The 72089-nt window shown below is 44.3% G+C and overlaps 3 protein-coding genes across 3 annotated transcripts; 1 reads left to right on the forward strand and 2 right to left on the reverse strand.

Moving 5' to 3' along the window:
- Positions 1 to 1461: 1461 nt before the first annotated feature.
- Positions 1462 to 3412, reverse strand: LOC123494661 (uncharacterized). Its single transcript, XM_045230633.2, has 4 exons — positions 3246 to 3412; positions 2629 to 2734; positions 2071 to 2535; positions 1462 to 1725 (listed from the first exon to the last, which is right to left on the reverse strand). Exons 2-4 carry the CDS (start codon positions 2731 to 2733, stop codon positions 1462 to 1464), a joined length of 834 nt encoding a protein of 277 aa, XP_045086568.2. The 5' UTR covers position 2734; positions 3246 to 3412.
- Positions 3413 to 35197: 31785 nt separating this feature from the next.
- Positions 35198 to 36931, reverse strand: LOC109762657 (uncharacterized). Its single transcript, XM_073505894.1, has 2 exons — positions 36408 to 36931; positions 35198 to 36074 (listed from the first exon to the last, which is right to left on the reverse strand). The coding sequence occupies exons 1-2, from the start codon at positions 36929 to 36931 to the stop codon at positions 35198 to 35200; spliced, it is 1401 nt and encodes a 466-aa protein (XP_073361995.1).
- A 12577-nt stretch (positions 36932 to 49508) lies between these two features.
- LOC109762659 (G-type lectin S-receptor-like serine/threonine-protein kinase At2g19130) lies at positions 49509 to 50282 on the forward strand. The gene has a single exon (XM_020321529.4). It carries the CDS (start codon positions 49509 to 49511, stop codon positions 50187 to 50189), a length of 681 nt encoding a protein of 226 aa, XP_020177118.4. The 3' UTR covers positions 50190 to 50282.
- The last annotated feature ends 21807 nt before the right edge of the window (positions 50283 to 72089 follow it).

Here is a 72089-nt window from a genome sequence, read left to right on the forward strand (position 1 = left end):
TTGTAGTGGTGGACACTGAAATATTTTGGTACAGACCGGTAGGCACTGAAATATTTCGGTACTGCCCTAGGCAAAATTTGTAATGTTGTAGTGGTAGACACTGAAATATTTCGGTACACACCGGTAGGCAATGAAATATTTCGTTACTACAATTTCAGTACACACCGATGCACACTGAATAATTTCAGTACTGCAGTTTCAGTACACACCGGTACACACTGAAATATTTCAGTACTGCAAATTCTATACAAAGTTGGCATTTTGTTATTTATTTGTGAATTAATCCATGCATCATATGGCCTAACTTTGTACATGAGTTTGGGTCAATTTCATGTGTATTTATTGTTAAAATTATTGTCATGCCATGAAACACAAGACAAGTCACTGACCCAAGCTTGCAAAGATGCCATATCAATGTTGCTGATATGAATATGCATGTTTTCACCAAGTCTTGTGTCTGAATTAAAACTGAGCATTTTTTCTTGATGGTATCCATGGATCTAGAACTCCTATGAATTTGCTCATGTTGGATGTTTTGTTCTCCATCATTTGTACTAGCATTCCGTGCGATTAGATGCCATGACAAGACCCCTGGCAAATTTATTTTCTTGCCTCCAACATCCCATGTGTGTTTTGCAGGAAAAACCTGGAGTTCACCAGGCTGGCTGAAGTTGTGAGGCTGGGAGGCTGATGGTGCTGCTACTGGCTGATCCTTCTTCTTTCAGCTTTTGTTCGTCCTTTCTCAAGCCGTTGGACCAGGGCTACTTCCCTATGTGCTGTTAATGTATTAAGTAGTTCCTTCGAATTTGTAGTATTAGTTAGTTTGAATGTGGAAGTACCTTAATTTTTAGGAACGAAATGTTGCTTTGTATGACCAAGGGTTTGATACCTTAATCTTTGGATAATTAATTATGTGAACTGTTGGATGTGGCGCACAACGAAACGCCTCTACCATTGATACTAGTTCAACATGTCGGTCCAATTAGAGACCATCCACTACCATATAGAACAGTTAGCATTTCATACTACAACCTGGCACGTACAAAACATCACACAGTGGAATAGTCCCAGCGAGTAGACCATTAATTACCGAAAACATCACAACATGTCAGAAGTGTTTTAAGCATTTTATCGTTGCAAAAACCTTAGAAATCCATACAGAAAAAACCGCTTTATTTTTCTAAGCACATCCCTAAGCACCTTGCATTGTACAAGGTCTTAGAGACCAGCCTCTACCATATATAACGGTTACCATGTCACACTACAGCCTATAAAACATCACACAGTGGAATAATCATAGCTAGTAGAGCATTAGTTACCAGTTAATAATAGTTGCAATCCATCACAAGCAATAGTACCTAGATATGAGTAGATATAGGTACGGTAATACACGACAAGTACTCGCAAACAAGAGCTAACATAACAAGTTCATTTCACATTGATACATGGCCCACCCCAGTTCTAAATGAGGTGGATGGTGATCATCATCCTCAAGTCATGGCGACGGGTGTTCGCAACAGTGAGTAGGATGGCCTGTCCTACCCGAAGATTCTTGGCACGAAGGAACTTCTTCCACCCTGCCCTGCTCAAGACAGTGCGACCGTTCGTGTCCACTGCATAGGCATGGCTGGTGATGGAGCCCGTTCTGGTAAGGCGTAGTCCAGCAGCCATGCCTTCTTCGTCCGGGTCGATGCCACAGCTATCAAGTAACCTCTTAGGTAATTTCTGAAAACAGTTGACATGATATATGATCATGTCACATGCAATTATCAACAAAGCATACACTTCAAGACACATATATCATTGGATTCAACACTGAGCATATATATCATCACATCACTACACTATACGCCAAGCATCAAATTACTACAGTAATTAGGCATATCATTAGATTACTGCGTACACTAAGCATATCATCGCATATTACTACACTACATGCATGTCATAAAATTCTTCACTAAATGAATTCTAAACTAGGCCTCTCATCACAGTACTACAACATGCATATCATATGAACTACTACACTAACTAAGCATGCATATCATGTAATTACCACACTAAGTAACATACCATGATATGCCGTTTAACATTCGTCCTTGTGAGGCGGGTCACGAATGGCTTCCCTAGGTAGTCTTCACGTAGCGGAAGTATGTCCCAGAGGTTGCCGATTTCCTCGTCGCCCAGTCTGAGTCCTTGGGCATACAGGTATTCAACAAGTGGGTTCTCATCATCATCTGAATCGTCATCATCTGAATCAGCACCATCTTCCTCCTCATGAACTTCATCCTCATTATCCGGAATCAAATTTAGATAGATAACAGAAATCCTGGGCCTATCTCTTCTGAAGGAGAAGCTGATCAATTCACCCCCACTAAGACGCATGCGGGCGATGAAACGATCCCAATCATCTCCTCCTATCTGGGTTATCTTTCGCCCCTTCTCGACCTGCATAGTGTATGGGCCCCCAAGAGCGTCGAAGGTCACGGTGTCTCCGATGAGCTCATTGAATGCCAATCTCACATTGCATGGTACGATCTGTGTAAGATAAAAACAAATAACAGACACAATACATTAGTGGAAATAGCAAAAAAAAGAATGTACTGTCAGAAGGTTCATATAAATTGTTACCGCTGCAACAACAAAAGAAGGCTGGAAGTAGATGCCGAACAGCGTGGCAGTAGAAAGGCTGGTCCGGCACCGTGAGTTGCAGCGTCCACATGGTGCTTCCTCCATTCTACACAGAACATGTTGAACTCTAAGTTGAATTGTACATAGTACAATACAAAGATCATACATATAATAAATCATAGTGATAACCTATACTGGCAATGGCCAATCAATCTATTTACTATCATCTACGTAATAAAGCAATGCCAATGACAATGGCAATGCCCGTCTCATCTAAACCTGGGAATAGTTCGGCATCCAAACTAAAACCAGTCCAATCCACGGCACACATCAAAACCAAACCAATCCAGATATTTTCATTTAGAATCTAGACCAAACCGAACTATACATGCTCGTCATCCAACCCAGTCCAAACCGTTTTCAACTTTTGGATTGAATCCAAAGGTTCAAACCGTGGACAAAGCCATATGCGAGGGCACGTCATGAATCTAGATCTGACATGGCGTCAAAGCTCGAGAGAGCCGACGAGCTCCGGCCGGCAACAGCCAATCGGCTCAGATCCGCCTCTGTAGGGAGACGCGGTTGGGGAAGGGAAGAAGAGGGGAGATCTCACGTACTTGCCGGAGTTGGCGGCGGCCGCGCACCGGCAGCGAAGAGAGGGGTCGTCGGGAGATGGCGGCGGCGGCGGCGCTGGTCGAGAAGGGGAGAAAGAAAGATGTGGAGTGGTCGAGACGGGGAGAAAGAAAAATGTGGTACATGTGGTGGCGCGGTTGTGTGGATGACAAGGGGACCCACTTGTGAGACCGATAGCAATTGATGGCAAACCGCAAGAGGTGCACGACCGCGTGCACGACCGCCACGTCCCCACGTGGAATGGGGATGGCCGGGTGGGTGTGTCAAGTCAAATCGGCACCCGCGGCTTCTCGGTAACTCCAAGAGGCAGGAGCAGTGCATTTCTTCCCCAAATCGGGTAGAAAACCCTCGTCCTCTCCCGAACCTAACCACCCTCTCTTCCTTCCTCACCACCTCACCACCCTCTCCTCCTTCCTCACCACCCTCCTCCCTTCCTACGCCTCCCTCCTCCTATCTTCGACCGACGATGAAACGCGGGCGTGAAGATGCGGCGGACGAGCCGGAGGCAACCATCGGAGCAGAGCAGTCTGCTGCCGTGGGTGGAGCGGCTGAGTCCGCCGTAGCGGTGAAAGCTGGCGGTGCAGCGACCGTTGTGCCTGCTCCCGCTGCCATCGCAGCCGTCGAGGCACCTGTCGGCGAGCACAAGGTCGGGGAAGATCTGGAGGAGGAGGAGATGAGAAGGCTTAAGCGCAAGGTGCATGACGAAATCGAAGAGCTCTACGAGGAGAACGCCATAAAGGAGTTCGACGTAGATTACAGGAAGGGCACCGACTTCGACGAGGATGCCATCGACGAGCTATCTGAGGTAGTACTCTGTTTTTTGCTCTGTTTTTTTCATGACATTGGGGTTTTCCTTGTTAACTAGATGAGCATCAATTTCACTTGGGCGTGCTAGTTGTACATATGTAGGATTGTAGGGATTTAGCATAGATCTTCATGTTGGATCTGGATTTTTAAATCTGATTCCAGCAGATACTCTGGGTTTTTTCATGGCATTGAGGTTTTTCTTGTTAACTAGATGAGCATCAAATTCATTTGGGCGTGCTAGTTGTAAGTATGTAGGATTGTAGGGATGTAGCATAGATCTTCATGTTGGATGTGGAATTTTAAATCTGATTCACATTCTGATTCCAGCAGATACTCTGTTTTTCTCATGGCATTGGGGTTTGTCTTGTTAACTAGATGAGCATAAGTTTCACAAGGGATACATTAATGAAAGAAGTGGGGTAATGAACCCAAATACAAGAAAATGTTCATGGCAGGGATACATTAATGAAAAAAGTGGGTTAAACAATGGATATATGGCAGGATTCTCCATTGGCTTCCCCAGGACAGTGACAAAATGCTGCAGTTCCTGATTCATTTTAGTTTATGTAGATGAATTAATTTGCACACATGTTCATAGATGATCAGTTTGCACACATGTTCATAGATGATCCATTTGCAAATTCTGTACAGATTTCCATTTTGCAAAGGAAGTGATTGCTCCTTTAATAATTATGGGCTGACACTACATATCCACTGGATACCAAAAAATCAAAACATTTCATGTAGCCAATTTTCCCCAGTATATTATCTAGATGATCACAGCCACATCTCTCATCAATATGAGCAGTGAGACACCCCATAGCTCCTTTACCAATTTCCTTCTGAAACTTATCAGGGTCTAACAATGTTGGAGAAGCAGTATTGCCGCTGTCAGAAAGAATAATGGTTTCTTCATTCCAGTAGATAGAACAAACCCCCCTTGTGGGAAACATGGAGGAGTATAATGAAGCCATTTTTCTGATTCCAATCAGAATTACACCTGTAACAAGTATCAAATATCATTAAACCAAGCCAGTTCATGAAGTCTTTCATGTGTTAATTATGTACTACTTGTGCACTAATCTATAAATGCAACTATTCCACCGTCCATATTTATGCATGTCAATTTCTTTGGCTCAATTATGTATGTGCACATACGCCTTATTTCTAGCAAATAGATAGTTGCCATGTTACACATGTGTACTTTGAAAACATTGTAATTAAGGCAATGTACCATAATAGATTAGCTGAGTTCTTCTATGTGTACTAATTCACTAATTCACAGGAGGATGACGACGACGTGGACTACGGCATGGACAGCAGGCACAGCAAGAGCCGCTACACCCTGAGGCATCTGATTGCTGGCAAGATCAAGTAGCGTTTCTTTGGCAAGATTGGGTGCCCTTTCTGTTGCAAGGTGATCGGTGGTGGCATAGATGGCATGATCCAGCATGCCATCAGCACTGGCAATGGACATGTTATGAAGCATACAGCCAGTACTCTGGCTAAACATGCGGCCTACGCACGCTTCCTCGAGATTGTCAAAGTCAATGAGCCCTACAACCTCCATTGAAGAAGGGAGAGAAGTGATGTGCTGCTAGACTGCTGCTGCTGCCCCAGGACCGCCGTGTCCTCTTATGTTATCTATGTTTCTTTGTTGTTCGACTCTAAAACTGATGTCCTATGGTGTGTCTGAACCTATGCTGTGAGGTGGTCTTCATGTCGTTTATCTTAAGAGTTTGCTGCTACTCTGGTTTAGTGTTCCAAGTTGTTAATACTATTTTGGTGATGCATGTTAAGCCTTGTACAATGCTAGATGCTTAGGGTGGTGCTTAGAAAAATAAATAGGGTTTTTCTGAAGCACCGGTGCCTATTTCTACAGGAGAGACGCCTAGTTATGCGTCTACCCTGTACAAATAAGCACCTGTGCTTAAGAAAAGCCTGGTTTATTTCTATAAGGAACTCCCCTTTCTAATAAGTAGAGGATGCTCATGATTGCCAAAAGTACCTATTTCCACTTTCTGATAAGAACTAAACGTGTATGAAATGATGCTAAAAGTAGAGCATGAGCATGAGCATGTATCAATTGATGATCAATTGATGCTACCTATTTGTGTTTGAATGGGCTCAATAAAGCTGGTGCTGGTTTATGCTCTCTGCGTGACCGTGATGGTAACGAAGACACTTGGTTGGCTATGGTCTTGCTGTCAAATTTAAGTTTCAGTTCTTTAAGACTCTTTGTTTTTGCTGCTTCCTCGGGATCGACTAGCTTTCTCGGGCGTCCACGTGCTCTCTTCCTTTTTGGGGAGTTGGGTGCACCACTTTTGGGGGAGTTGGGTGCATCGGTATCCTTCTGGGAGTTGGATGTGTCGGGTTCGTTGGAACCATCAGGATTGTTGACTAATTGTACGTCGTCTTCTGAACCATCAGGTAGAACTGCTTGCTGGGCATCGTACACCTCCTTCTGTATACGAGAGAGTGCTGCGTTAGTTCTAATCATGAGACTTATGAAATAAATGATATATTCTTGATGTAGCACTAACCGTTATGGGGAACTTATATGATTCGAGACGAAGCGCGTTGCAATTTGAATGCAGTAAGGCTGTACATATTTTCCACCTGAAAATATCTATCCTTGCCTATATTTGATAACCGACACTTACGTCAGCATAACTTTCAAGCTAAACAAAGTACAAATGTAAATTAGGCATTCAATTACCTGGTTCAAAATATCGGTCATTTCATCCCTGTTCCATGACAACATGTACTGCAGTGTCCAAACCGCACAGGATGTCCTGCGATGTTTAGTTAAAGATCAGTAATCTTATTCGTGTAGGAAAATAATAATTTATGAGGCCATGCGTACCCATCGGTCTGTTGTGCTATGTTCTCATAGCGTTTTTTGGTCCATTCGGCAAAATTGATGTTCTTAGCTGGTGATATCAACCCATTCTTGACAGCTTCGTCGATGCAGAACTGAATCGAGTCCACCTAGGGTACGACGAGTTATACATAGGGTTACTGTACTTTGGGAGCTCATGTGCCATGCGGATCAAAAGAGGCAGCAAGAGAACACTTACAAGAGAATCTTCCTTGGTCTTCTCGCAATGATAATTCATGGAGTTCAGAGTCTGAATTTCTTTTTTGTCAAAATTAAACATCATTAGCATCCAATGGTTTTGGTGTACATTCAGTGGGACATGCACCTGCAGTAAAATTTGGGTTGGGTTGAGAACCGAAATTTGTCGTGTACAGTGTGTACATAAACTATGAAAGTGAGGAAAACATGTACCTTTCGGCGCCCTACAATTTTTTCTGCTACACGAGCTAACCATGAGGCTGCACGTCCAACAGGAACCACCCCCTTCATTTGTAACAGCTTTTCGGTTTCTTGAGGGGATATGATTGAGGCAGTATCATTCTCAATTTGGCTAATGCAAGCATATGCCATAATAACCTGCCAAATTTTCAATCATACAATAATAAGAAAGTTGTTGCAGTAATGATGTAGACTAGAGTATAATGGGCTTACATCACCATAAATGTATTTGTCGTCCAAATTTCGCTTCAGTTTTTCTGCTGTGAGGGTAATGTCTCCGATTCTAGCTATTTCAACAGGGTCGTATGTTCTGCGGATGTAAACCGCTGTCTCTATGTCCTCATCCGTGAACTTGTAATCATTACCAAAGACAGGCTTCATCGGAGTTAATTGTGGTTTCTCATTGTTTTCCGTCACATGTCTTGCACTTGGTGTAGTCGAAGTCCCTGCCGTGAATTGGCTAGCCCTAGGAGTTCCTGTCAGGGATGAATTGCACACATTGACTTGATCCTACAATGAACAAAGGTAGTTCATCATTAGTTTTTTTACTTTTAGATATTAACGTGTTGGGCCATAAAGATCACCTGCACGCCTCCTTTCTGTGACACTGATTGTCGGTTGCTTGTAAATTCGTATTTTAATTCCTGTAACAATGCAAACAATAATGAACATGAAGGAACATATTCATACAAAATACAAAATGCACAGTATGACATACATGTAGTTCCCTCCTTAAGTCTTTAATTTCGTCCTCGGCCTTCGACACCCTAGGATTAGTGCCAGTTTTAGTCTTCATGTCGATCAAGTCTTCACCTAGCGTCTGGTATTTGACATCAAATCTGTGCTCAATTTCCATTAACTTCCTGCCTACCTTCTTTTCATGATCAGCTAAGCGTGCATTCATGGCTTCAACTACCATGTCAATCTGTGTAAACAAAATAAAACCCCGTTGATAACAATAGCTAAATGAATGAGGTTCCATGACACCTATTTGTGATATTGCAAAAACAAATAGTCTTTGGAGTACATACTTGCTGGCTACTAAATTGCTGTCCTTGTGATGGTGCTCGATACGAATCATGTTGATGCACATGTTCATCATTTTTTCTTGGAAAATTATTAGAATTCTCAGACGGTCGTTGAGGAGCACAAATTTCCATGACAACCTTTTTTTATAAAATATAATGAACCATTAGTACCAAATAAAAAATCGGATATAGAAAGTTCAATTGTAGATAGGTACCAGCCCGTTATGAAGACCTCCTTTCTCGTAAGCATCGCTTCTTAAAGTAGCCATCATTTCGTCCCATCGTGCGATCAATGGAGGGGGTCTAGAAGCATACATCAATCGGCCACTACGCACGTGCTCCCAGTACCAATACTACACAATAAATTAGTTCATCACCATACAGATATGCAACAGAACAATAATTAAAGGACATTAAGTAGTGATCTAGCACTAACCTGGAGCAGAATTAGATTTCCTTGTAGATTTACGTGATCTCGATTTCTAAACTTGTGAACGGACTTGAAGAAGTGATTAAGTGTGAAACATCCCCAGTTAAATTTCCGAAGGTTTTGAAGATCTGTAACAAGGTTGAGAAATTTCGAGTCCACATAATGTTGTGCTGTTGGTGCTAGAACAGTAGCAATTGCGTACAGAATGAACCGTCTCAGGAAATCGCCGTCTGGGGCTTTGGAAGCTCGGATCACCGTTTCAAGGTCAGAAATCAAAATTTGCCCATTGTTTGCATAGGCGGTAAACAATTCTGTGTCGGTTTGCATTTCCAGATGTGGCTCTATATCCTCCCCTTCTATCGGAATGCCAAATATACACTGCACGTCCTCTTTTGTTATAGGAATTGGCGTTTTTCCGATGGTAATGGATTGGGTGTCCATATCTATGCTCTTGGCTAGTCTAACCAACATTATGCGCCGTAGAGTCACTTCATGCATCTGGGTTAGACCGCCAAGACTGGTTTCTGATATGATGTACTTTTTGTGGTCTGGTGACAACAGTTTCATGGTTTTTCCGAACCTTGTCTGTGAGCATACTAACTTCATATGACCATGCTTTTCGGCGAGTTCCTGTTACATGCCATTAAATTATACTGAGTACACATGAATTATGTGTACGCAACGATTGTACACAAACAGTCAATTACTTACCGCATCGGTAATTTCGGAGATGGGCTTTTCTCCATTATTAAGGTTTGTATTTGAAACTGACATTGCTGGCTCATATGCAATGATAAAATCTGGCTCAATTAATCTGAACAAAATTGGAAAATGTATAACAAAATTAGCAGCGAATTAATTTTAACAAAATTAACTAGGTCATTTAACATATGATCCACTTATGGGTTTAAGCACAGAACCTATTTGGGTGCAAAACCTATGAGGGTTCAACTACTAAAGGAGCGGCCGACAACGATTATAAAGAGTTACGATCAGGTAATACCTTCTCTCGGAGACGGTGCCGCCGAGTAGATGGCGGCGGTTAGTGCGTCGCAAACTATAAGTGCCGGTATAGCGTGGTCGACGGCGCAAAGGAAAAACGGCGCGTTCACGCGAGGAGGAGGCGGCGAGAAGAACACTGACGTCCGACCCCTCAGATCACGTTGGCGGTGGGCGGCGAGTGGTGGCCGCCGACTCCTGTATTCCGTGGGCGACCGGCGTCTCCGATCTGATCTTGCAGCGGTCGTGGGAGGTGCGGACGGCCCGGGTGGTTAGAATGCGGAGCTGTAATCGCGGGATTTAGGGAGGGGTGGGCCGCGTGAGTTATGTGAGATTTGGATAAATGATATAAAAAAATAAGAAAATCTTGTCAACTCGTTTAGGGGTTTAGGGTTATTAGGGTTTAGGGGTTTAGGGGTTCAGGGTTTGGGGTTTAGTGGGGGGGGGGCGGTTAGGGTTATCAGGGTTCAGGGTTTAGGGTTTAGTGGGGGGGGTAGGGTTATCAGGGTTTAGGGTTTAGTGTTGACATGCAAGCCTAGAAATGCGCGTGTCAGAGATCGTACTTGCGTGTACATGTACTAATGATCCCAGACTTTCTTAATGGCATCCCATGACCACATAGAGAATGCATGCATAATGGTTTCCATGTGGGGAAATTTTTTGAATGTTTTTACGGTTTAGTGGGGAGGGGTTAGGGTTATCAGGGTTTAGGGTTTAAGGGTTTTAGGGTCGACGGAACTATGTTTGTCTTACAGTGGACGTAGCACACACACCGGACATTGGTGGAGCGTTGGTCTACAATGGATTCCCTCCGGTAGCATCGATCCGGTCCGTTGACTGGCTCGGCCGACAAACTTCGTGCCACATAGAGCATGCATCCATCCACTGGAACGGATCGATGTTGGGTTGGTTTCATACAGGTGAGGAACCCAGCTAGTGCTTTCGGGGTGTTGACATGCTAGGCCGGAATTGCGCGTGTCAGAGATCGTACGTGCGTGTATAATCCCAAACTTTCTTCATGGCATCCCATGACCCCATCGAGAATGCATGCATAATGGTTTCCATGTGGGGCAAAATTTTGAATGTTTTTACGGTTTAGTGGGGGGGGGGGGGGGGGCGGTTAGGGTTATCAGTGTTTATGATTTTACGGTTGACAGAACTATGTTTGTCTTACAGTGGACCTATCACACACACCGGACATAGGTCGAGCGTTGGTCTACAATGGAATCCCTCCGGTAGCATCGTCTGGTCCGTCGACTGGCTCGACCGACATACTTCGTGCCACATAGAGCATGCATCCATCCACTGAACCGGATCAATGTTGGGTTGGTTTACATGTACATGTACAGGGACCGGAAATGCGCGTGTCAGAGATCGTACTTGCGTGTACATGTACTAATGATCCCAAACTTTCTTCATGGCATCCCATGACCCCATAGAGAATTCATGCATAATGGTTTCCATGTCGGGCAAAATAATGGTTTACAATGGATTCCATCCGGTACCATCGATCCGGTCCATCCACTGGCTCGGCCGACAACCTTCGTGCCACATTGTTCACATTGTCCAATTAACACTTTGTATAGATTTTTTGGGTAAAAAATGAACGAAATAATGCAACTAATCTGAACGTAACGTTTGGCATGTATCAAACCAAGTAGGCACTATTCCTCAAAAAAAACCAGTTAGCCACTAATTGCGCCAAACATATCACGTAATTAACAACGAAAATGGGTTGACAATTATTTCTGGAAATTCTTGGAAGGAATTTATTGCTCTTCCTTTTTTAGAGAACAATAAGTTACAATTTTTTTTTTGGAAACAAGAAATCCGTTTTCAATTTTATTTGTCCTTTCCAATAGATTTCAAATGAGCTTTTCCTTGGTCTGGTCATACAAGGCATTAAGCACACATGACATTGCTTATACAGAAGCTGACTGAAATAATTTGTTAACAACTACTAACGACTGATGATCAACAAGTAAACAAATCCCACAACAATTATTGAAAAATAAAATCCCGCGGCCATCAGATTTGCGTGCTTCTTCAGATCGATCAACTGCCTTAAGTTCTTGTTGATCTTCTTCAATTCCACCTTGAGTTCCGCATCCGCCACCATCGGAGGAACATTGGCATAGCCCTTATTATCCACCGCCGATGGCAGATCTACCTCTAGGGTTGCCCCGTGCCTCAAATCAATTAAGCCATCCGTTTGAAGCCTCTCAACGTATTCATCCAGCCACTCAAAATGCTTGCATGTTTTCAGCTTCTGAAAAAGGGAAGGGAAACCCTAAATACCAATTCCGAGGAAATATAAATAAATCTGGGTCAGAATTCATAGCAAAAAGACACAACAGAACATAGATTTAACCTTCCCCGCTTCTGGTTTGCTCTCGCATTTCACAAATTCCCGCCCATGGTTTCCATTCTTCTCCGATATGGTTGTCAAACGCTTCAGTGGCGCGATGCGTGGGCAGTCGGGGCATCTGGTCATCGGTAGTGAACCATACCGCGGCCATGATGACGGAGAAGCCGAACTGGACATGGACATCTCTCGTCTCTCACCGTCCGCCGGCAATGGCAGGCTTCGTCGCCGGAGAAGAATAACAATTTGGTGGGGCAAGGGAAAGGGAGGCAATGGTGGGCCGCGGGTTGGCACGGGCACGGCGATGGCTCGGGCTTCTGTGATATGTGGTTGGACCCGCGGTCAGTGCACATGTTTTGGAAGCCCCCAAAAGATCGTGCTCGTTAAAAAAAAAACTTGCATCGAAGCGCATTACTTCAAAATAACTAATTAACCCTACAATCACGGATATATACCTTCCCATTCTACCGCATATCAACCCTATCCTAACCACCCCCATCTACCTTGTTTCTCCTCACATAGCCATCGCCGGGATCGCGCCATCGCTTCTCAAGCGACTACGCCGACGCCGGATTAAAAAGGTCTCCTCCACGGCTCCTCCCATCTTCGATTGCAGTGCTGATTATTTTTTCCATTGATTCGACCAAGAAGTCATTTCCGAAGAGATTAGAAAATATAGCCTTTGCCATAGTTGAGTAGTTTTGGTGTAATTGGAGTACAGGATGTCATGCAAGAGCTTTTTGATTGATAGTTTGTAGTAGTTGTTCGTATGAACTGGTTATGAATATATTTTCTCGGTGGTATTGTTAGGAATTAGTTGGATGAGGTTGTGGATACAATTTTCATACTATGGGTATATGTGTTGTTGTAGGGACCATGGTCTCAGAGGCGCATAACAACCGTGCGGAGTACGACAAGTCTTTGCATGAAGCGCGCCGGGAGATCGACTTGAAGGTGCAAAAGGATCGCACTGAGGTAGATAAGAAACTCAAAAAAGAACGTTCATACGTGGACAGGATGATAAAGGAGGAGCGTGAGGAGTTTTCCCATAAGATGGCGAAGATGCGTCTTGAGATTGAAGAAAAGTATAAGCGGGACTGTGAGGACATGGAAAAAAAGTTTTTCCTTGGCTACAAGGAAATGCATCAAACGTTGCAGAAGGACCGGAAGCTTGTGGACAGTATTATACAGACAGAGCGAGTCAGGATGGATGCCTATGTGTTGCAGGCACGTTTGGATATGGACAGCAAGCTACTACAGGAGCGGTCGGACATGGATTATAAGGCCATGCTGGAGAAGATCCGTTTGGAAGGACATATGTTAGAAGCCCGTGCGATCTCACGGCCACCCCGACAACATGTCTTCAAATTTTCTCCCCCTGTAAGTATCTCGCACCGATTGTATATATTAAGGACCTACGTATTCTATGATACAAACATCTTCAATTTGTGGCAACCTTATGTCGGCGATTGTATGTAGGCTAAGCATCATGAGACGGCACAGTCGCCATCCACTCGAGACATTGCGATAGTGTCACCCGTTCAATGCCACATCACTCCACCCCAACAACATATCTTCAATTCTCCCCTTGTAAGTACCTCGCAACGATGCCATACCCAAGATATTGTTGGAAATATGCCCTAGAGGCAATAATAAATAGGTTATTATTATATTTCCTTGTTCATGATAATCGTTTATTATCCATGCTAGAATTGTATTGATAGGAAACTCAGATACATGTGTGGATACATAGACAACACCATGTCCCTAGTAAGCCTCTAGTTGACTAGCTCGTTGATCCATAGATGGTTACGGTTTCCTAACCATGGACATTGGATGTCGTTGATAACGGGATCACATCATTAGGAGAATGATGTGATGGACAAGACCCAATCCTAAGCCTAGCACAAGATCGTGTAGTTCGTTTGCTCAGAGCTTTTCTAATGTCAAGTATCATTTCCTTAGACCATGAGATTGTGCAACTCCCGGATACCGTAGGAATGCTTTGGGTGTACCAAACGTCACAACGTAACTGGGTGGCTATAAAGGTGCACTACAGGTATCTCCGAAAGTGTCTGTTGGGTTGGCACGAATCGAGACTGGGATTTGTCACTCCGTGTAAACGGAGAGGTATCTCTGGGCCCACTCGGTAGGACATCATCATAATGTGCACAATGTGACCAAGGAGTTGATCACAGGATGATGTGAGTTACGGAACGAGTAAAGAGACTTGCCGGTAACGAGATTGAACAAGGTATCGGGATACCGACGATCGAATCTCGGGCAAGTAACATACCGATAGACAAAGGGAATTGAATACGGGATTGATTGAATCCCCGACATCGTGGTTCATCCGATGAGATCATTGTGGAACATGTGGGAGCCAACATGGGTATCCAGATCCCGCTGTTGGTTATTGGCCGGAGAACGTCTCGGTCATGTCTGCATGGTTCCCGAACCCGTAGGGTCTACACACTTAAGGTTCGATGACGCTAGGGTTATAGGGAAAGTATGTACATGGTTACCGAATGTTGTTCGGAGTCTCGGATGAGATCCCGGACGTCACGAGGAGTTCCGGAATGGTCCGGAGGTAAAGATTTATATATGGGAAGTCCTGTTTTGGTCACCGAAAAAGTTTCGGGTGCTATCGGTAATGTGCCGGGACCACCGGGAGGGTCCCGGGGGTCCACCAGGTGGGGCCACCGGCCCCAGAGGGCTGCGTGGGCCAAGTGTGGGAGGGGACCAGCCCCAGGTGGGCTGGTGCGCCCCCCACAAGAGGCCCAGGGCGCAGGAAGGGGGGGAAGGGGGAAACCCTAGGCTTAGATGGGCCTAAGGCCCATCTAGTGGGGCGCCCCCCTCTCTTCCCCCCTTGGCCACCCCCCAAGCCCCATCTAGGGCTGGCCGCACCCCTTGGGGGGGAACCCTAGATGGGGTTGCAGCCCCTCCCGCTCCCCTATATATACTTGAGGTTTTGGGGCTGCCAAACACACGAGAAAGTCTCCTTCATAGCGCAGCCCTACCCCTCTTCTTCCTCCTCTCCCGCGGTGCTTGGCGAAGCCCTGCAGGATTGCCACGCTCCTCCATCACCACCACGCCGTCGTGCTGCTGCTGGACGGAGTCTTCCCCAACCTCTCCCTCTCTCCTTGCTGGATCAAGGCGTGGGAGACGTCACCGGGCTGCACGTGTGTTGAACGCGGAGGCACCGTTCTTCGGTGCTCAGATCGGAATCAACCGCGATCTGAATCGCTACGAGTACGACTCCCTCATCCGCGTTCTTGCAACGCTTCCGCATCGCGATCTACAATGGTATGTAGATGCACTCCCCTTCCCCTCGTTGCTAGATTACTCCATAGATTGATCTTGGTGATGCGTAGAAAATTTTGAATTTCTGCTACGTTCCCCAACAGTGGCATCATGAGCTAGGTCTATGCATAGTTTCTATGCACGAGTAGAACACAAAGCAGTTGTGGGCGTAGATGTTGGCAATTCTTCTTGTCGCTACTAGTCTTATCTTGTTTCGGCGGCATTGTGGGATGAAGCGGCCCGGACCGACCTTACACGTACGCTTACGTGAGGCAGGTTCCACCGACTGACATGCACTAGTTGCATAAGGTGGCTAGCGGGTGTCTGTCTCTCCCACTTTAGTCGGAACGGATTCGACGAAAAGGGTCCTTATGAAGGGTAAATAGAAATTGGCATATCACGTTGTGGTTTTACGTAGGTAAGAAACGTTCTTGCTAGAAACCGATACAAGCCACGTAAAAACTTGCAACAACAATTAGAGGACGTCTAACTTGTTTTTGCAGCATGTGCTATGTGATGTGATATGGCCAGAAGATGTGATGAATGATATATGTGATGTATGAGATTGATCATATTCTTGTAATAGGAATCACGACTTGCATGTCGATGAGTATGACAACTGGCAGGAGCCATAGGAGTTGTCTTTATTTTTTGTATGACCTGCGTGTCATTGAATAACGCCATGTAAATTACTTTACTTCATTGCTAAGCGCGTTAGCCATAGAAGTAGAAGTAATCGTTGGCGTGACAACTTCATGAAGACACAATGATGGAGATCATGATGATGGAGATCATGGTGTCATGCCGGTGACGAAGGTGATCATGCCGCGCCTCGAAGATGGAGATCAAAGGCGCAGGATGATATTGGCCATATCACGTCACTTTATGATTTGCATGTGATGTTTATCATGTTTACATCTTATTTACTTAGAACGACGGTAGTAAGTAAGATGATCCCTTATAATAATTTCAAGAGACGTGTTCCCCCTAACTGTGCACCGTTGCGAAGGTTCGTTGTTTCGAAGCACCACGTGATGATCGGGTGTGATAGATTCTAACGTTCGAATACAACGGGTGTTGACGAGCCTAGCATGTACAGACATGGCCTCGGAACACAAGCAAAACACTTAGGTTGACTTGACGAGCCTAGCATGTACAGACATGGCCTCGGAACACAAGAGACCGAAAGGTCGAACATGAGTCGTATAGCAGATACGTCAACATGGAGATGTTCACCGATGATGACTAATCCGTCTCACGTGATGATCGGACACGGCCTAGTTTGACTCGGATCATGTATCACTTAGATGACTAGAGGGAAGTCTATCTGAGTGGGAGTTCATTAATTAATCAGATGAACTTCACTATCATGAACATAGTCAAAAGGTCTTTGGAAATTATGTCATAGCTTGCGCTTTAGTTCTACTGGTTAAGATATGTTCCTAGAGAAAATTTAGTTGAAAGTTGGTAGTAGCAATTATGCGGACTGGGTCCGTAAACTGAGGATTGTCCTCATTGCTGCACAGAAGGCTTATGTCCTTAATGCACCGCTCGGTGTGCTGAACCTCAGCGTCGTCTGTAGATGTTGCGAAACATCTGACATACACGTTTTGATGACTACGTGATAGTTCAGTGCGTAATGCTAACGGTTTAGAATTGTGGCACCAGAGACGTTTTTGAAACGTCGCAGAACATATGAGATGTTCCGAAGACTGAAATTGGGATTTCGGACTAGTGCCCACGTCAAGAGGTATGAGACCTCTGACAAGTTTCTTAAGCCTGCAAACTAAGGGAGAAAAGCTCAATCGTTGAGCATGTGCTCAGATTGTGTGAGTACTACAATCACTTGAATCAAGTGGGAGTTAATCTTCCAGATGAGATAGTGATGGTTCTCCATAGTCACTGCCACCAAGCTATTAGAGCTTCGTGATGAACTATAACATATCAGGGATAGATATGATGATCCTTGAGCAACTCGCGATGTTTGACACCGTGAAAGTAGAAATCAAGAAAGAGCATCAATTGTTGATGGTTAGTAAAACCACTAGTTTCAAGAAGGGCAAGGGCAAAAGGGATACTTCATGAAACAGCAATTCATTTGCTGCTCTAGTGAAGAATCCCAAGGTTAAACCCAAACCCGAGACTAAGTGCTTCTGTAATGAGGGGAACGGTCACTGAGGCAGTACTACCCTAGATACTTGGTAGATGAGAAGGCAGGCAAGGTCAACAGAAGTATATTGGATATACATTGTATGAATGTGTACTTTACTAGTACTCCTAGCAGCACCAGGGTATTAGATACCGGTTCGGTTGCTAAGTGTTAGTAACTCGAAATAAAAGCTGCGGAATAAACGGAGACTAGCTAAAGGTGAGATGACGATATGTGTTGGAAGTGTTTCCAAGGTTGATGTGATCACGCATCGCATGCTCCCTCTACCATCGAGATTTGGCGTTTGCGTTGAGCATAAACATGATTCGATTATGTTATCGCAATACGGTTATTCATTTAAGGAGAATAATGGTTACTCTATTTATTTGAATAATACCTTCAATGGTCTTGCACCTAAAATGAATCTCGATCGTAGTGATACACATGTTCATGCCAAAAGATATAATATAGTAATGATAGTACCACATACTTGTGGCACTGCCACTTGAGTCATATTGGTATAAAACGCATGAAGAAGCTCCATGTAGATGGATCTTTGGACTCACTCGTTTTTGAAAAGATTGAGACATGCGAACCATGTCTATTGGTATATATGCATGAAGAAACTCCATGCAGATGGATCGTTTGGACTCACTTGATTTTGAATCACTTGAGACATGCAAATCATACCACATGGGCAAGATGACTGAAAGGCCTCATTTTCAGTAAGATGGAACAAGAGAGCAACTTGTTGGATGTAATACATTTTGATGTGTGCAGTCCAATGAGTGCTGAGGCATGCAGTGGATATCGTCATGTTCTTACTTCACAGATGATTTGAGTAGATGCTGAGTGTATTTACTTGATGAAACACAAGTCTGAATTATTGAAAGGTTCAAGTAATTTCAGAGTGAAGTTGAAGATCGTCGTGACAAAAGGATAAAATGTCTGTGATATGATCATAGAGATGAGTATCTGAGTTACGAGTTTGGCACACAATTAAGACATTGTGGAAAGTGTTTCACAATTAATACCGCCTGGAACACCATAGTGTGATGGTGTGTCCGAACATCATAACTGCACCCTATTGGATATGGTGCATACCATGATGTTTCTTATCGAATTACCACTATCGTTTATGGGTTAGGCATTAGAGATAACCGCATTCACTTTAAAAGGGGCACCACGCAATTCCGTTGAGACGACACCGTTTAGAGAAACCTAAGTTGTCGTTTCTTAAAAGTTTGGGGCTGCTTATGTGAAAAAGTTTCAGGCTGATAAGCTCGAACCCAAAGCGGATAAATGCATCTTCATAGAATACCCAAAACAGTTGGGTATACCTCCTATTTCAGATCTGGAAGCAAAAGTAATTGCTTCTAGAAACAAGTCCTTTCTCGAGGAAAAGTTTCTCTCGAAAGAATTGAGTGGGAGGATGGTGGAGACTTGATAAGGTTATTGAACCGTCACTTCAACTAGTGTGTAGCAGGGCACAGGAAGTTGTTCCTGTGGCACCTACACCAATTGAAGTGGAAGCTTATGATAGTGATCATGAAACTTCGGATCAAGTCACTACCAAACCTCGTAGGACGACGAGGATGCGTGCTACTTCACAGTGGTACGTGATCCTGTCTGAGATATCACATTGTTGGACAATACTGAACCTACGAGCTATGGAGAAGCGATGGTGGACCCATATTCCGACAAATGGTTAGAAGCCATGAAATCCGAGATAAATGGATCTTTGAGAAGAAGACGGACGTGGACGGTAATGTTACCGCCTATGAAGCTCGACTTGTGGCAAAGAGTATTTCCACAAGTTCAAGGAGTTGACTACGATGAGATTTTCTCATCCGTAGCGATGCTTAAGTCCGTCGGAATCATGTTAGCATTAGCTGCATTTATGAAATCTGGCAGATAGATGTCAAAGCAAGTTTCCTTACCAATTTTCGTAAGGAAAGGTTGTATGTGATACAATCAGAAAGGTTTTGTCGATCCTAAGGATGCTAAAAGGTATGCTAGCTCCAGCGATCCTTCCATGGACTAGAGCAAGCATCTCGGAGTCAGAATATACGCTTTGATGGAGTGATCAAAGTTTTTGGGTTTATAGAAAGTTTGTTAGAAACTTGTATTTACAATAAAGTGAGTGGGAGCGCTACAACATTTCTGATAAGTATATGTGAATGACATATTGTTGATCCGAAATGATGTAAAATTTCTGGAAAGCATAAAGGGTTGTTTGAAAGGAGTTTTTCAAAGGAAGACCTGGATAAAGCTGCTTACATATTGGGCATCAAGATCTATAGAGATAGATCAAGACGCCTGATGATACTTTCAAAGAACGCACACCTTGACATGTTTTTGAAAGAGTTCAAAATAGATCAGCAAAGAAGGAGTTCTTGGCTGTGTTACAAGGTGTGAGTATTGAGTAAGACTCAAGACCTGACCACAGCAGAAGAGAGAGAAAGGACGAAGGTCGTCCCCTATGCTTCAGACGTAGGCTCTACAGTATGCTATGCTGTGTACCGCACATGAAGTGTGCCTTGCCATGAGTTGGTCAAGGGGTACAATAGTGATCCGGGAATGGATCACATGACAGCGGTCGAACTTATCCTTAGTATCTAGTGGAATAAGGATTTTCTCGATTATGGAGGTGAAAAGGAGTTCGTCGTAAAGGGTTACGTCGATGTGAACTTTGACACTAATCCGGATGACTCTGAGTAGTAAACCGGATTCGTATAGTAGAGCAATTATTTGAAATGGCTCCAAATAGCGCGTGGTAGCATCCACAAGATGACATAGATATTCGTAAAGCACACACGGATCTGAAAGGTTCAGACCCGTTGACTAATAACCTCTCTCACAAGCATAACATGATCAAACCAGAACTCATTGAGTGTTAATCACATAGTGATGTGAACTAGATTGTTGACTCTAGTGAACTCTTTGGATGTTGTTCACATGGTGATGTGACCTATGAGTGTTAATCACATGGTGATGTGGACTAGATTATTGACTCTAGTGCAAGTGGGAGACTGTTGGAAATATGCCCTAGAGGCAACAATAAATAGGTTATTATTATATTTCCTTGTTCATGATAATCGTTTATTATCCATGCTAGAATTGTATTGATAGGAAACTCAGATACATGTGTGGATACATAGACAACACCATGTCCCTAGTAAGCCTCTAGTTGACTAGCTCGTTGATCAATAGATGGTTATGGTTTCCTGACCATGGACATTGGATGTCGTTGATAACGGGATCACATCATTAGGAGAATGATGTGATGGACAAGACCCAATCCTAAGCCTAGCACAAGATCGTGTAGTTCGTTTGCTCAGAGCTTTTCTAATGTCAAGTATCATTGCCTTAGACCATGAGATTGTGCAACTCCCGGATACCGTAGGAATGCTTTGGGTATACCAAACGTCACAACGTAACTGGGTGGCTATAAAGGTGCACTACAGGTATCTCCGAAAGTGTCTGTTGGGTTGGCACGAATCGAGACTGGGATTTGTCACTCCGTGTAAACGGAGAGGTATCTCTGGGCCCACTCGGTAGGACATCATCATAATGTGCACAATGTGACCAAGGAGTTGATCACGGGATGATGTGAGTTACGGAACGAGTAAAGAGACTTGCCGGTAACGAGATTGAACAAGGTATCGGGATACCGACGATCGAATCTCGGGACAGTAACATACCGATAGACAAAGGGAATTGAATACGGGATTGATTGAATCCCCGACATCGTGGTTCATCCGATGAGATCATCGTGGAACATGTGGGAGCCAACATGGGTATCCAGATCCCGCTGTTGGTTATTGGCCGGAGAACGTCTCGGTCATGTCTGCATGGTTCCCGAACCCGTAGGGTCTACACACTTAAGGTTCGATGACGCTAGGGTTATAGGGAAAGTATGTACGTGGTTACCGAATGTTGTTCGGAGTCCCGGATGAGATCCCGGACGTCACGAGGAGTTCCGGAATGGTCCGGAGGTAAAGATTTATATATGGGAAGTCCTATTTTGGTCACCGGAAAAGTTTCGGGTGCTATCGGTAATGTATCGGGACCACCGGGAGGGTCCCGGGGGTCCACCAGGTGGGGCCACCGGCCCCAGAGGGCTACGTGGGCCAAGTGTGGGAGGGGACCAGCCCCAGGTGGGCTGGTGCGCCCCCCACAAGAGGCCCAGGGCGCAGGAAGGGGGGGAAGGGGGAAACCCTAGGCTTAGATGGGCCTAAGGCCCATCTAGTGGGGCGCCCCCCTCTCCCCCCCCCTTGGCCGCCCCCCAAGCCCCATCTAGGGCTGGCCGCACCCCTTGTGGGGGAACCCTAGATGGGGGCGCAGCCCCTCCCCCTCCCCTATATATACTTGAGGTTTTGGGGCTGCCAAACACACGAGAAAGTCTCCTTCATAGCGCAGCCCCTCCCCCTCCCCTATATATACTTGAGGTTTTGGGGCTGCCAAACACACGAGAAAGTCTCCTTCATAGCGCAGCCCTACCCCTCTTCTTCCTCCTCTCCCGCGGTGCTTGGCGAAGCCCTGCAGGATTGCCACGCTCCTCCATCACCACCACGCCGTCGTGCTGCTGCTAGACGGAGTCTTCCCCAACCTCTCCCTCTCTCCTTGCTGGATCAAGGCGTGGGAGACATCACCGGCTGCACGTGTGTTGAACGCGGAGGCACCGTTCTTCGGTGCTCAGATCGGAATCAACCGCGATCTGAATCGCTACGAGTATGACTCCCTCATCCGCGTTCTTGCAACGCTTCTGCATCGCGATCTACAATGGTATGTAGATGCACTCCCCTTCCCCTCGTTGCTAGATTACTCCATAGATTGATCTTGGTGATGCGTAGAAAATTTTGAATTTCTGCTACGTTCCCCAACAGATATGGTATGACCTTTTAAAATTTGTGTGTAAACCCACTGTCGACGTTTCATACGCAGGATAAGAAACCTGTGATGGCAGAGTCCCCAGTCACACCACATGAAGGATACATTCCACATAACAAGGTGAGAAGGTTTGAGATGGCACAATCCCCAGTCACTCCACATGAAGGATACATTCCACAAAAGCAGGTAACAACACCGCAATGTTGCTATGCACATAAAAAATTATGTTTGCCCCTTTACTCATTGAATGTATTAACTCTGATGTGAGATACTAGGTGCTGGTCATGGAATTTTTTGTTAGTAGGGATGATGAGATGTCACATGTCCCGAGAGCATACTTTGATGAACACCCGGCAGAAGTCAGAATTTTTGAACCCGCCAAAGTGACCTACGATCTCATTATGAGTGAAATGAGAGATACTTTTGGTTGCAAACTGGGAGCAGAACTGTACTACTTCTTACCCGGGTCTGCGTGGAAGCTGCCAGAAGGAATGTTCTTGATTGCAGGACCAGATGATGTAGAAAAAATGCTTTCTGATCTGAATGGCAGCAAGACATGTCACCTGTACATTGTGTACAATAGAACTACGGGTTGTTTTCCCGAGGATGACATTGATCCAGAGGTTCAAATTTTACATGTTACATGCATCTAGTTTATGGCTACGTCATTTTTAAGTTCTTCCTAATACAATTCCTATGGTTTTCTACAGGAAGTGAGAATCCAAGAAATGGAGGGTCTTGCTAGAGAGTTGGCGGAGAAATAACAAGAACAACTTCAGTTGTATGGTTACATTGATTTTAAAGAGAAAAAGATTGAAGCACATGGGTCGTCGCCAAGCCCGACGCAATCTCCAACGTCGCAACGCAAGAGGTCACTGGATTTTGGCAGTGCAGAAGACCATATGGAGTAGGCTCAATTGTTTTTCAACCAGTTTAAGCTTCAAACCAGGATTATTTTGTTGCAAACAAACATTTTTTTCTGTTTCACACTATGTTCACAATTATGGTACAATTTATTCATGAGACAGTTCTTTGAACAACAATGCATGTGTTTTATGATCAATCATACAGTTGTTTCTGAGTTGTTTGTGAGATGGCATTGCATCTAAAGAAGTTTCCATCTATAAAACTTGTAAAAAATCATTTATGTTGTCTTTGTTGAAACTGTTTTTTCGTGCCTTTCATCTACACGTGTAATCATTATAGCCTACAAAACCATACAACGTCGCAAAACAATTTCCAGTTGGCATGGATGCTTGTCATGTTGGTACAAGGGTTTCAAAAAAAATTTGGGTCCATTTCAAGCATGCCGAAAAAATCCGTCTTCCCAGACGGAACATCCCCTGCTACCCGAACGGCTAAGTTGAATGACACCAATTTTTTCCATCAAGCGCGCAAGCACACCCCCGTGGGCCGCGTGAAATCTGAGCTAACCCCAAAACTTGCTGGTTTTGACGTCAAATAAGATAGAAATATCAAGGGAAGAAGATAGAAATAGCAAGCAAAACACAGATAACCAACAACATATCAAATAGACGGGTAGAAATCATAACATAGTTCGGATAGATAAAGTTCACGGTAGAACCAACAACATGATTTAATAGAAATGTTTAAAAGATAAAAAACTTGCCCTAACACGCTAGGGCAAGACAAGCTGACGATACCGGGCCTTCACCACCATCTTCACTGCGCCTCCTCTCCAGTGCTCCTCTCCATCCTGTCCTCGCCGATGTAGTAGGGGAGGGTGTGCATACCGTCGCGGGTGGGGAAGACGCAGTCGAAGTTTGTGAAGATGTTGTGGGTTGTGAATGCGATGAATTCGCATCCACACCAAAACACCTTGCCGAGGAGGTAGTACGCATCAAATCTGTTGGTGAAGGTGACGGTGAGCCCTATCGGCGGAGACCAGGAGTTTGGACGCACTTCATCCAGTCGGAACATCACCGGCGAGCCCGCCGGGAGGTGGGAAAAGCCCGCACGGAGGAACCACTGGGCAAAGCCCCTTGCACCCCTCCAGCGTGAGTACGTCCACACGCGAAGCGTGCTCTCCACGACGACGCCGGCCGGATACTGTCTCTCCGGCACGGTCGGTGGGAGCCGGTAGGTGGGGCCGTTGTACTGCATCCTCGCGGCTCGCTCAGAGAGTGCTCTGGGTTTGGGGAAGAAGAGAAGGGCGGCGCAAATGGATGTGTGCAGAAGGTGAGGGCTGGTGGTTTAAATAGGGAAAGGGGAAGGGAAGGGAACCGACTGCGCTTACGTTCAAACTAGCCGCGTCGAACGATCCATATGCCACTTTAATTGCCATGTTGAATAGATGCGGGTGGATCAAAAAAGTGTGAAACCAAGGCTTTAATTGCCACGTTGAATAGATGCGGGTGGATCAAAAAAATGTGAAACCAAGGTTTTAATTGCCACGTTGAATCGAAAAGTGTGAAAACAAGGTTTTAATCGCCTCGCTCGCATGCATGCACGTCCGCCACCCGCGCATGCAAACCCACGTCGCCGCCCTTCCCATGCATGCAGGCCTCAGGCGCAGACAACGAGATGGCCCAACGGTCCATCCAGCGACCCAGCGGGTGAGGCTGGCGTGGGACGGCCCACCCGAATTAGGCCCAAGCGAGCTTCGCGCCGGGCACATCCCAGGGGTGCAGGGAGTTTAGTCCCACCTCGCCGAGCGAGGGGAGCTAGCACCGGTTTATATAGCGGGCTGAGCTTTCCCTCTCAAGTTCCTTTCTAAAGCGGGCAGCACATTGCCTAACCGTCTCCGTCCCTGCCCTGTGGGGCCTACTTCCTACCTGTTTTCACAATCTGGCGGGCCTCTGCATCCTGGCCTAATAAATGATTGGGTTACTAGTCGTATGCAGGCCGTTGGATTATGAAAGCGGGCAAGTAGGCGGTTTTTTTTGTCTATTTCATTTTTTCATTTGTCACCATTATTTCCATTGCAGCCTGTCCATCATGCTGCATTTTGCCAAGAACAAGCTAGAGTTGTACACACCCTGATTTAATGCTCAAAACGTCGGTCTATACCTCAAGGGGACATTGTAAAATAATTGTTTTCAAAAATTTCTTTCATAGACATGTTGCACACATGATCTCTTCCACAAACAAAACTAGGTTTCCAAGTTTTTGTATTTTTTTGAATTTTTTTGAATTTATAATGCCCTCTAGACTGACTGCTCAAAACATCGGTCTATGCCTCAAGGGGGCATTGTAAAATAATTTTTTTTCAATTTTTTTTTTCATAGACATGTTTGGCACACGTGGGTCACCATGTACAAGAAAATTTGGGTGATTTGGAGGTGGTGGAAAAATTCATACATCACACAACCTAGAGTCAAATGATTTTAGAACGAGGGGACAAAAACGAATATAGGGATAGTGTTTCTCACGCTTATATTATATGAAAAAAAGAGAGCGTCACACTGCTACCGAATATCAGTTTGTACCAGGAGAACACACACAAATGATAATGAGAGAGGGCGAGTGAGACAGAGAGGTGGTGTATCACCCACAGCTATGTCGCCGCTCTCGGATCATAACTTTTCCAAGCAACAGGCCGGTTAATGCCAAAAGGAAGAGTGGTAACAACTGCAGCTTCTCCGCCCAGCTATGAGTGTATGTCACCGCGACGTACGAAACGAAAACAAAATAGCAGCATGCCAATACCATTGCTGTTTTCTGCAACCGAAAAAACAAGAGAAATATTGAACCGTCAATTCTTTAGCAAAATGGTATGTGAAATGAATTAGGCATTCTGAGATCAGGATGCCTTGTGTACATTTCTCATTCAAAATAATTTGATATAGTAGCAGTCAAGCAGGAGTAAGCCAATACGAATATGTGAAATGAAACTGCCACATGAGTAATTCGTAATGATTCTACGTAGCAAGGCTATGTACCAATTTACCATATATGAACGTCTAACAAATATAACTTCAGATGACTAAGCTTTAAAGACCTGTCGTCTAAGACTTGTTTCATATGTGGAAAGAATTGAGAGGAAGCATACAAGAACTCGTTTGAAGAACAACCAGAGTATGAAGATTGATGTACAGATAGACCAAGAGCAGGATCCGAGCCGTTACCATGCACAAAACGGCTATGTTCTCTGCCATAGCGCTTAGCGTCGAGCCGGCTGTCGCCACCGCCGGCGGCTCGATCTTCATCGCTAGAAGTCCGGTCTTCATTTTGCTGTTGCCCGGAGAGGTGCAGAGGAAAGCTCTCTCAGAATGACCCGTGCAAAGGAGACACCGTGCATACAAGGCACCTCTGTAACTTCAGAAAATTATAAATGTGAAAGCGACAACGAGCAGGAGAATCAATTTGACGTAGCAAGACGTCCACATGTTGGATTTTCTACTCTAAACACACTGAAAATTCTCATCTAAAAAATCTCCATAGGGCTTAGGTGCACCATCTTAACTTTGATCTAGGTTTTGCTGTGAGGTCTTTTGTACTTAGCAGCATGCCGTCTGCACTGACGCATGGCAGAGTAAAATATTTCCCTTGTCAGCTTCAATCAAAGTACAAACATAAAATGTAAACATATGCAGCCATTAGGGCATAGATCTAATCGGGTGGCCCCTAAAAATCTGAAAATCTCATGTTCGAACAATGTACTAAAGGACGACTGAATTTACTAGGGGATGTCACTATCCTTTTTTTCCTAGGAAATTAAGGACGGCACACATCTATATCACACACGTAGACATATTTCTATTTTTAATCTGCTCGATTGCATCGAGTTACTGGTATCTCCGTTGTTACCGGCATACTAGCTTCCAAGGAACAAGAAACCCGTCCAAGACAAAATCACACACGTTAACAAAAGAAGCTAATTTCTTCACCAACGACTTGAGAAACCAAGCGGACCAAGAAATAGCAAAATCTTATTTTTGCAATGATGTGCTCGGGGCAACTGCTGTAGAGAGAAATAGTACAGTACTCAATACAATGCCACAATAATTCAACCATTACAAGTATAATGAGAACCGGAGTGTGGACGAAAGTGGCTTGCTAATTTACAAATAGAACGGGATTCCTTTAGGTGAAACCCTAGATACAGACGCATATATTATTTTCAGAGTTCAAGCAATAAAGCCATTCAAATTGAAGCCATTTATTATTTCAAGATCGATTAAGGTAAAACATTAACATATGTAAATTGATTAAGATTGAACACTCACATTTTCTATCGTAACTTAAATAATTGTATTTTTTGAAATCATGAAAAATAATATAAGAATGAGAAGAATAATACAAATGTAATTGACATATTAAGGAAGTTTGTAGTACTAATTAATTAGAAATATACAATTATATACCCAAAGCAAGAAATATTTGTGGCTTTTAGAGAGTATGTGCACTTACTTGGCATAATCTATGAGGAAAAGATAGACGATTAAAATGTTGCCTGCGCATAACGGTGCTAGTTTATCTAAAAACAGTATGCATGGAAATGAACAAACTTGTAGTTGGATGGTTAGAAGGACAGTAGTATCCCCAGCCCATCAGGATTCGAGTTCTGGTGCTCGCATTTATACTGAATTTATTTCAGGATAGATATGTCGGCACAATCTCTCAGAGGTGCTCATAGGGGTAGGGATGTGCGTCCGTGCGTTCATGAGGTGAGTGTATGCGCGTATATATGAGCGCTTGTGTATGTACAATGCTAAAAAACAGTTTGCATGGATAAACATATACTAGGTGAATTTGAGGGCAGTTTCTATTCATTTTTTATTCATGTTGGCGTGTCCGGACTCTAAGCCATAACCACGTATACACATGGAAGGACAAATCCGGCATTAGCCAAACGGGTCCAGACTCGAGAGAAATTTCCAGTGGTCTTGTTAAACCATTCTTCTCCGGAACAAAGAACCCATCATCTCCCTTGTTTCCTCTCCAACAGCACTACTCAAGACTTGAGAGTGAGTGAGGAGATTCCTGGCGACCGAGATGAACTCGGAAGAGTACAGCCAGGTCCTCGAAGCATTGCGTCGCCGGCTGCAAGCTTGGAAAGTTTGGCGACGGGGAGTTCGGGCGCTTCCACGGAGAAGTGAAGAGCACGGGAGCACGGTGTTGGCACTGCAAGATGTGGCACAGAGAATTGCAGTGCTGGAACCGCGAATTGCGGCGCTGACACTGCAAGGTGTGGCACAGAGAATTGCGGCGCTTTCACTGCAAGATTGGAGTGGTCAGCTAAGGAGACCAATCGAGAGCGACAACTACTATCCACAACTTCTCAATCAAGTAAGCTGGTCGCAGTATGAAGCTAACTGGGGTTTGAGAGGTCGTGGATTATATATGATTATTGTTGTTAATCTGATTGTGAGTCACTGATGCCTTATAGCATCTCTAGCAGATCGAGTAAACCGAGTCATCCGACAAAATAACCGCCGGTTTTCGTGATGGAGGCCATTTTGCCGGCTGGAATAGATCCCCGTATATTCGATCGTTCTGGATTATTTTTTTCGGAATCCTGGATTCGCTGGCCCCTTCCATCCATATCCACGGGAATTACCCTTGTTTTTGCCGGATCCTCTTCCCTTGGTGCGAACCAACTTCCGGCTGCTTCACTTTCCACCTCCGATGCCGCCTCCGACCTCGCCGTCCGGCCTCACGGCGCCGGAACTCGACTGGATGGAGCGCCCGCAGCTGCCAGGTGCCCCATATCATGCGCCGCCGCCGCCGCCAATACTGCCGCTCCGTTCGCTCGTGCCTCCCTCGGCCGATCATGCCGGCACCGCCACAACTCGTTCCGCAGCCTCCATATCTTCTCGTTCTCCGGTCCAGATTCATGAAGATGGTGGTGCTACGAGCGGTGGTGAGGATCTTCGCAACAATGAGGATGTTGCTTGATTTCTCTATGACCGGTGTCTTGACGTATAAATGTATGGCCTAATCTCTTTCATCAGATCAGTCTTTTTGTTTGCATTGGCTAGAGCATGCACTTCTACATGGTATCGGAGCCAAGAGGTCTTGAGTTCAAGACCCGGTTGGCGCAATTAAATTGCACCCCACTTTTGGTCCACGTTTAGGCCTGAGGGAGCCACATGTGAGACGGAGTGTTGACGTATAAATGTATTGCCTAGTCTCTTACACCAGATCGGTCTTTTGGGTTGCATTGGCTAGAGTATGCACTTCTACGCTGTGGTCATTTGAGCATCTTTTGTTTTGTTTGATCGCGCATTTGTAAGGCTAAACTTGCTACCTTGTATGTTGCGCATGAGTTTGAATGTGGTGAACTAGTGTGATGATCAACTAGTGATGTATATATAATAAATTTCATCTATTCATATGCAAACACTTGTCAAATTGTTGGACGCGTTTACGAGATCTATTCCGTGCCGGAGGGCTTGCGGTACTGCAAAAACTTTTAAAGGAGCCAGTAAACGATTTTTTCGGGATGAGTGTTTACCGGATCTGCTAGAGTTGATGTGAGCGGGTCGTGCAGTACACTTTTAACTACGTTTTTTCTTTGACAAAAAAGGAAGTATGTTTGTTGGAAGTAATTCACCCATATGTCGATCTGGATACTCCTTTCTTGTTTGAATAGTTGAATTCCTATATGAGGTGATTGTAGAATCCAGAGCAAACAGCTTCCTATTGGTTATTACCTTATATTTTCAGCCAATGGCCTTGGGAGACCTGGTACTTCCCCATCTTCCCTTAGCTACTCAATACGTGTGTGTGTGGCGGTTCGAGCGGTGGAGAAATTAAAGCATGGTAGGCCGTTGTAATGGTAGCCAGGGCGTGGAAGCGTGCCTCGAGCTCCCAGAGCCATGGATATTAATTCAAGCGTACTGGAAAAGAGCTCAAAAATTAATCTTCGAGAATCCTGTATGGAAGAAATAATCATGATTTTGTTTCATGAGACTTAATTTCATGTTTCACGATTTGATTTGTGCATGAAGATGAACTTTTGGACTTGCTCTCTTATTCACAGAGAAATGGATTTTACAGGTGGGAGGGACCACTTATACTACATAGGCCTGAAAGACCCCAATATTTCTACTCCTTCTTGCGTGACCTGGCTTCACCAACTGGGAACGATGAAGGAGGTGGCCACGGTTGGTCACCGATCTCATTGCTTGATCCCGAACCCTTGGAATGCATCAGCATAGGAAGCTTATTCTCGTTCCAATTCTTCTTATCCTTGTCTGGAACGATACCAAGGAAAAAAAGAGTACCTTGTGAGCCCGTGCGTGATCAGTATGGACAATATTGGAACGCTGTAACAGGAGAGCTGCTAATAGCTAGTCCCGGCTCCAGCAGTCTCAACGGCGGAGGAGGCGATGCTCATACGATTGAGATGGGTAATGACGTGCTACCGCATCCATTGCACTGTTCCTCAGATCGAGACAGTAGAGAAGGTGGTGGCTCTCAACCAAATGTCTTCGATGAAGGAGGTGGCCGCTTCCTCATTATTGACATGGAAGGTATGGATGTCCATGCCCCGAAACAGAAGAGTGACCAAGCCTCTATGGCAGCAGCTCGTACAACAAACCTCGCAGTATGTGCTTCAAGTACAATACTCTGTTCCTTGAGACTACGTTTTATTTATTTTTATTTTTAAAATGATGGTGAACCCCGGCCTCTGCATATATAGGTTATTTACATAATGCATCATGAAGGAATAATCTTGAATATTTTCGCCTGACTTACTTTCATGTTTTGCCCACGATTTTGTCTTTTTACCAAGTTTAACTTTGGACTTATATCTTACTCATTATTCACAGGAAACTAAACTGGAACTTTCAGTAGGCACGGCGAAGCGCCAAGCAGATGTACGTCATTCCAGGGAGCAAAGTAAATCTATGTCAGATGTCCCATTCTCCAAGGAAGAATTATTATGCGGAGGAGGCGATGCATCTGCAGCTGGGATGCTGGTGATTGATGACGTAAGGGATCCTTTCCAACCTTGCTGTACAAATTCCTAGATTTGCTGGGCGGAAAGAATTTGCCGAGCATCAGTTTTATCAAATACAAACGTTTTGATGTGTGTCCGTTCACTCTCCAGTTTTTGGTCTGGATTTGCTGGAGCAAGCATTTTCATCTCTCTGACTTGGAACTAAGCTGAATTAATTAATCTCAGTTGGTTTCCACTTCATACAGGATGGTGTGCTTGTTCGAAACATTGTGTCGACCATATTTGGAGGACTCGTTATCCTTCCCTTGACAAACCTAACTGGTACCTCTAAGGGCGATTATCCTGAGTTCATCAGGTTGGCGCTTTACGTTGGGTATGTGCTTCTTGTTGTGCTGACATTCCTTGGACTCACAGCCAAGAAGATGGCCAAGCCTGCCATGAGGGTGGCCGCAGGCATGTCGATTGTTGTGGTTACAATCTCTGCAGTGTACGAGGTTTCAGAGAAAGTGTACATCAAAGGTATTATTGGGATCTTATGGGCGATGGGAACCTTGGCGACTGCCGTGATTAAGTGGAGGTAAAGAACTAACAATTCAGTTAGTCAGCCTTACAAAGTTGCCATTATAGTTTGTATACTACCTAACATATTCTGCTAAAATATGTGCTAGATATGCGTGTAAGTGTTATAGCGATATGTTTGGCATCTACTATTTCTAACTCAACTTTGTTATGCTGTGTTTTAATAAAAAATGAATATTTTTTTTGCGGGGAACAATTGGATATATACAAAGAGAGGGTAGCTAATATACTATAAGCTGCGTAGAATAATAATTCATAGTTATTCTACACACCTAATAAAACAATATACAAAATATAGTAATTTTCAGTTTTACTATCCAGGTCATGAATTTACTACATTATTCTAAATTTTTCTTCATTTTGTACACAATTCTATTGTTTTTACTAGTGGGGACCAATTACTTATTCTATGCTCCAGCTTAGAATAGCACTACAAGCAACACTACGACGTGTTCAATCGAAAGCTGCTCTTATGATCCCAAGCTCACGTGCACCCTGGTGAAAAATAAAATCCAAAAAAAAAATCAAAGCATTCTGATTTTTGGCAAAAAAAATATTGATGAGATTTTTTACTTGCGTGTACATTTTTGTTATGGAATGACATTTCTGGAGGTCTGTGAAAAAAATTGAATGTCATTCAAAAAGTAGTCTTTTGGAGCATCAATTTTGGCTTTTTCTCACACCTCCCGAATGTTTTCACGCAGGTGAAACATTCATCAATGTTTTCACAAAACAAAATCAGATTATTTTGTTTTTTTAACTGTTTGTTAAGATTTTACTCTTTACTAGCTGCATGTGAGCTCCGGATCAGAAACTCCTTGTCCGTGTGCAATAATTATTCAGCAACTCCCGTGCTCCACCATGACCTATTCAGCAACTCCCGTGCTCCACCATGTTGGTACGCACGATTGTTTGATTGTCACACTGTGCCCCCCCGGCTGGCCGGCTCCCACCTCCAATACACCACACATCTCTCTGTTGTTGTGCACCTCGCCTTCAGCCGCTGCAGGGCGCTGAGTCCACTCGCTGCCGCGCTTCTCTGTTTCCGGCACCTGCCTTTTGTCTCTGGCCTCCACCTGCCGCTCTTGTGCACCACATTTCCATTCTCTGACACACTGCTCCCTCGCCAAAACCGACTCCTGCCTCTACCGTACTTGTACAAAACATTCAACCAAATTCAGAGCACCAAAATATGTATTTTGAATTTTCTTGTTTTGCCTCTCAGCGTGTAAGGTAGAATTTGCATTTTATATTTTGTGATATGGTAGATACACAAATATATCAATCGAGTCAATTCATTTAAGATTTTTTATGACATATCGAAAAGCTATGCCAAGGTGCCAAGCAATATATATTCTGATTGTATGTCTTACTACCCAAACTGTTTGGTTACACTAGTTCATTTGCATGTTTGGAACACAATCTTTTCTCAGTTTATTTTTGCATCACAATATGCACTATACTTATAGAGAGCAAATCATATCCACTGTGTGCCACGTCTTTAAGTTCAATCCAACTACATTTTACTTAATTGCAGATTCGTGCATACAAATTTCAGTTTGTGCACAACTTACTTAATGTTTCCAATGAACCTTTATGTTTTTTATCCTGACGCTGATAGCTTGTTTTGGTCTGTATAGGTGACGTCGTAACCCGTTTACCTAAGAAGATATACCGGTGCCCTGGAGTAATGAGAACTTGAGTTGTATTATACTGTTTGCTGGTTCGTATAGGCCATGAAGTTCCTGAGAAGATGTGCTAAACTATTTCCGATAGGCACAGTCGTTTTTTTTTGTCTTAGTTCATTGTTGGCAACAATTTTTGTGGTAGCTCTAATATTTTCGTATTGTCCTTATTTCTATCGATTTTATTCTGTAGATTTGTTCTTCTAGAGAGTGAGCACGAAGATATACCTTCACACACGAGTGAGACGATTTGGCTCCTGAGCTCATGTGAGCCCAGTATTTTAGAAAGTGAATTTTTAACACACACCTATGAAAGACGAATTTGACTATGTAAATATGGTAAATATAACAAGATTAAAGAGAATATTTTGACATGTTTTATTAAGAGCTAAAAAGAAATACTCCCCGTGTAGGGTTTTCCCTAATGGTGTAACAGTACATTTAGATGCAAACTCAATAAAAGGACAATCACACATAGGAGGACGTTTCCTTATTAAAAATTATATGTATGATTACAAAGTACCATTTTCCAGATGATTTCAATATACTGTGCCTACAGACATGGGACTTCAAGCTGGTTAATCCGGTTGCAGGTTCTTGGAGCCTCGTAAGGCAATCTGGTTAATTATATCAGCTGGTTAATCCCACGACCGACCTCCAATTAAGCTGCGTTGATGGTTGTCGTCTTGTGGCCTAGAATGTTATTCAGCATTGTGGATGAGTGGTAGAAGTGCCATACAATGATATGACGAAGCCTTATCTGTCTTTGGGGCAGGACAGCCGTGAAAATAATGGGGTGTCGACACCTGGGTTTTAAAAAGCCAGTCTCTTTCTTTATTCCTTTTTAAGGATTTCTGCCCAGCTAACAAGCTCAGCTATGAGCCTACAAGCGGCTAGCTACCGCTGATGCATTGGAATGAGCAAAGGAATTCACCAATATATTTTCTTCGTGCTACAATTCTCATCCACATGATATCTGCATGTTCTTATGATGTGTTCAAGCTTGGGATATACTCCCATGCAAATATGGGATTGTTCTCCTCTTACTTTATCGGCATAATTCGCTGCAGTCCTGATGCACACGAGATGCTGACTGCTTGACTTGGTCATTCAACTGCTGAGCAATGATGAGCCCATCTAACAAGCCATTGCATCATGCTGTATTCTACAGCATTCTCAGCACAACTTGAGCTACGCACATTTGACTAAGCATGAAGTTGCTAATCAAATTTTGTAATGTGAATACATCACTGAAATACTGATTAGCTAAAAGATAAACTAGATTGGTCCCTTGAGGAAATGCTGGATTTCAAATTGATTACCTGCAAGTATTACATGACAATCACGACATATATGAGGAAGACCCCTATTTTACCGAGAGGTGCAAGTGCACGCCATTCTAGATTTCCAAGAATGATCTTGAGGTTATACTCACGAACTTCAAATTCCTATCATTTGTTCACATGGTACTTGTTCCTTCTTTTTTTTCTCGATAAAGACTCGATAATTATTCTTGACATAAGTCTCCAGTGAATTCATTCTGGGACAAATCAAGGAGAGACAGCGACGGAAGCAGCACGATGCTGTCAAATGGAATTGCACCGGACAAGCGGTTGTCGCTTAGGTGGAGATAATTGAGCTTCTGCAACAAACTGACTGATGTTGGTATGGAACCGGTTAGTTGGTTGCCAGACAACACACAGTCTAAAAGGTTGGCGAACTTACTCATGTCGGCCGGTAGCTCGCCGGAGATCAGGTTGTTCTCCGCCTTGAACACATGCAGCCCAGTTGCCGATGTTGGCAAGGAACCAGAGAACTTGTTGTTCCCCATCTCAATCCGTAAGATGTTCTCAGATAACTTAGCTGGTAAAACCCCAGTGAAACCATTATTCTGTATCATCACAGTGGTCAACTTCCGTAATGACCAAATCTTGGCTGGGAAGTTGCCAGAGAAACGGTTGTTGTGTAGCATGAGGTTGTTCAAAAGGAAGCAGTCGCTGAGGTTCTTCGGGAGCTCGCCAGAGAAGTTGTTGTCGAAGACGACGATGTTGTACAGCTTCCCATTGGCGCAAAGAGACTCAGGGAGCGGTCCGGACAAGTTGTTATTGCTGACCTCGAGGTTTTCGAGCTCCGAGTGCTTCCCGAGCTCTGATGGGAGCTGGCCGGAGAAGTTGTTTTCAAATAGCCGGATGTCTCTTAGATTTGGGAGCATCGCTATGCTTGCTGGAATGGTGCCGGTGAGCTGGTTGGTGTAGAGGAACAGTAAGCTCAGGTTCTTGAGGCTACCAATGTCTTCCGGCATTTCTCCGGTAAGCTGGTTTGACGAAACATCAAGATCTATCAAATTCACTGCCGTGATTTTGCGTGGTAGCTCCCCGGTGAGCCTATTGATGTACAAGTACATGTACAGATGTACTCGAGCTTTTTGTGCTGCAAGACCCACGCCGGGATCTCGCCAGTGAGCACGTTATTTGTCATGGCGATCAGCGTGAGTTTTGCTAGGCTGGAGTAGGCCTTGGGGATCACGCCGGTCATGTTCATGCCAGACATCCAGAGGTAGGTCAGGTTGGTCAGCTTGGCAAACTCGAGTGGCGCCGGCCCTGCCGCGAACGGGTTCCAACTTCCAAGCAAGGCTCAGCTGCTCGAGCCCGGCAAGCTTGCTTATCTCGGCCGCTAGGTACACTCCGGTGAAGTGGTTATTGTCAAGAATTAGCGACCTCAGCGCGAGCAACCCGGCCACCTCCGCTGGCACGGCACCATGGAAGTGATTGGTCGACAGGTTGAGGTGCTCCATCGCGGGCGACAGATGACTGATGTCATCCGGAAGGACCCCATGGAAGGCGTTGTTGGAGAGGTCGAGGAAGCGGAGATGGGAGCACGCATAGAGCTGGGCGCCGGGAAACCCGCCGTTAAGGTTGTTGTAGGAGAGGTCGAGGTGGGTCAGGCTCGGTAAGTCGCAGACACACTGTGGTATCTTTCCAGTAAGGTTCAGCCTCGCCAAGGATATCCCGATCACGGTTCGTTCCCCACCGCAGACCACACCAGCCCAGCTGCAGTGGTTGGCGTCGGCAACGGGGTCCCATGACACAAGCTGCGTGGGGTTTCCCCACTCTTGCTTGATAGCTAGGAGTGTGGCTTGGTCGCCGGAGTTGGGCTGGGAGCTCGATTTACGGGCAAGTAGAAAGACGCCGACGAGTAGAAGGCGAATGCTCGACATTATTTTTGGCGTCGGAAGTTTCATGGTGGTACTGAGCTGAGCTCTAAGGTGGGGTGGGGAGCTTGGCACTTATACTCGTGAGAAGGTAGGAGCTTGCCAAGTCAAGTGTCGCCGGTCATTGGTCGTCGGTCGTCGGCATCTGGATCATCAGTCATGGACTCATGGTAATATAAACTAAACGAGGTAGATATACAATAGTAATTTCTTAGGTGGAAGGTAGAAGATGTACAAGTCTACTACCACGCAATAAAAATAGGCAATTGCTGCGCGACGCGCGCGCGATCTGGGCGTCACGAGCGGCCGACGCTGGACCGTCCATCGTCCCACGATCACGCCACATGACAAATAAGCCCGACCATGCCAAGTGAGAGAGCGGTCGGTTTCATCGTCTTTTGCTTCGATCTTTTGGGACGACGCGGCCCCCTCAGCTCCTCCCGCCTATTCCCTTCTGCTCATAGTTGACAGAACAAAGAGACGCGAGCAATCCCTAGGGTTCGTCGGCGGCCGAGGCCAGCGGGAGCCTGATGACGCCCAGGATAAAGGGGCCCGGGAGCGCAAACCCAGCTCAGCTACCACTACGTGGGGAGCAAGCCCCACCATACGACCGAGCACATCGCGCGCTGACAAGAGAAACGGAAGGTAGAAGAAGGAGGGGGAGGCCCGCCGGTGACACGAGGGGAGGTGAACGACGACGGCGCAGTGAACCACTACATCGATTGGGAGAATGTCGATTGTCACTTGTGTTTTTCCCAAATTAAATTGCCATTTTTGTCTTTTCCATTTTTGCTTCACCTTTCTCTTCTTTTTCACTTATCATTTAGCTTTTTATGCCTCTCATTTTCCTTTTTTTAGTTATTTTGTGTGCGTCCAATTTCTTGTTCGTTCTTACTTTTTATTTCCATTTTAATTTTCCCTTGCTTATTTATTCTGTGTTTCCTTTTATTTGATTTTAGCATATTGTTCTAAATTTGTAGCAATCCCTTTCTGCAAAAGAATTACCTACCAAAATTGTTTTCTTAATATCATTTCCAGTTGAACATCCATCATTTTTTTTAAATTGTGGTTTAGCCCCAATTCTTCTGCGCTTTTCCGTCGTGCCACTCATAATTTGCATATCTAAGGCTAGGGGTAGAGACCTTCTTATACTATCTTTTCAAAGAGTCTACCTCTTATACCTTCAAGATTTCTAGTCTTTTCAACTAGTTTCGCGAGATAGACTCCCGATCAAATTAGGAACCACGGTCAAATTTGTCTATTAATAGATTCTATCCGTTGTGTCCCTAGAGCACGCACTTGTGAGCAACCCACCATAATAGAGTGTAAAGCAATTCCAGCAAGTAATAATTTCATGCTAAACATGTAAATCAATTCCATGCATAACTACATTTGTAATTCATACCGAGATATTTCGTATATCGATAATTTCAAGTAATTTTAATATAGTGTGAGGACACATAATTCCAACACGTCAGGCACTTTGTAAGTAATATGATGTTTTTTTTGCGGATAGGAGAGTTATTTTTTCTTTGTACACACCGTATCCATAGTGTAGACACTACTTTCGGGGAGCAGCGTGCCCTGTTGTTCTTCAGCTGCATTTGTTCTCTTCTGCTTTATCCCTCCTTCTTTTGCCAGATCTATGTGTGCGTGGGTCTGTTGATGCACGCATGCGTTTTTGCATTTTCTTTTTTGTTTATATAATGCACAAAATGCTTTTTGAACCATGTATATACCTGGACTCAATCCATATTTGTACTCATACGTACTTATGAGCATATGCAAATACTAATAATTTATTAAGGTAAAACCCAATGGTTTTTTTCTGGAACATAGACGCTAGGAGCGGCCGGCTTTAAATTAATAAAACCACCAGGCAGCATCCACACATACTTAAGTCTTACAAACCGAATAAAACAGTCATCGAGCCCTAGGCTCAGGATAAAGCTAAGCAGGCAACAGCCATAAGTTCAAGAGCACAAAAGTGGAGCATCAAGTAGATAGATAGCTAAAAGTAGAGAACTCATGATCAAGCATTCGTCCCTTGTCGTGCCTTCACCATGGTCGTCTTGATCAGCTCCATAGTCTCGTTCATGCGTTCCACGTCACGCTTCTTCCCCAGCGGCGCCCATACCTGAAGGAAAATGTGACATTTGAAGATGATATTAGCGGGGTGGGTCGGGAACTTGTGCTCTATCTTAATTTTGTTCCGAACCGTCCAAAGGGACCAAAGCAGTGCCCCAACGCATCTCCAAATGATCCTTGCATTGGCCCCTCTTTGCGTCATTAAGATAGAAAGAACATTGTGGCTAGACTGTGGATTCCAATTTTGTTTGAAAGCGTCTCTAACCGCACTCCACGCAAATCTAGCGAGCACACAGCCAAAGAACATGTGGTAAAACCCAATGATAACGTTAAGATTTATTGGCTCCCTTTCATCACATATGTATCAACTAGGAAACATGCCCGTGCGTTGCACCGGAAGAAAAAAAAAAGCCATAGTTCCCTAGGCCAATGGTTCAAGAGATCATATTTTGCCGCATCACTGTGATATTTTCTCTCCCTTCCTTTGTCACTGAGATATTTTCTCTCTCTCTCTCTCTTCCCCTATCACTAACACATTCATTGGAGCATCAGTCATGTAATGCATTTTATCGACAACCTTAAAAAAAGGTGCATGATCGACAACCTTAAAAAAAGGTGCATGTACGAAATGCTAGACTTCAATCAGGAAAGCATGGAACAACTGACCACAAATGCATTGGATTTGTGTTGATATCAATTACATTATATTTTCCGCCACACAGACATGTGCATCCTTGATCAGAAAGAAAAGAAAACAAAGCTATATTCACATAGCACAGCTCATAAACGACATGTTCATTGTCATTGTAAAGCATTGGTTAATTTAAATATCTAAATTACATTCAAAGTTAATTTGCCAAGTGTACGTAGCCATGATGTTCATCAGTTGGTATATTATTGAGAGCCTAAATCATGAGGATCGTACATGTATGTACACAAATAAGAAATTAAAGTTAAATTAGTAAGTCGCCAAATGCCCGTTAGTGATTACGAAATTTCTTCTAACCTTGCTTGCACGTCAGACCTACAAAGCTTAAGCTGCAACTCAATTTTCTTTTCTTTGATACAGAAGGAAACATAATAAACCAATTTGCACGCACCACACCAAAACGGTTTTTTTGTGAAGAATTCACAATGAAGATTACCTAGTTATATCAGGTCAATTAAATAACATTTGCTAAGCTTAGGGGGTGTTTGTTTCCAGGGACTTTTTTGTGTAGGGACTAGAAAAAGTCCCTCCTAGAGACTTTTTTACCAAACGGGAGGGACTTTTTAGGGACTAAACTAGGCATTTGGGACTAAATGAAGAAGACTCTCAAGGAGAGTCTTTTTGGGACTTTTCCAACAATGCCTCTCCATGCACTCATTGGCCCGCCACCTCATGGTGTTGTTTGATTTTTATTTTTCTATATATACTAGGGGCAACATGGTCATTTAATAACCTCTAGGAAGGGACTAAGGACTTTTTAGTCTCTGGAAACAAATAGGGAGGGACTTTTTAGGGACTAGGGACTTTTTAGTTGGGACTAGAAAAAGTCCTAGGACTAGAGAACCAAACACCACCTTAATCAGATAGCAACGTCTCATGCTACGGTAATTTACTTTGAAACTTTGTCCTTCCAAAGATGGCTATAAAACACATGCATTGCAGATTTTTTTTTTGGGTGCACCGTGGCCTCCATGACGTCCAGTGTGTTGATGCTAAATTTTATACATGCACTAAAAATGTAGGCGGCGAGCAATAATTTCCTTGAAGTGAACTGCATGATTCGGATTTTCATTTTTAACCATGCATGCTTCCGAATCCAAGGAAAGACATTATTCACAGTTATTTTTGACAAAGAGAACACTGCTTCTCGGCAAACCTGATAGCTGTATGAAATCAAGTGCATGCTTAGGATTCTGAAAGACATGATCCAGTTATTTAGACAAAGAGATCATTGATGTTTCGGCGAACCTGATTGCTCTCCTATTTTTGACAATGATTCTAGAGAGATTAGGAGCGCCGGACACAATACCAAGCTTAGTTTTCACAAGTGTTAGTACTTGATTGGAAAATTGATGCCAAAGATAACATACCGATGAATTGGCAAGATGCTCATTGTTTTCGACAGGGCACAAATGCCACATGAATTCATGGAGGACTTGACGATTTGATGGATGGGAGGGTCTTCGAGAGGTGTTAGCACGGTATTCAGGTTCGGAGTAAATTGCAAAAAACCACCACATTTGGGACGCGAAATAAAAAAACCACCACCTTTCGTTTTTTTTGCAAAAAACCGCCACTTTTGTGCTAACAGTTTGCGGAAAACGCTGATTGGGCGATCAGCGTGGTTTGAGGGCAAACCTGACGCATAGGGCCTGCTGTCAGGTGCCACGTGGCGTGTGCGCACACGGCGCCCGTCAAGCGCCGTTAGACGGCGAGAGACAAACTGGTCGAACCCAACCGGGTCGGCCATTCCCCACTCCTCGCCTGTCGGACCCCGCCGCTCCCGCCCCGCCGTCGCCCCTCCCCCCCCCCCCCCCCCCCGCGGCCGCCGCCGACGGCGACCGCAGCAGCCATGGTTTCCTGGAACGACGGCGAGACTAGTGACTCGTCTATTTCTCTCCCCTCATACGAATCGGAGCCCTACGTGAGTTTTCCTCTCTGTCAGTTAGGGTTAGGGTTCTTCCCGAATTCAAGTTTGATTTCACCGATTTGATTTTGTATTTGACTGTCACGTTCTTCTCTGGTTCTAATAATGTAGATACCATGGACCACTGTGGATCCGGAATGGTGTGGCATTGTTTCTGGAGGCCCGATCTGCAGTCATAAGACGCCGGTGGAGAGGGGAGTTGCATTTCAAAGCATCCACACCGGCCGTAGGTTTTTGGGGTGTTCGGAGCAGGTTAGTAATTGTGATCCTTGTGAATGGTTAGTAGTGTTAGGTGGTTAGTGTTCATGGAGTACAGTAGTGATTATGTATACAACTCTGTTTTGCCTTCTACTCCTTACTGTTAGCAGTAGATGTTAACTAAAGAATTAGGATTGTTAACTGAAGCAATAGATGTTACAAGTGGTTTATTTAAAAAAATTATGAATGGTCAAATCCTGAGTAATTATGTTTAATTGGCATGGTTTCTAGCTGCTTGTAGCAAGTAGTACACGCATAATTATGTTTGTTAACTATATGAACTGCTTAAATCCTGAATAATTGATTATAATTTTTGTTGTAATATTTATTTGGTTAATCAGGGAGGTTACAGTTGTGGTCTTGTTGAGTGGGTTGACCCAGAATGGCCAGAGCCACTTAAGAATGCTCTGCGCAAGCTTTGGGATATGTATGAGCAGAGCCAAGAGCAGATCAAGGTTAAAGAAGATGTGATTGCCTGCTAGAAGAAGAGAAGCGTCTGATGCAGGCAAAACAGAAGAGTGTTTAGGAAAGTGGCGCTGATCAGGTTGCACCTGATGCTAATGAAATCAAGACTGATCTTGAGAAGGAGAATATGTCACTGAAGGGAGATGTAGAGCTGCTGAAGAAGATCCAGGCCACTCAGGCTGAACTCATTAGCAAATGGAGGAAAGATGCACATGTTGATGAAGTCAATCAACAGAAGAAAAGGCTTGAGTTTGCCATATCTGACCTTTTAAAGGATGGAGAGGCCAACAAGTCTAAGCTGAAGAGAATCAAGGCTATATGTGATGAGTGATTGCAATAATTATGTATGGTGCTTATTTATAATAGAAGGAATGGTTGGAAAATTATGTATGGTCCTTATTTATGGTACTTGTTGTAATCCAAGATTTGGTATTTGATGGCACTGGTTAAATTTTAATCTGCCATGTGATGCTACTTGTTGTAATCCAAGATTTGGTATTTGATGGCACTTGATAAAGTTTAATATGAATTATGATGGTACTTGTTAAAGTTTAATATGAATTTTGATGGCACCGTCGAGGATGCCACCAACTCATGTAGGGTTAACCCTACCCCTCGACAACCGTCGAGGATGGCCTCAACTCATGTAGGGTTAACCCTACCCCTCGACAACCGTCGAGGATGGCATCAACTCATGTAGGGTTAACCCTACCCCTCGACAACCGTCGAGGATGGCATCAACTCATGCCAAAATCCAGCAACACCATGATCATTTCAGTATGGTCATTTGATGAAAAATTCAGCAACACACAGCAAGATCGTTACATGAGTTTCTTGCTCCATAACATCATATGGATCATAATAACAGCAAGATAAAGTATCGTATGGATCATAATAACAGTGCATAACATCATATGGGTCATAATAACAGTGCATAAAGTATCATAACAGCAAGATCGTTACATGAGTTTCTTGCTCCATAACATTAGACCAACATAAGTTGTTCCAAAATAACAAGTTTAGGCAGACCAACATCAGACCAACAGGAATAATGATCAACAAGGAAGCATTAGTTCCCTGAAGCATAAAAGTAATCTCTGAGCCTGGATGGTTTTTTCCTCTGTCTTGGTGGCAAGAAGGGTGCTGCTGGGGTAGCTGCTGCTGTTGAAGCTCTCCTTGTTGCTGCACCAGATGTGCTTGCCCTTGCTACTGGAGCTCTTGAGCTGCTTGCCCTGCTTGCTGGAGCTCTTGAGCTACTTGCCCTGCTTGCTGGAGCTGCTGAGCTAGCTGCCCTTGGTGGTGCTCTCCCAGCTGGTGATCCAGCAGATGGAGCTGCAGCAGTAGATGGTGCAGACCTTGGTACAGAAGATGGTGCACCCCTGTTTTCCTACAACAAGAATAAAATGGCAGATCAGAGCATTAATGGTACAATTTGGAAATCTATCTAGGGTCACATGTAATGCAAGGTACCTTGTGTTTGTTCTTCCTAGCAGCAAGTGCTGGCTTCAAAGCATCCCCACAATTTGTGTACCTGTGGCCCTGCTTGCTGCAGTTACTGCATGTAATTGTCCCCTGATGTGTCCTTAGGTTTAGGCACTTCAAACCTGCCCTTCCTCCTCTTTGTTTGTTTCCTACCCTTCTTCTTGTGGAAAACGGGGGGTCAATGTCTCTTGTAGCAGTTTTTGTCCATAGATCAGGTCCAGGAACAGGGTATATCATTGGCTTGTAGGCTTCCAAATACATTTCCTTCTTAAAGAACTGATGCACAAAATCTTCTGGATGTTGTTTGGATTTATAAATTGCAGAGACAGCATGATTGCAAGGTATGGCTGTCATGTCCCATTTTCCACAGCCACAAGTCCAATACTTTAAATTGACTGCATATGATTTCTCCCCACTATTGACTTGATACAAATCTGGGCCTGCCATCAAAGCTTTGCAGTTCCTAGCCCATTCCTTGGACTCTGCCAGTTTTTCTGAATATGTAGGGGTAATTGTCCATCTAGCAATCTCTCCCCCAATTCTCTTTTCATTATACTTGACCATCAACTTAGACCTTACTCCTTCAAGCATTGTTTTAATGGGTTTTCCTCTAATATCTAAAATCATCATGTTGAATACCTCACTAATGTTATTAACTACTAGGTCAGTTTTACAATTCTTGTCCATAGCATGCCTAGCCCATGTTTCAACAGGAATTCCCTTTAACCAAGCCCAAGCATCCTCACTTTCTTTCCTCATTTCTTCCATTGCAACATTAAAACCATCCTCAGTGTATGAATATGTAGCTGCATCCATATATTTCTTAAGTTCATCTCCTCTAAACCCAGCATGTTGAAAATTTGCATAAATGTGCCTTAGACAATATCTTTGTGGGCAGTTGGGAAAAATGTGGGTTATGGCATTAAGAAGGCCCTGGTGAAACAATTAATACCTAAGTTAAAATGCTAACTAGGTGGTCAAACTAAGGTTGCAAAGAATAGCAATCTAAGGTTAAGTAAATTTGCAAATGGAGCAACTCACCTTCTGCCTGTCTGAGATTATTGTGTAGTACCCAAACTGTCCACATTCACCACCAATAGCAATCTTTAGTTGAGTTAAAAACCATGACCAACTTGCGGTGTCTTCCTTTTCAACCACTCCAAAGGCCAATGGAAAGATGTTATTGTTTCCATCTCTGCCTGTAGCAGCCAATATTTGTTGTCCTATATTCAGCTTCACAAAACATCCATCCAGACCTGAAATCAACATGATTTAATAGAATGCTGCAGAACAAATTAAAAATGCAATGAAAGAGAATAAATGAAGTGGAATAATTGTGACAAGAACATACCAATGAAAGGTCTACACCCTTTCAAAAATCCTTCTATTTGTGCTCCAAGACACATGAAAAGTCTATGAAATCTTGGATTGGGACTAGGGTGCTCTCTCACAACTCTTGTGGTGACAATGCATCTGCTCCCAGGGTTGGTGTCCAATACAGTTTGTAGATAGTCTCTGATCCTTGTGTATTGTGCTTCTGGATCACCTTGGACAACTGAAAGAGCTTTCTGCCTTGCCCTATAGGCCTTGTTCTTTCCAACCTCCACACCAAATTTCTCCTTTGTCTTCTCCATGACAGTTTCAACTCCTGCTCTAGGATCTGTCCTCATGCTATCCTCAATTGCTTTTGCTACAAACCTTGTTGGTACCTTGCAGTTCTCACCAGATGGAGCACAGGTGTGCTCTAGTTGCAATTTCCTAATACAGAAAGTGTTTTCATTACCAATTACAGAAGCAACCATGTGAAAGGGGCATCCTTTCTCAACACAGTCAACTATAATCCTGTCTTTGTTGTTTCTGTGGTAATGAAAATTCCTCCTTTGAGTCACATGCAAGTTAACCAAAGCTCTTCTGAACTGGTACACAGCCAGAAAACACAAATGCCAGCAAATTTGCTCCTGTGGGGTTAACCTGCTCTCATCATACCATTGCCTGGCCTTCCTCTTCTTTGCCCTGGATTTTCTACCACTTGAGGGCAAATAAACCTCCACTTCTGCATCAGAATCATCTGGATGTGGCTGATCTATATCTTCATCACTTGAGGGGATATAGTCAGCCTCAAGTGCAGATTGAGAGCTGCAATGAGATCTACTTGTTGGGCCCCTCCTCACTGGCAATTTATGCAAAGGTTCTGGTGGAACAAATTCCTCTTCCTCCTCAGACTCACAGAACAAGTCCTCTGGCTCTGAATCCCCTTCAAATTATCTTTTCCTCTTCAAATCTTTTATTTTCTGGTGGAGATCAGCATCATCATCCACTTCCTCTCCAGCTACATCCTTCCCCATGCCATAATCAGATTCTGAACTCTCATCATCATCTTCAGAGCTGTCAGCATTTGTAACTTCTTTCTCCACAAACATTTCCTCCTCCTCCATTTGAACTTCTTGCACTACTGGCATGTCATCAGCAAACTCATTGAGAAATGCATCTAGCTCATGGACACCTGCAATGTCCTTCCCCTTTCTCACATTGCAGCTCTCCTGAGTGAAAAGGTAATCTCCAATAGAATCTTGTGTATAAACACTTATAGTAGGAACAGAGCACTCTGCTCTTTCACTGGACTGACTTGGATAGAGCACACCTGCATCATCTATATCATATACTTTAGGTGAACCAATCTCTGAAATATGTATCTGCTTCTCAACTTCATCTCCATTGTTGATGTGCAACTGTGGCCTAAGTGATGTTCTTCCTTTCATAACTGTGATAGTGATACACCTTTTCTCCGCATATAATTCCAGCATTTCTTCTACATCTTCAGTACATTTAATCAGCTGCATTCCTTCAATTCCTAAACCATCTTCCTTCACATAGTACATGGAGTCCTTCTCATCATACCCCTCTGTCCCAATAAGAGCTAAAAGATTGATGTAGGTAATATCTGACTGACATAAGGTCCTTTCCAAATTGTCACAGCCATGGAAATGAAACCGAACATCCCATATGTCATCATCCAGACTGCAAACACAAAACAGAGCACATCATATTCAGTTAACAATATATTCAGCTCATTGTAATTCAGTTAACAGTACACTACATCAACACCAAATAAGTTAACTAACAATTCAATCTACTCTAAATTGAGTATATACCATATTCACATAAATGCAGTTAACAGTATACTGAAGCAACACCAAATCAGTTAACTTATATTTCTCTCCAATTTAAGTTTTCAATATTGCAGAATCAATAAATTGATTAAATTCAGTTCAGTTAACTGAAATCTAGTGAACCAAATTACAGTAATTATCCTCAACAAAAAATTTGGACAGCTTGTTCAGATCTGAAACCAATATTTCTAAACCCTAGTTCCTAAACTGTAGAAATAGCGACACAGATTTATAAACCATAGTTCCTAAACAGCAGTGACAACACAAATTTATAAACCATAGTTCCTAAACAGCAGTGGAAACCCTAATTTCTAACACATAATGCAAATAAATGTACAGACAACGACACATAACTCACTCTACGCCGCCAAGACCAGAAGTGAAGTTCTGGCTGTTATGCGGATTCGCCTTCCAGACCTGCGCCAACCTTGCTGCCGCTGACATCTCGATGTTGTAGCTGTCGGGTTCCGGGGGGCGCTCATCTCCACCGTCGCACGCGGGCGCACCAGGGACGAGCGTGCGCACACACTGAACGTGGGAGAAAGATTTGTCACCGCCGTCGAGGGAAGAGGAGTTCCCGCGGTCGTCCCTGCCATGGGTGAACACAACGGGGGTGAGCGGGAAGGAGGCGGCGCGGTGGGATTTGGGGGGAGTGGGGGGAATGGTCGACCGGGTTCGACCCGGTAGGGTTTTCTCTTGCGCCGTCTAACGGCGCTTGACGGGCGCCGTGTGGAGGCGGGCCAGGTGGCACCTGACAGCGGGCCCTATGCGTCAGGTTTGCCCTCAAACCGCGTTGATCGCCCGATCAGCGTTTTCCGCAAACTGTTAGCACAAAAGTGGTGGTTTTTTGTAAAAAAACCGAAAGGTGGTGGTTTTTTAATTTCGCGTTCATGGTTTTTTGCAATTTACTCTCAGGTTCGCCATATCGGCACGATCCTCCTGCTAGTTTAGATCGACAAGAATTGTCTCGGCTCTCTGGGATTGAGCTGCGTCGGGTTGGGCGGGCTGGACCAGAATCTATATCTATAGACCGGTTATGGTCTATTGTCTGAATACTTGAAAATTAAATGCCGTCGTGGCTAGACCGGTTATGGCCTGTATGCCGCGCGGTGGGGGTCACCGGGGCTACCTTTGTGCCAATAGGTCGAGTCCATGCCGTCCTAATCCCGTGTGTATCCGTGTCCGGAGGCCAAGACCATGCCGTTGTGTGCCTCGCGTTGGAGGCACCACTGCTGCGCTTCGTGACAACGTGATACGTGGGCCGCGTCAAGCCACGCTACCATGTTGAGCACCAGCTGGGTGTGGGAGATGTACAAGGACTACGATGGGGATGTGGCTGCGGGGATAGCTCAGAAAAAAAATCTGAGCAAACCGTGTGCAAAGGGCCTCCTACCCGCTTTGATCGGGCGACACACGTCCCTCCAATGCATCCAACGGAATCCGACTGTCATGCGCTCCTGGCTCCCTCATCGGCTCTATGGCGCGTCGTACCGGCTCAATCACGATGGCACGTCCTATCTCGGCAGCAACCGAGGTCATCTTGGCCATGTCCGAGTGCCGAAATTCCAGGAATAACAGGAATGCTATGTAGCACCGCATGATAAGCAGAATGGCCTTGGTTGTGGCGACGGCAGACCAGGAGGAGTGTGTGGAGACCCTGCAGGGCTTTTATTCTCTAGCTCGTCTATGGCACCGATGAACATGCCCTCTGCATTTCCTCGCCGTCCGGCGGCTCGATTGGCCACCGCACGCTTGACGTAGTCCTTCGCCCAGCAGTGATCACCATGGTTGAACAAAACGGTGGGTAAGGACTGAGGAGTAGGACACTACGTGCAATACGTGCATCTTGGCATGGATGAGAATCAAGCTAGGTTCAAGATCATGGGGGAAGGTAGGTCTACGTAACAAATGACTTATGAAGAACTATGAAAGCCTCCGTCTTTTAATATTATGTATAGATATAGATTCCTACATTCAAGCTCGATATCTTTTTCGGTGGAGCTTGATAAACTATTGGAGCCCGAATATCAGGCAGCATAGTAGTAGTGGTAATGTTTACTTGCTCGCTAAGAGTAGCAGCAACCACTTCCTTGGTGAGAGGTGGATCATCATCGTTCGTAGAAGTACTCATTTCAAATTCATCAGCTGGTTGAGCCTTCTTTTTCTTCGGTGCACTCTTTTCTTTGAAGACGTAGTTGTGCTGGGATCATGCTTGCGCTTTGTGCGCCCTTTAGATTTCCCTTCTGCCTTTTTCTTCTCAACATCATCCTTGATAAGGCGAAGGTTTTCTTCTTCTCGAGCCTTTTTCTGTTCCGCCTACTTGGCTCGATTGATGGCATTCCACTAACTCTTTGCCAGCTCATCAGGATATGACGCGGGAGTGTGAAGAGAGGACTCATCAGCATCCGAGCAGAAGTACAGACGATTGGCATAATTCACCACATCAATCTTGTCCGATTATTTGGTTTTTGTGCCGAAGGGCAGAAAAGGTTGTTGGTATATGAGTACATGGAGAATGGTTCTTTGAGTACTAATCTATTTTTGAAGAGTTCGGCCATATTGACCTGGAATCTCCGGTACTATATAGCACTTGGAACAGCAAGAGGCTTGGCTTATCTGCATGTGGAATGCAGTGAATGCATTATACACTGTGACATGAAGCCAGACAATGTACTTCTTGTTGCAGAATTCTGCCCCAAGATTGCGTACTTCGGCATGGCCAAGCTTCTAGGTCGAGATTTCAGCAGGGCTTTGACAACAATGCGAGGGGCCATTGGATATCTTGCACCGGAGTGGATATCGGGGTTACCGATCACACATAAGACTGATATTTACATCTATGGCATGATGCTTCTTGAAATCATATCTGGTCCAAGGAACTCAGGGAAAATTAAGGAAGGGAAGTTTACATACTTTCCCATCTTTGCGGCAATCAAGGTGAATGAGGGAGATGCTGTGTGTCTGTTGGATAGTAGGTTGGAAGGTCAAGCAGATGGAGAGCAGCTGAGAAGAGCTTGCAGAATTGCATGCTGGTGCATTCAAGATGCTGAGGATTACAGGCCGATGATGGGACAAGTTGTTCACATGCTAGAGAATGTCATGGGTGTCGAAATCCCACCTATTCCAAGGTCACTTGAACACTATGTTGGCATGGAGGATTGCTCTGCGGAACCAGATAACTTGTTCTAAATTCTACATGTTTGTTGGATAGGCCGGCCTTAGTTATAAGGCCCAGTAGTCTATGTTTCTGTTTATTTTTTGAAGTTTAGTGGAATACAGAAATATATATGTGGTTAAGATGTGCATCATGGTCTGCCTTCGGTTTCTTATGAATTTCACCTGAATAACCGCGTACTCTGTTTTTGGAAAAGGAATGAGAGTACTCTGTTTTTGGAATTCCAGCCCTCTTGTTACTCTCTGCTATATTAACCTCAAAAAAAGAATTGTACATAGTATAGAAATAAGCATGCATCAATGTGTCGTCTAAAAGCTGCTCGAGAAAGCCGACATAATGGGTTCAGCGCGCGGAGGAAAACTGCATCGCGCGCCGCCACTAGTAGGAAAAGGGGCTTTTACCCCGGTTGGTAAGGGCCTTTTGTCCCGGTTTTCGAACCGGGACTAAAGGGTCGTTACTAAACCCCTAACCCTTTAGTCCCGGTTCTTACACGAACCGGGACATAAGGTCCTCCACGTGGCCGCTGCTGCCAGCCCAGGCAGGGGGGCCTTTGGTCCCGGTTGGTGACACCAACCGGGACCAATAGGCATGGCCTTTTGTCCCGGTTGGTGACACCAACCGGGACCAATAGGCATCCACGCGTCAGCATTTCAGGGGCTGGTGTTTTTGTTTTTTTTGAAAGGGGGGAGGTTGGGGGGTTTTGGGGGGTTAATTTAGGTGTTTCATATATTGTGTTAGCTAGCTAATTAATAGAGAGAAGTGTCCTCTCTTATCTCCGTGCTTGGTCGACGCTACGTACTATATACGTATGGAGAGGAGTAGACACGCTAGCTACTAAGCAAATGAAGGAAACAGAAGATCGTCATGAACATATGCATACAGAGAGAAGTGATATCGACCACCTCTCCTTCTCCGAGAGATTGGTCGAACAACAAGTTCTCGTATATCTATCTGACACTACCGGCTACATATATACAATAATTATCTCTTAGAATATAATCTTCTAATTAAATTGTAAGAACATAGGGTCCACATAGTATTCTCCGTTTTCAGCGATCACATGGTCAAGGAAGAATGCCGCCAATTCCTCTTGAATTGCTCGCATACGATCTGGTGCTAGGAGTTCATCACGCATCCGAAAGATCTAATTTGAAGAAGGGGGTCAATACATATATATATGAATAAATGAAACTCGACACAAATGATGGTAATAAAATAAAATTGTGAATATTATTGCTTACGCACTTCATATTGTTCGTCAGAGTAGCCCCGCTCACAGGTCGTGTGGCGGATAGACTCGCAAACGTAGTATCCACAGAAATCATTCCCTTGTTCCTGCCACAACCACTTTACAAGAAATAAAGGTCAATCTAACTGATAAGCAAGCATGCTAAATGGTATTGATGAAACTAGCGCTTGAATCACTAGGAGATGTGCGGAACATGCTACTATAGTACTTACTTTCGGGTGTCTAAATTACAGCTTCTTCGGCAGTCCCGGAGCTTTTGTGGTGAATTTTCTCCAAACCCTGCCAGACAAAGAAAACAATTACTTGATATCAGGAAATGAACAAAGTTGCTGATATGGTGGATAATGATCGATTTAACTTACTTCTCGAGCATTTGAGTCATGTCCGCATAGTCCTGGGGATCTTTTCGTCTCGAGTCTAAGACGGTTACTACTCCCCGCTCAAGCTTAATCTCTAGGAGAATATAGTGGAAGCTGCGCATGCATGCATAAGTCATCAATTACATTACCATAACCTGGACTAATAAGGGAAACCGAATATGCACAAGACAGTAACACTCACTTGAAGTTGTAAGGAAAGAGTATTATATCTTTGTTTTGATTTAATACCAATCATCGTAGCAAGTTGGCCTCGGCTTCTTTGGCATGTTTTTCAACCGTATATGCATCTATGAGATTTGTGTTAATGAACCCAATATCACCGATTTGTCTTTTCTTCAATTCGGCGATCTTCAATCTGCATAATATAGTGAGGATAATTATAAATACATGCAATGAAAGAGCTGACCTATATAGAGAGACTTAATGACAGAAGTAGTACTACTTACAGACAGTAGCAAGTGATCGTTGATTTATCGAGGGCCTTTTGATTGAAAAACTGGAAGAACTCCTCAAATGGAACATTCAACAGTTCAATTCCAACGAGGTCATGCTCCGGTTTAACTCTCAGCATCAAAGTATTCATCCCATCAGACTCTCTGCAGGTTTTCATGTACCAATCATGTAATCTTCGCATCATCGTTATTAGAGATTTTTCATCTTTGACGAGAGGCTTCCCGTAATGGTATTTGTGTTCGTCCACCTCCATGATTTCATAATGTACATCGTCGGGTAGGTAATCTCCAAGATTGCTATAACCGGCCACCATCCTCGGATCATTAGCGACGATGTCTTTAGACACCTTGAGCGGGGGGCACGATTGGTTCGCTTGTTCGCCGAGCTGGGCAATTTTTTTCCCAGCTCGTCATTCTTTTAACCTTTGATCACTGACAGTACTTCCCGACCGCTCCGCTTCGGCATATGTCTTTGCAAGAATGCGCTCATAGCTGCCTCTCGGCGGAGAATTTGGTGGTTTTGTCAGGGCAGACAGAGTGCGCTTTGCTTTCACCGGATCTACCTTCTCCTTCGGAGGTGGATGTTTCTTTGCTTTCACCCCTTCAAAGAAGTTTGTCACTTCGGCTCGCACGATCTTCCTGGTTTCCTCCTCGGTCCTCTCGTATGGTAACTTCTCTGGAGTCTTCAGAGAAGGACCGAATCTGTATTGCCTCCCGCCTCTGGCAGCTGTACTGCTAGACGCCGGCAAAGCAGACGGAGCGGCTGCAGCTGTCTTCTTTCCTTGCTTACGAGGCGGAGGAGAAGGACTACGACGCGCCGAAGCAGCCGGAGCGGCGACGGGTCTCTTCCGCCCTTGCTGACGAGGCGGAGAAGGAGGAGGCTGGCTGCTCTAGCACGCCGGCGCAGGCGGAGAAGGAGGCGGAGTGCCGCCACGCGCCGGAGAAGGAGGCTGAGTGCCCTGATCACTCGCCGGAGGAGGAGGCGGAGGAGGAGGCGGAGTGCCCTTACTCACCGGAGCCGTCCAGTTCGGAAGGTTGATGAGCTCCTTCCGCCATAGGCATGGAGTCTTCAGAGCAGAACCCAGCCGAGTCTCCCCTTCACCGGTAGGGTGGTCAAGCTGGAGTTCCTCAAATCTCTCCGTTATTTCATCCACCATCACCCTAGCATATCCTTCTGGAATCGGCCGGCAGTGGTAGGTTGCGCCGGGTTCAAGAGGTAAAACAGAGCCAACAGCCGCCTTGACTTTGAAGTTCTGCCATTGCGCCATAAGGTGGCAATGTTGAGACTCCGTGATAGCATCCACGGGGTAGCTAGCAGGAGCCGTCAAGACATGCTCCGGCTGAAGCAGCTCAGTGGAAGCCACGCTGCTTCTCCGCTGAGATGGCGGGGTAGTTTCGACATGTCGATTGCCGTCTCGTTCCTCTAGCGCTTGAACCCTTTCGTGCAGCTTCTGAATTTGGGTCTGCTCCACTTTTTTCCTCCTCCCCTGGCTTTTGTAACCGCCCGCGTCCGGAAAACCAGCCTTCCACGGAACGGAGCCTGGCGTGCCTCGTGTCCGTCCAGGGTGCTCAGGATTCCCGAGGGCCATTGTGAGCTCGTCGTTCTCTCTGTCTGGAACGAACGTCCCTTCCTGCGCTGCATCGATATAGTGCTGAAGCCTCTTGACTGGTATTCTCAAAAGCTCGTCCGTCCAAACGCACCTCCCTGATACAGGGTCCAATTTTCCGCCAGCCCCGAAGAACCAAGTCCAGCAACGGTCTGGCCAGTTCATTGTCTATGATTCCATCCCTTTATCAAGCAGATCATTCTCAGCCTTGGCCCACTTAGGCCGAGCTTTGAGGTAGCCACCTGACCCCGTGCGATGGTGAAGCTTCTTCTTCGCAACATTCTTCTTGTTTGTCGCTGACATCTTCTTACTCTATTCCGATGTCTTGTGGGCCACAAATGCGGGCCAGTGATCTCTGATCTTCTCATACCGGCCGATGAATTCTGGTGTCTCTTCTTTGTCGACAAACGTTTTCAGCTCATTCTTCCACCTCCTGAATAGGTCTGCCATCTTCTTAAGAGCATGAGACTTGATTAATTGCTCTTTAACTGGCTTCTCCGGATCCTCCTCTAGCGGTAGGGTGAAATTTGCCTTCAGATCAGTCCAAAGATCATCTTTCTGCATATCATTGACATAAGACACCTCAGGGTCTTCCTTCTTAGGCTTATACCATTGGTGGATGCTGATCGGGATCTTGTCCCTAACTAGAACCCCGCACTCAGCAGCAAATGCATCCTTTGTCCGGATGGGTTCAATAGGTTGGCCGTCGCGTGCGATTGCTGTGATCTCAAACCTTTCATCCGAGCGCAACTTTCTCTTCGAGCCTCGTCTCTTTACCGAAGTGGTGCTCGATCTGGAGGGCTAGAAAAAAGAAGAAAGACGAGAGTTAATTAATATGTGTACATACCGAAACAATGAATGCATCAATTAGATAGTTAGCACAGGCTTAACTAATATATTTACCTGGCCGGACTCTGTTCGGTCACCGGAGCCGTCACCACGGGCTCCTTGTTGCACCAGCATTGGGTCACCGGAGCCATCATAATCATGTCTTTCCTCCTCCACTCTTCGATCACCGTAGCCTGCTTCTTCACCCTGTTCTTCCAGACCATCATTGTCGTTAAGATACGACAAGATATCACCTCCGGCTAAGATTATGTCCCCCAACACCTCTTCCGCTTGCTCGCCTCGTCCATGCTCCATTGTTTCTGCAAATATTACAACATGGCAATTATTACACAAACATGACAGCAGGTGGATATATTAGTGCAAACGTAGACCTAGCTTATTCCAGGTTTGGGGTGGCCTCGGCAACGCTTCAAGGGTAGGGGCGCGCGGGAGGGGGTAGGAGACTGACATCGTTTTTTTCTAGGGTTTGGGTGTCCTCGAGAGTTTTGGTCGAGCGAGAGGGCCGGGGGTGCTCCCGTGGTATAAGTTATCACGGTCGAGATGGGGTATAAATATCGACCGTCCATCATGTCGAAGTTATCTGGGAGGGAGTTATATATATCGACAACGACGACATACATACATGGGAAAATAATGTTATCGGGGAGGGGGTATATCGACCCCCCCCCCACGTGTTGAAGTTATTGTTGGGGAACGTAGTAATTTCAAAAAATTTCCTACGCACACACAAGATCATGGTGATGCATAGCAACGAGAGGGGAGAGTGTTGTCCATGTACCCTCGTAGACCGACAGCGGAAGCGTTATCACAACGCAGTTGATGTAGTCGTACGTCTTCACGATCCGACCGATCAAGTACCGAACGCACGGCACCTCCGAATTCTACACACGTTCAGCTCGATGACGTCCCTCGAACTCCGATCCAGCCGAGTGTTGAGGGAGAGTTTCGTCAGCACGACGGCGTGGTGACGATGATGATGTTCTACCGACGCAGGGCTTCGCCTAAGCTCCGCAATGATATTATCGAGGTGTAATTTGGTGGAGGGGGCACCGCACACGGCTAAAAGATCTTAAGGATCAATTGTTGTGTCTCTGGGGTGCCCCCCCTGCCCCCGTATATAAAGGAGCAAGGGAGGAGGAGGCCGGCCCTAGGAGGGGGCGCACCAAGTGTGGAGTCCTACTAGGACTCCCTAGTCCTAGTAGGATTCCACCTCCCATATGGAATAGGAAAAGAGAAAGGGAAAAAGAGAAGGAAGGAAGGGGGCGCCCCCTTCCCTAGTCCAATTCGGACCAGACCAAGGGGAGGGGTGCGTCCACCCTTGAGGCCCTTTTTCTTCTTTCCCGTATGGCCCAATAAGGCCCAATACGTATTCCCGTAACTCTCCGGTACTCCAAAAAATACCCGAATCACTCGGAACCTTTCCGGAGTCCGAATATAGTCGTCCAATATATCGATCTTTACGTCTCGACCATTTCGAGACTCCTCGTCATGTCCCCAATATCATCCGGGACTCCGAACTCCTTCGGTACATCAACATACATAAACTCATAATAAAACTGTCATCGTAGCTTTAAGCGTGCGGACCCTACGGGTTCGAGAACTATGTAGACATGACCGAGACACGTCTCCGGTCAATAACCAATAGCGGGACCTGGATGCCCATATTGGCTCCCACATATACTGCGAAGATGTTTATCGGTCAGACCGCATAACAACATACGTTGTTCCCTTTGTCATCAGTATGTTACTTGCCCGAGATTCGATCGTCGGTATCTCGATACCTAGTTCAATCTCGTTACCGGCAAGTCTCTTTACTCGTTCCGTAACACATCATCCCGCAACTAACTTATTAGTCACAATGCTTGCAAGGCTTATAGTGATGTGCATTACCGAGTGGGCCCAGAGATACCTCTCCGACAATCGGAGTGACAAATCCTAATCTCGAAATACGCCAACCCAACAAGTACCTTTGGAGACACCTGTAGAGCACCTTTATAATCACCCATTTACGTTGTGACGTTTGGTAGCACACAAAGTGTTCCTCCGGTAAACGGGAGTTGCATAATCTCATAGTCAGAGGAACATGTATAAGTCATGAAGAAAGCAATAGCAACATACTAAACGATCGGGTGCTAAGCTAACGGAATGGGTCAAGTCAATCACGTCATTCTCCTAATGAGGTGATCTCGTTAATCAAATGACAACTTATGTCTATGGCTAGGAAACATAACCATCTTTGATTAACGAGCTAGTCAAGTAGAGGCATACTAGTGACACTCTGTTTGTCTATGTATTCACACATGTATTATGTTTCCGGTTAATACAATTCTAGCATGAATAATAAACATTTATCATGATATAAGGAAATAAATAATAACTTTATTATTGCCTCTAGGGCATATTTCCTTCAGTCTCCCACTTGCACTAGAGTCAATAATCTAGTTCACATCGCCATGTGATTTAACATGAATAGTTCACATCACCATGTGATTAACACCCATGGTTCACATCGTCATGTGACCATCATCCAAAGGGTTTACTAGAGTCAGTAATCTAGTTCACATCGCTATGTGATTAACACCCAAAGAGTACTAAGGTGTGATCATGTTTTGCTTGAGAATTTTAGTCAACGGGTCTGTCACATTCAGATCCGTAAGTATTTTGCAAATTTCTATGTCTATAATGCTCTGCATGGAGCTACTCTAGCTTATTGCTCACACTTTCAATATGTATATCTAGACCGAGACTTAGAGTCATCTAGATTACTGTCAAAACTTGCATCGACGTAACCTTTTACGACGAGCCTTTTGTCACTTCCATAATCGAGAAACATATCATTATTCCAGTAAGGATAATTTTGACCGCTGTCCAGTGATCTACTCCTAGATCACTATTGTACTCCCTTGCCAAAATCAGTGTAGGGTATACAATAGATCTGGTACACAGCATGGCATACTTTATAGAACCTATGGCCAAGGCATAGGGAATGCCTTTCATTCTCTTTCTATCTTTTGCCGTGGTCAGGCTTTGAGTCTTTACTCAATTTCACACCTTGTAACACAGGCAAGAACTCTTTTCTTTGACTGTTCTATTTTGAACTACTTCAAAATCTTGTTAAGGTATGTACTCATTGAAAAACTCATCAAGCGTCTTCATCTATCTCTATAGATCTTGATGCTCAATATGTAAGCAGCTTCACCGAGGTCTTTCTTTGAAAAACTCATTTCAAAACACTCCTTTATGCTTTACAGAATAATTCTACATTATTTCCGATCAACAATATGTCATTCACATATACTTATCAGAAATGCTGTAGTGCTCCCACTCACTTTCTTGTAAATACAGGCTTCACCGCAAGTCTGTATACAACTATATGCTTTGATCAACTTATCAAAGCGTATATTCCAACTCCGAGATGCTTGCACCAGTCCATTGATGGATCGCTGGAGCTTGCATATTTTGTTAGCACCTTTAGGATTGACAAAACCTTCTGGTTGTATCATATACAACTCTTCTTTAATAAATCCATCAAGGAATGCAGTTTTGTTTATCCCTTTGCCAGATTTCATAAAATGCGGCAATTGCTAACATGATTCGGACAGACTTAAGCATAGATACGAGTGAGAAACTCTCATCATAGTCAACATCTTGAACTTGTCGAAAACCTTTTTGCGACAATTCTAGCTTTGTAGATAGTGATACTACTATCAGCGTCCGTCTTCCTCTTGACAATCCATTTATTCTCAATTGCTTGTCGATCATCGAGCAAGTCAACCAAAGTCCACACTTTGTTCTCATACATGGATCTCATCTTAGATTTCATGGCCTCAAGCCATTTTGCGGAATCTGGGCTCACCATCGCTTCTTCATAGTTCGTAGGTTCGTCATGGTCTAGTAACATAACCTCCAGAACAGGATTACCGTACCACTCTGGTGCGGATCTTACTCTGGTTTACCTACGAGGTTTGGTAGTAACTTGATCTGAAGTTACATGATCATCATCATTAACTTCCTCACTAATTGGTGTAGAAGTCACAGGAACAGATTTCTGTGATCCAATAAGGGAGCAGGTACAGTTACCTCATCAAGTTCTACTTTCCTCCCACTCACATCTTTCGAGAGAAACTCTTTCTCTAGAAAGGATCCATACTTAGCAACGAATGTCTTGCCTTCGGATCTGTGATAGAAGGTGTACCCAACTGTCTCCTTTGGGTATCCTATGAAGACACATTTATCCGATTTGGGTTTGAGCTTATAAGGATGAAATTTTTTCACATAAGCATCGCAACCCCAAAATTTTAAGAAATGACAACTTTGGTTTCTTGCCAAACCACAGTTCATAAGGCGTCGTCTCAACGGATTTTGATGGTGCCCTATTTAACGTGAATGTAGCTGTCTCTAATGCATAACCCAAAACGATAGTGGTAAATTGGTAAGAGACATCATAGATTGCACTATATCCAATAAAGTACGGTTATGACGTTCGGACACACCATTACACTGTGGTGTTCCAGGTGGTGTGAGTAGTGAAACTATTTCACATTGTTTTAACTGAAGGCCAAACTCGTAACTCAAATATTTTACCTCTGCGATCATATCGTAGAAACTTTTATTTTCTTGTTACGATGATTCTCCACTTCACTCTGAAATTCTTTGAACTTTTCAAATGTTTCAGACTTTGTGTTTCATCAAGTAGATATACCCATATCTGCTCAAATCATCTGCGAAGGTCAGAAAATAATGATACCTGCTACGAGCCTCAATATTCATCGGACCACATACATCTGTATGTATGATTTCCAACAAATTTTTTGCTCTCTCCATAGTTTCGGAGAACGGCGTTTTAGTCATCTTGCCCATGAGGCACGGTTGGCAAGCATCAAGTGATTCATAATCAAGTGATTCCAAAATCCCATCAGTATGGAGTTTCTTCATGCGCTTTACACCAATATGACCTAAACGGCAGTACCACAAATAAGTTGCACTATCATTACTAACTTTGCATCTTTTGGCTTCAATATGTGTATCACTATGATCGAGATCCAACAAACCATTTTCGTTGGTGTGTATGACCATAAAGGTTTTATTCGTGTAAACAGAACAACAATTGTTCTCTAACTTAAATGAATAACCGTATTGCAATAAACATGATCAGATCATATTCATGCTCAACGCAAACACCAAATAACACTTATTTAGTTTCAACACTAACCCCGAAAGTACAGGGAGTGTGCGATGATGATCATATCAATCTTGGAACTACTTCCAACACACATCGTCACCTCGCCTTTTACTAGTCTCTGTTTATTCTGCAACTCCCGTTTTCGAGTTACTACTCTTTAGCAACTGAACCAGTATCAATTACCGAGGGGTTGCTATAAACACTAGTAAAGTACACATCAATAATCTGTATATCAAATATACCTTTGTTTACTTTTACTAGTCTCTGTTTATTCTGCAACTCCCGTTTCGAGTTACTACTCTTAGCAACTGAACCAGTATCAATTACCGAGGGATTGCTATAAACACTAGTAAAGTACACATCAATAATCTGTATATCAAATATACCTTTGTTCACTTTGCCATCCTTCTTATCCACCAAATAGTTGGGGTAGTTCCGCTTCCAGTGACCAGTCCCTTTGCAGTAGAAGCACTTAGTCTCAGGCTTAGGACCAGACTTAGGCTTCTTCACTTGAGCAGCAACTTGCTTGCCGTTCTTTTTGAAGTTCCCCCTTTTCCCTTTGCCCTTTTCTTGAAACTAGCGGTCTCGTCAACCATCAACACTTGAAGTGGTCTCGTCAACCATCAACACTTGATGTTTTTCTTGATTTCTACCTTCGTCGATTTCAGCATCACGAAGAGCTCGGGAATTACTTTCGTCATCCCTTGCATACCATAGTTCATCACGAAGTTCTACTAACTTGGTGATGGTGACTAGAGAATTCTGTCAATCACTATTTTATCTGGAAGATAAACTCCCACTTGATTCAAGCGATTGTAGTACCCAGACAATCTGAGCACATGCTCACTAGTTGAGCGATTCTCCTCCATCTTTTTGCTATAGAACTTGTTGGAGATTTCATATCTCTCAACTCGGGTATTTGCTTGAAATATTAACTTCAACTCCTGGAACATCTCATATGGTCCATGACGTTCAAAACGTCTTTGAAGTCCCGATTCTAAGCCGTTAAGCATGGTGCACTAAACTATCAAGTAGTCATCATATTGAGCTAGCCAAACGTTCATAACGTCTGCATCTGCTCCTGCAATAGGTCTGTCACCTAGCGGTGCATCAAGGACATAATTTTTCTGTGCAGCAATGAGGATAATCCTCAGATCATGGATCCAATCCGCATCTTTGCTACTAACATCTTTCAACATAATATTTCTCTAGGAACAAAAAATAAACACAGGGAAGCAACAACGCGAGCTATTGATCTACAACATAATTTGCAAAATGCTATCAGGACTAAGTTCATGATAAATTTAAGTTTAATTAATCATATTACTTAAGAACTCTCACTTAGATAGACATCTCTCTAATCATCTAAGTGATTACGTGATCCAAAGCAACTAAACCATGTCCGATTAACACGTGAGATGGAGTAGTTTCAATGGTGAACATCACTATGTTGATCATATCTACTATATGATTCACGCTCGACCTTTCGGTCTCTGTGTTCCAAGGCCATATCTGTATATGCTAGGCTCGTCAAGTTTAACCTGAGTATTCCGCGTGTGCAACTGTTTTTCACCCGTTGTATTTGAACGTAGAGCCTATCACACCCGATTAACACGTGGTGTCTCAGCACGAAGAACTTTTGCAATGGTGCATACTCAGGGAGAACACTTTTATCTTGAAATTTTAGTGAGAGATCATCTTATAATGCTACCGTCAATCAAATCAAGATAAGATGCATAAAGGATTAACATCACATGCAATCAATATAAGTGATATGATATGGCCATCATCATCTTGTGCTTGTGATCTCCATCTCCGAAGCACCGTGCTTGTGATCTCCATCTCCGAAGCACCGTCATGATCACCATCGTCACTGGCGCGACACCTTGATCTCCATCGTAGCATCGTTGTCGTCTCGCCAACTTATTGCTTTTACGACTATTGCTACCGCTTAGTGATAAAGTAAAACTATTACATGGCGATTGCATCTCATACAATAAAGCGACAACCATATGGCTCCTGCCAGTTGCCGATAACTCGGTTACAAAACATGATCATCTCATACAACACATTATATCACATCATGTCTTGACCATATCACATCACAACATGCCCTGCAAAAACAAGTTAGACGTCCTCTACTTTGTTGTTGCAAGTTTTACGTGGCTGCTACGGGCTTAGCAAGAACCGTTCTTACCTACGCATCAAAACCACAACGATAGTTTGTCAAGTTGGTGCTGTTTTAACCTTCGCAAGGACCGGGCGTAGCCACACTCGGTTCAACTAAAGTGAGAGAGACAGACACCCGCCAGTCACCTTTAAGCAACGAGTGCTCCGAACGGTGAAACCAGTCTCGCGTAAGCGTACGCGTAATGTCGGTCCGGGCCGCTTCATCTCACAATACCGCTGAACCAAAGTATGACATGCTGGTAAGCAGTATGACTTATATCGCCCACAACTCACTTGTGTTCTACTTGTGCATAGCATCAACGCATAAAACCAGGCTCGGATGCCACTGTTGGGGAACGTAGTAATTTCAAAAAAATTCCTACGCACACGCAAGATCATGGTGATGCATAGCAACGAGAGGGGAGAGTGTTGTCCACGTACCCTCGTAGACCGACAGCGGAAGCGTTATCACAACGCGGTTGATGTAGTCGCACGTCTTCACGATCCGACCGATCAAGTACCGAACGCACGGCACCTCCGAGTTCTACACACGTTCAGCTCGATGACGTCCCTCGAACTCCGATCCAGCCGAGTGTTGAGGGAGAGTTTCGTCAGCACGACGGCATGGTGACGATGATGATGTTCTACCGACGCAGGGCTTCGCCTAAGCTCCGCAATGATATTATCGAGGTGTAATTTGGTGGAGGGGGGCACCGCACACGGCTAAAAGATCTCAAGGATCAATTGTTGTGTCTCTGGGGTGCCCCCTGCCCCCGTATATAAAGGAGCAAGGGAGGAGGAGGCCGGCCCTAGGAGGGGGCGCACCAAGTGTGGAGTCCTACTAGGACTCCCTAGTCCTAGTAGGATTCCACCTCCCATATGGAATAGGAAAAGAGAAAGGGAAAAAGAGAAGGAAGGAAGGGGGCGCCCCCCTTCCCTAGTCCAATTCGGACCAGACCAAGGGGAGGGGTGCGGCCACCCTTGAGGCCCTTTTTCTTCTTTCCCGTATGGCCCAATAAGGCCCAATACGTATTCCCGTAACTCTCCGGTACTCCGAAAAATACCCGAATCACTCGAAACCTTTCCGAAGTCCGAATATAGTCGTCCAATATATCGATCTTTACGTCTCGACCATTTCAAGACTCCTCGTCATGTCCCCGATCTCATCCGGGACTCTGAACTCCTTCGGTACATCAACATACATAAACTCATAATAAAACTGTCATCGTAGCTTTAAGCGTGCGGACCCTACGGGTTCGAGAACTATGTAGACATGACCGAGACACGTCTCCGGTCAATAACCAATAGCGGGACCTGGATGCCCATATTGGCTCCCACATATTCTACGAAGATCTTTATCGGTCAGACCGCATAACAACATACGTTGTTCCCTTTGTCATCAGTATGTTACTTGCCCGAGATTCGATCGTCGGTATCTCGATACCTAGTTCAATCTCGTTACCGGCAAGTCTCTTTACTCGTTCCGTAACACATCGTCCCGCAACTAACTTATTAGTCACAATGCTTGCAAGGCTTATAGTGATGTGCATAACCGAGTGGGCCCAGAGATACCTCTCCGACAATCGGAGTGACAAATCCTAATCTCGAAATACGCCAACCCAACAAGCACCTTTGGAGACACCTGTGGAGCACCTTTATAATCACCCATTTACGTTGTGACGTTTGGTAGCACACAAAGTGTTCCTCTGTTAAACGGGAGTTGCATAATCTCATAGTCAGAGGAACATGTATAAGTCATGAAGAAAGCAATAGCAACATACTAAACGATCGGGTGCTAAGCTAACGGAATGGGTCAAGTCAATCACGTCATTCTCCTAATGAGGTGATCTCGTAAATCAAATGACAACTTATGTCTATGGCTAGGAAACATAACCATCTTTGATTAACGAGCTAGTCAAGTAGAGGCATACTAGTGACACTCTGTTTGTCTATGTATTCACACATGTATTATGTTTCCGGTTAATACAATTCTAGCATGAATAATAAACATTTATCATGATATAAGGAAATAAATAATAACTTTATTATTGCCTCTAGGGCATATTTCCTTCAGTTATCGGGAGGGGGTTATATCGACAACGACGACATACGTACATGGGAAAATAATATTATCGGGGAGGGGGTATATCGACCCCCCCTCGTGTTGAAGTTATCGGGAGAGGGGTATATCGACGACGACAGACCCGATAAAACATAAGAAAACGAAGAAGAAATAAAAAGAGGAGAAGAAGAAAGGAATAGAGGAGAAGATCGAAGAAAAAAAGAAGAAAAAAAAGAGGAGAAGAAGAAAGGAATAGAGGAGAGAAGAAGAAAAAATAGAATTTTTTCTATTTTTTCTTCTTCTCTTCTATTCCTTTCTTCTTCTCCTCTTCTTTTTCTTCTTTTTTCCTCTTCTATTTATTTCTCCTCTTCTTCCTCTCCTCTTCTTCTCCTTTGTTCCTCTTCTTATTTTCCTTTTTCCTCTGATTCGTAAAAAAATGTTCAAATAGAAAATTTCGAAAAAAAGTAAAGGTTTTGCCTAATGCATTGTTCATATGAATATACAAACATTTGCATATTCTACAATAATTAATATCACCAAAATAATCTATGAACAGAAAAAAAATCCTAACTTTTCTAAAAATCTATCTTTTGCATATATACATGAACATATATATACACAGAGAACATATATACATACATATATACATTTTTATAAAAATGCAAAAAAAAGATGTAAAAAAAGGACATATAAACAGATATACACACATACATATACTCATACATATACATATAATCAGGAAAAAAATCATATATATGTGCAGAAAAAACAGGGAGGAAGGGGGCAGTGCCGGCCCTGACCAAAGGATGAGAGGCGATGGCGGCGTGGTCGGGGCAGGGGCAGAGGCGACGACGGTGTGGTCGGGGCAGGGGCAGAGGCGACGGCGGCGTGGTCGGGGCAGGGCGAGGCAGAGGCGACGGCGGCGTGGTCGGGGCAGCTGGGGCGACGACGACGTGGTCGGGGCAGGGGCGCGCGGCGTGGTCGGGGCGGGCCGCCGCCGGCGTGCTCGGGGAAGGGGCGGCTACGCGTCGACGAGGTAGCAGAGGGCGGCGACGGTGTCGACGGGGCGAGCTCGGGCAGCCTGGCGGCGTCGTCGGGGCGGGGGAACTGATGCAGAGATGAATCTGAAAAACGCTAAGTGCTTTCTTATATCCTCAGAGCATTGGTCCCGGTTCGTGGCACCAACCGGGACCAATGCCCCCATTTAGTCCCGGTTGGTGCCACCAACCGGGACCAAAGGCCTCTTTTCAGCAGCCCAAAGGGCGGGATGCGGCAGCCTTTGGTCCCGGTTGGTGGCACCAACCGGGACTAAAGGGGGGGCATTGGTACCGGTTGGTGCCACGAACCGGGACCAAAGGGTGGCATTGGTCCCGGTTCGTGGCACCAACCGGGACCAATGGCCTTGCACAGCGGCGTGGTGGTGGGAGTTTAGTCCCACCTCGCTAGCTGAGAGAGAGCCGCACCTGTTTATAAGGTGCGGTGCGCCTGAGGTGTCGAGCTCCTCTCTAAAGTAGCCTTACGGGCCTAACCTCTCTGTACATGCCTGTGGGCCTACTGGGCCTTCTGCGGGCCTGAATCCTGGCCCATGGATGGGTTTCTAGTCGTATTCAGGCCGTGGTGGCCCAGTAGGTGGCATAATTTTTATTTTTTGCCAGTTTTTTTGTTTTCTTTTTTGCTTTATTTATTTTGTTTTGTTTCTACTTAGAACAAAAAACTTATTTATTTTATTTTATTTTGTTTCTAATTACTTATTTATTTTACTTTATGATAATTCTTTTTGCTATTAAAGTTTCTAACAAAAAAAGTTCTTTATGAAAATTATTTTTGCTTAAAATGATTTTGAACAGAAAATACTTCGATAATGTTAGTTGCATCAATTTTATATAATTTTAGTTTCAATAATACTAGAGGTTGCTTATAATGTTTTGAACAGAAAATACTTTGATAATTTTAGTTTCATAAATTTTATTTATGTTATTAAAGTTTATTTTATTTTGTTTCTACTTATATATTTTATTAAAGTTTATATTATTTTGTTTCTAATTACTTATTTATTTTATTTTTTATTTTTCATGCACCATTTTTCATGCATTTACTGATTATTTTGAGCTATAAGACCCTAAAATTGAAAAGCATTTCAAATGAACTCTGAAAAGGTTGAACGTTGGCATGGTATCATCATTTCATCCACATAGCATGTGCAAGAAAGTTGAGAGGGTTACGGCAAAAACTGGATGCACTTCGTATAGAAAACGGACAATCTCTTTCGAAGTATCAGGATTTCATACGGAAACTCGTCTGTTACAAAGGGATTTCATTTTTTAAAACTCATTTGAACTCCTGACTTTTTGTGTGTTCAGAATGCACCATTCAAAGCCACATCATCAATTTTGAACCCTTTCTGACTTCATTTGTTATTTTTCATGCATTTACTAATTATTTTGAGCTATAAGACCCTAACATTGAAAAGCATTTCAAATGAACTCTGAAAAGGTTGAAAGTTGGCATGGTATCATCATTTTATCCACATAGCATGTGCAAGAAAGTTGAGAGGGTTACGGCAAAAAACTAGATGCACTTTGTGTACAAAACAGACAATGGTATCATACTCGTCAGTTACAAAGTTGGCATGGTATCATCATAATAGTTGCGGGAGAAAGTCTTCACTTTTTCTTCACTTGTGTCATTTGCTTATTGCGCCGTAACCATGGATAATCTTCATCGTTTATCAGGATGCTTGGGTCAGCCTTGACTTTGAAGGGAGGAATTTCATGAAACTTTTCATAATCTTCAGACATGTCTGTCTTGCCCTCCACTCCCACAATGTCCCTTTTTCCTGAAAGAACTATGTGGCGCTTTGGCTCATCGTATGATGTATTCGCTTCCTTATCTTTTCTTCTTCTCGGTCTGGTAGACATGTCCTTCACATAGATAACCTGTGCCACATCATTGGCTAGGACGAATGGTTCGTCAGTGTATCCAAAATTGTTCAGATCCACTGTTGTCATTCCGTACTGTGGGTCTACCTGTACCCCGCCTCCTGACAGATTGACCCATTTGCACTTAAACAAAGGGACCTTAAAATCATGTCCGTAGTCAAGTCCCCATATGTCCATTATGTAACCATAATATGTGTCCTTTCCCCTCTCGGTTGCTGCATCAAAGCGGACACCGCTGTTTTCGTTGGTGCTCTTTTGATCTTGGGCGATCGTGTAAAATGTATTCCCATTTATCTCGTATCCTTTGTAAGTCAATACAGACGAAGATGGTCCCCTTAACAACAAGTACAACTCATCACAAACAGTGGTGTCCCCTCTGAGACGTGTTTTCAACCAACTGCTGAAAGTCCTGATGTGTTCACATGTAATCCAGTCACACTGCTCCGGGTGTTTGCAGCGCAGACTGTTCTTGTGTTCATCGACATATGGGGTCACCAAGGTAGAGTTTTGTAGAACTGTGTAGTGTGCTTGAGACCAAGAATATCCGTCCCTGCATATTATTGAGTCCCCTCCAAGCGTGCCTTTTCCAGTCAGTCTCCCCTCATACCGCGATTTAGGGAGACCTATCTTCTTAAGGCCAGGAATGAAGTCAACACAAAACCCAATGACATCCTCTGTTTGATGGCCCATGGAGATGCTTCCTTCTGGCCTAGAGCGGTTACGGACATATTTTTTTAGGACTCCCATGAACCTCTCAAAGGGGAACATATTGTGTAGAAATACGGGCCCCAGAATAACAATCTCGACGACTAGATGAACTAGGATGTGCGTCATGATATTGAAGAAGGATGGTGGGAACACCAGCTCGAAACTGACAAGACATTGTGCCACATCACTCCTTAGCCTTGGTATGATTTCTGGCTCGATCACCTTCTGAGAGATTGCATTGAGAAATGCACATAGCTTCACAATGGCTAATCGGACGTTTTCCGGTAGAAGCCCCCTCAATGCAACCGGAAGAAGTTGCGTCATAATCACGTGGCAGTCATGAGACTTTAGGTTCTGAAAATTTTTCTCTGGCATATTTATTATTCCCTTTATATTCGATGAGAAGCCAGTTGGGACCTTCATACTGAGCAGGCATTCAAAGAAGATTTTTTTCTCTTCTTTCGTAAGAGCGTAGCTGGCAGGACCTTCATACTGCTTCGGAGGCATGCCATCTTTTTCGTGCAAACGTTGCAGGTCCTCCCGTGCCTCAGGTGTATCTTTTGTCTTCCCATACACGCCCAAGAAGCCTAGCAGGTTCACGCAAAGGTTCTTCGTCACATGCATCACGTCGATTGAAGAGCGGACCTCTAGCTCTTTCCAGTAGGGTAGGTCCCAAAATATAGATTTCTTCTTCCACATGGGTGCGTGTCCCTCAGCGTCATTCGGAACAGCTAGTCCGCCAGGACCCTTTCCAAAGATTACGTGTAAATCATTTACCATAGCAAGTACGTGATCACTGGTATGCATGGCGGGCTTCTTCCGGTGATCTGCCTCGCCTTTGAAATGCTTGCCTTTCTTTCGGCATTGATGGTTGGTCGGAAGAAATCGACGATGGCCCAGGTACACATTCTTCCTGCATTTGTCCAGGTATATACTTTCAGTGTCATCTAAATAGTGCGTGCATGCGTGGTATCCCTTGTTTGTCTGCCCTGAAAGGTTACTGAGAGCGGGCCAATCGTTGATGGTTACAAACAGCAACACGTGCAGGTTAAATTCCTCCTGTTTGTGCTCATCCCACGTACGTACACCGTTTCCATTCCACAGCAGTAAAATTTCTTCAACTAATGGCCTTAGGTACACATCAATGTCGTTGCCGGGTTGCTTAGGGCCTTGGATGAGAACTGGCATCATAATGAACTTCCGCTTCGTGCACATCCAAGGAGGAAGGTTATACATACATGGAGTCACGGGCCAGGTGTTGTGATTGCTGCTCTGCTCCCCGAAAGGATTAATGCCATCCGCGCTTAAACCAAACCATACGTTCCTTGGGTCAGCTGCAAACTCAGCCCAGTACTTTCTCTCGATTTTTCTCCACTGCGACCCGTCAGCGGGTGCTCTCAACTTCCCGTCTTTCTTACGGTCCTCACTGTGCCATCGCATCAACTTGGCATGCTCTTCGTTTCTGAACAGACGTTTCAACCATGGTATTATAGGAGCATACCACATCACCTTCGCAGGAACCCTCTTCCTGGGGGGCTCGCCGTCAACATCACCAGGGTCATCTCGTCTGATCTTATACCGCAATGCACCGCATACCGGGCATGCGTTCAGATCCTTGTACGCACCGCGGTACAGGATGCAGTCATTAGGGCATGCATGTATCTTCTGCACCTCCAATCCTAGAGGGCATACGATCTTCTTTGTTGCGTATGTACTGTCGGGCAATTCGTTATCCTTTGGAAGCTTCTTCTTCAATATTTTCAATAGCTTCTCAAATCCTTTGTCAGGCACAGCATTCTCTGCCTTCCACTGCAGCAATTCCAGTACGGTACCGAGCTTTGTGTTGCCATCTTCGCAATTGGGGTACAACCCTTTTTTGTGATCCTCTAACATGCGATCTAACTTCAGCTTCTCCTTTTGACTTTCACATTGCGTCCTTGCATCGACAATGACCCGGCGGAGATCATCATCATCGGGCACTGGTTCCTCTTGATCTTCAGCAGCTTCCCCCCTTGCAGCATCATTGGGCACATCGTCTAGTTCCTCTTGATCTTCAGCAGCTTCCCCGTTGCAGCATCACCGTATTCAGGGGGCACATAGTTGTCATCGTCCTCTTCTTCTTCGCCGTCTTCCATCATAACCCCTATTTGTCCGTGCCTCGTCCAAACATTATAGTGTGGCATGAAACCCTTGTAAAGCAGGTGGGTGTGAAGGATTTTCCGGTCAGAGTAAGACTTCGTATTCCCACATGTAGGGCATGGACAACACATAAAACCATTCTGCTTGTTTGCCTCAGCCACTTCGAGAAAATCATGCACGCCCTTAATGTACTCGGAGGTGTGTCTGTCACCGTACATCCATTGCCGGTTCATCTGCGTGCATTATATATAATTAAGTGTGTCAAAAACCATTACAGAACATCATGAATAGATAATTAAGTGACCAAATTAATAGAAGTTCATCATCACATTAAAACCAAAGTACATACATAGTTCTCATCTAACAACATATATATAGCTCTCCAGAGCATCTAATTAATTAAACCATACATTGAAACTATGTAAAACATTTCAATGCGAAACCAAGGTAACAATTGATCCAACGGCATAATGGTACCAAGCCTCGGTATGAATGGCATATTTTCTAATCTTTCTAATCTTCAAGCGCATTGCATCCATCTTGATCTTGTGATCATCGACGACATCCGCAACATGCAACTCCAATATCATCTTCTCCTCCTCAATTTTTTTATTTTTTCCTTCAAGTAATTGTTTTCTTCTTCAACTAAATTTAACCTCTCGACAATAGGGTCGGTTGGAATTTCCGGTTCAACCACCTCCTAGATAAATAAAATCTATGTCACGTTGGTCGGCATATTTGTCATAAACAATAAATGAACCAAATAGTTATAAAAAGATAATATATACCACATCCGAATCATAGACAGGACGAGGGCCGACGGGGGCGGATACCAAAACCATCGCACTATGTAATAAGAAGGAATAATAAAAGTAACAAAATTAGACAAGTATCTATCTAAAGTAAGAATTTTTTTCTTTCAGAAAGAAGATAAGAACAAGAGGCTCACCACGGTGGTGCTGGCGACGAGATCGGTGCGGGCGATCGACGGCGGTGAAGACGGGGACGGGACGTGACGGACTGCTAAACCTAGACAAATCCCAGGGAAAATGGAGCTCGGATGTCGAGTTTCGAGAGGAGAAAGATTAACTAGTGTGGCTCAGACATTTCATCGAACACCTCATGTGCATACGAGGTGAGCTAGAGCACCCAAATGCCCTCCCCTCGTCGGCCAGAAAAAACAGAGCACTGTGGAGTGCTCTTCTATGGCTATGGGGTATATATAGGAAACACATTGGTCCCGGTTCGCGGGACCAACCGGGACTAAAGGGGGGGGGCATTGGTCCCGGTTGATGCCACGAACCGGTACGCATGCCCCCCTTTAGTCCCGGTTGGTGGCACCAACCGGGACCAAAGGCCTTGTGCTGGCCCGCGTCAAAATTTTAGTCCCACCTCGCTTGTTGAGAGAGCTCGAGAGTGGTTTATAAGCGCTGCTGCGTCCACCCTCTCGAGCTCCTCTCAACTGCAGGCTTTCGGGCCTAACCGTTCTCTTTGCCTATGGGGCCTACTGGGCCTTCTGCGGGCCTGAATCCTGGCCCATGGATGGGTTTCAAGTCGTATTCAGGCCGTGGTGGCCCAGTAGGTGGTATAATTTCTTTTCCCCTGTTTTTTGTTTTCTCTTTTGCTTTATTTATTTTGTTTTGTTTCTACTTACAACAAAAAACTTATTTATTTTATTCCATTTTGTTTCTAATTACTTATGTATTTTACTTTATTTCTTTTGCTTTACTTATTTTATTAAAGTTTATTTATTTTATTTACTATAGTTTATTTTATTTTATTTTATTAAGGTTTATTTATTTTCATTTAGTTTATTAAGGTTTATTTATTTTATTTACTATAAAAAATGAACATAGATGTGCCTATAGGTAAAATTCAACCTAAATTCATAATAAATTTCTATGAAATTCAAAGAAATTTAATCTGAATTTAGGTCAAATTCCCTGTATAAGGGCATCTATTTTCACTTTGAGAGGAGCTCAACAAGGCAGAGAGGGATGGGCTTATAAACTGGTGTGAGCGCCCTTCGGTTGGCGAGGTGGGACTAAACTCTGACCACAACTAGGACCAACCCTTTAGTCCCGGTTTGTGGTATGAACCGGGACTAAAGGGTGAGCCTCTGGTCCCGGGTCAAGCCACCAACCGGGACCAATGGTGGTGGGCCAGGAGCGAGGCCCA

The sequence above is a fragment of the Aegilops tauschii genome, chromosome 7 (assembly GCF_002575655.3).
Source record: "Aegilops tauschii subsp. strangulata cultivar AL8/78 chromosome 7, Aet v6.0, whole genome shotgun sequence".
In the NCBI taxonomy this organism is placed as follows: domain Eukaryota; kingdom Viridiplantae; phylum Streptophyta; class Magnoliopsida; order Poales; family Poaceae; genus Aegilops; species Aegilops tauschii.

Excerpts from the sequence above, each read along its gene's own strand:
- LOC123494661 (XM_045230633.2), bottom strand. The coding sequence starts at position 2,733 with ATGGAGGAAGCACCATGTGGACGCTGCAACTCACGGTGCCGGACCAGC. Across the intron at positions 2,536-2,628 it reads CTTCTTTTGTTGTTGCAGCG|ATCGTACCATGCAATGTGAG; the intron begins GTAACAATTTAT and ends TATCTTACACAG. Across the intron at positions 1,726-2,070 it reads ATGTTAAACGGCATATCATG|AAATTACCTAAGAGGTTACT; the intron begins GTATGTTACTTA and ends AACTGTTTTCAG.
- LOC109762657 (XM_073505894.1), bottom strand. The coding sequence starts at position 36,931 with ATGAAACTTCCGACGCCAAAAATAATGTCGAGCATTCGCCTTCTACTC. Across the intron at positions 36,075-36,407 it reads GCCGGGTTGCTCGCGCTGAG|GCTCACCGGGGAGCTACCAC; the intron begins GTCGCTAATTCT and ends GTACATCAATAG.
- LOC109762659 (XM_020321529.4), top strand. The coding sequence starts at position 49,509 with ATGGAGAATGGTTCTTTGAGTACTAATCTATTTTTGAAGAGTTCGGCC.